The sequence below is a fragment of the Malus domestica genome, chromosome 08 (genome assembly GCF_042453785.1).
Source record: "Malus domestica chromosome 08, GDT2T_hap1".
In the NCBI taxonomy this organism is placed as follows: domain Eukaryota; kingdom Viridiplantae; phylum Streptophyta; class Magnoliopsida; order Rosales; family Rosaceae; genus Malus; species Malus domestica.
In genome coordinates, this window is record NC_091668.1 from 27,114,966 (window position 1) to 27,186,242 (window position 71,277).

The 71,277-nt window shown below is 39.6% G+C and overlaps 6 protein-coding genes and 1 long non-coding RNA gene across 9 annotated transcripts in view; 5 read left to right on the plus strand and 2 right to left on the minus strand.

The window, feature by feature from the left end:
- LOC103441753 (SKP1-like protein 11) overlaps window positions 1-429 on the minus strand; it is a 622-nt gene extending 193 nt beyond the window's left edge. The window contains exon 1 of the mRNA XM_008349613.3: window positions 1-429. This exon is cut by the window's left edge and continues 193 nt beyond it. Within this exon, the coding sequence (XP_008347835.3) occupies window positions 1-416 (416 nt within the window). The 5' untranslated portion in view covers window positions 417-429.
- Window positions 430-22,666: 22,237 nt separating this feature from the next.
- Window positions 22,667-26,834, plus strand: LOC103441754 (receptor protein-tyrosine kinase CEPR1). The gene is made up of 2 exons (XM_008380452.4): window positions 22,667-25,600; window positions 26,152-26,834. The coding sequence occupies exons 1-2, from the start codon at window positions 22,918-22,920 to the stop codon at window positions 26,544-26,546; spliced, it is 3,078 nt and encodes a 1,025-aa protein (XP_008378674.3). The 5' UTR covers window positions 22,667-22,917; the 3' UTR covers window positions 26,547-26,834.
- Window positions 26,835-44,313: 17,479 nt separating this feature from the next.
- On the minus strand, window positions 44,314-51,838 carry LOC103410975 (xylulose kinase 2-like). Of its 2 annotated transcripts, none has more exons than XM_029107269.2 (11): window positions 51,574-51,838; window positions 50,582-51,236; window positions 50,333-50,421; window positions 49,419-49,483; window positions 49,175-49,230; window positions 48,257-48,377; window positions 48,096-48,170; window positions 47,613-47,666; window positions 47,139-47,236; window positions 46,873-47,044; window positions 44,314-46,788 (listed from the first exon to the last, which is right to left on the minus strand). In XM_029107269.2, exons 1-11 carry the CDS (start codon window positions 51,630-51,632, stop codon window positions 46,559-46,561), a joined length of 1,674 nt encoding a protein of 557 aa, XP_028963102.2. In that variant the 5' UTR covers window positions 51,633-51,838; the 3' UTR covers window positions 44,314-46,558. The 2 variants fall into 2 exon arrangements, with proteins under 2 accessions (XP_028963102.2, XP_070682622.1); XM_070826521.1 differs by having other exon boundaries at window positions 46,446-46,773; window positions 51,574-51,833.
- On the plus strand, window positions 44,696-46,433 carry LOC103410967 (tubulin alpha chain). 2 transcript variants are annotated; one of them, XM_070826522.1, is made up of 3 exons: window positions 44,819-45,517; window positions 45,608-46,068; window positions 46,151-46,433. In XM_070826522.1, exons 1-3 carry the CDS (start codon window positions 44,819-44,821, stop codon window positions 46,368-46,370), a joined length of 1,380 nt encoding a protein of 459 aa, XP_070682623.1. In that variant the 3' UTR covers window positions 46,371-46,433. The 2 variants fall into 2 exon arrangements, with proteins under 2 accessions (XP_008347836.1, XP_070682623.1); XM_008349614.4 differs by having other exon boundaries at window positions 44,696-45,517; window positions 45,608-46,433.
- A 3,984-nt stretch (window positions 51,839-55,822) lies between the features above and the next one.
- LOC114826378 (probable protein phosphatase 2C 55) lies at window positions 55,823-56,612 on the plus strand. The gene is made up of 2 exons (XM_070826410.1): window positions 55,823-55,954; window positions 56,211-56,612. The coding sequence occupies exons 1-2, from the start codon at window positions 55,823-55,825 to the stop codon at window positions 56,610-56,612; spliced, it is 534 nt and encodes a 177-aa protein (XP_070682511.1).
- A 3,002-nt stretch (window positions 56,613-59,614) lies between these two features.
- On the plus strand, window positions 59,615-62,929 carry LOC114826352 (uncharacterized). Its single transcript, XR_003775164.2, has 2 exons — window positions 59,615-59,723; window positions 62,291-62,929. It is a non-coding gene; the product is annotated as an uncharacterized lncRNA (long non-coding RNA).
- A 2,269-nt stretch (window positions 62,930-65,198) lies between these two features.
- Window positions 65,199-71,277, plus strand: part of LOC139198147 (uncharacterized) — a 9,486-nt gene continuing 3,407 nt past the window's right edge. Inside the window, exons 1-5 of the mRNA XM_070826412.1 lie at window positions 65,199-65,616; window positions 65,827-67,209; window positions 67,321-70,194; window positions 70,657-70,712; window positions 71,170-71,277. The exon at window positions 71,170-71,277 is cut by the window's right edge and continues 166 nt beyond it. Of these exons, the coding sequence (XP_070682513.1) occupies window positions 65,199-65,616; window positions 65,827-67,209; window positions 67,321-70,194; window positions 70,657-70,712; window positions 71,170-71,277 (4,839 nt within the window). The remainder of the gene's footprint in view (window positions 65,617-65,826; window positions 67,210-67,320; window positions 70,195-70,656; window positions 70,713-71,169) is intronic.

Genomic DNA, 71,277 nt, shown 5'->3' on the forward strand with positions numbered 1-71,277 from the left:
AGCATTTGATCGACGTTCAAGTAATCGGCGGCCAGGGTCAGCTCCATCACGTTACCGGTGGTCTCATCCTTGACGAAATCGTTGTTGAATTTCCTAAGCTCCTTCTTCGACACCTCCTCGTGCTCCGCCTTCCGATTCAGATCTAGGCTTTTGGTGCAGAAATCGATGATCTTGACGAGCTCCCCGCTGTGGACGTTCGGGACCGGCATCACCATGTCGCGTGCCACGCTCTCATCTTGGAAGAATGTCTTGACAGTCTGGAACTGCATCGCGACATTCTCCTCGATCTCGAAGATCTCGCCATCAGAGGTCTTGAGGGAGATCTTCTTGCTCTCGTAGTTTTCCGTCGCCGACTGCTCCTCTTCCTCGGTGTCAGTGGCGTCACGAGCTTCGATATCCTCTTTCTCAGTCGACATGTCGATGAGCACGGTTCACGAATCTAGGTTTAGGGTTTAGGATTTAAAGAGAAGGGGATTATATATATAGGGGTGGTTTGGGATTTTCCGAAAGGAACTGAGGTGGGATTAATTCGTTCCTAATTAGGATTAGGGAGAGTTTGTGTGTGGCTTTAATCGTTAATGTGCTAATCACACGTTTGGGATGGGAATGAGAATCCATGAAGTATTTGGAGTTCCTGCGGAAAACCAGGACTTTCACATTTGACATGTTTATATCTTTGATCATGTTGCAAGCATTGTTCTAAAAATCCCCGCCTAGCGCCGCCTAGATGTTAGGCGGCTGGCCACCATCTCGATTAATGCATAGGCGTTTGAAAATTAAGAAGAGTGCTAGACCTGATGAGGCGCCTGCCTGGACCGCCTAACCCGTCCAGACCCGCATAGGTTGCGATTTACTTAGACAGAAAATAGATAACTTTTATTTTGCATTTCATTTTTTTTCAAAAAATTGTAAGAGACTTGTTGAATACTTAAATGAACACATATTATATGCTTGTTCCCCATGTTTTCGTTATGTTCCAATACTTCATAATATATATGTCATTCTATTTTATAGTTTATGACATAATTATATATATTATATATTTTAAGTATAAACAGACATTTATTTACCTGAAATATAATAAATTTTCTTAAATCCGTTTAATCTGCCTAAGTGCCCGCCTAGGCGCTAGACCCTAGCCTGCCGCCCGACTAGCGCCTAACGTTTTTTAGAATCTTGGTTGCAAGTGGCCCTTTATAACTGTGGTGGAAAAGTGCTGAGTCATTGCATGATGGCGTGAGTTCGAACCTTGTCGATGGCTAACCTAACATTTAATCTAACAAAATCTATGATTTGAAAATATCTTTAATTATCTCCAATGAAAATTTCTTTGATTCTCTCCCAGACCCTGCGTAAAGCGGGAGCCTTGTGCACTGGGTACGACCTTTTTTTTTAGTTAATAAAAAAACATCAACAAAACAGTATATCTAAACTACATATTAATGAAACTCTCTTTGTCAACCAAAAGATGGTGAAAAGGCAATTTAGTCCTCTACCACAAATTAAAATTATGGGCAGTTAAGTAAATTCACACAAACTAAATTTTACAATTTTTTTTAAATCTCACCTACAGGTGATCCTAACATCCTCTAATTTGAAAAATAAAAAATAACATACAAACTTCTCTCTCCCATTCCACGTTCCTCTTTTTTCTCCCTCTCACTTTCCCATTTTAAAAACAAATATTATCTTTACCAAAAAAAAAAAACCAATATATTTGACGAGTTTCACAACCTTCTTTAATATTGTGTTTATTGATTCTTCATGTATGTTACGAGTACTGTTTCATATTCCATTTGATTTTCTTCTAATACATTTTCTTCGTACCTTCAAGGTTTTTGAAATAAAAACCTATTATCATAAAAATATTTGTAAGGGTATGTGCGATTCGGTTTGATTCAATTAAATACTAAAAATATAATCAAATCAACTAGTATTCTATAGTTCAATTTGATTCAGTTTTGACCAATACCACTATATATTGAAAACAAAACCAAACCAAAGCATTGTTAATCAATTTGATTCGGTCAGTTAAAGTCAATTCCAATGCACTAATTAAAAAGGTCAACATTTCAAGAATTTTAATTTCTAAACATCCTCACACCTAACACATTCCAATTCAGTCAAAAGACTAAGTTTAACAGAACATAAAATTTCATCAAGTTAACTAGGACTAAGTTTTAATTAAATAAAATATCATACTAGAAAACGATTTACTAGTTATAATTTTACATAAACATAAATACAGACATATCTCCTAATTATTAATAGTCATTACAACTTATATCATGTAGGAACTCAAAGTATGGTACCGTAAGACTTCCAAATAACCTATAATAAGTCGACGTGTGCAAAATAAATAAAATGAACAATTCAAAGATATATGATCGATTCAGTTTAGTTTTAGAACTCTTTGGAAATACTTTTAAAATGACTGAAATCACTTTTGGTGAAATTGATTTTAGGTTCCAAAAGCGCCTTAAGTGCTTGTTGGATGAAGTACCAAATATGTGCTTCTTGCAAGAAGCACTTAAAGTATTTTTCCAGGATCTACTTGGATTTTTATTAAGGATTGGTTTTTAAAATATTTTTATCAAAAGCTTCAGCCATTTTTAAAACACTTCCGTCATTGTTTCAAAAGTATAAAACCAAACCAATAAAAGTCAGTTCTGTTGATGCTACCTGTTTGGATACTCCAAAGAAGCAGCAAGCATCCGTACTATGCTTGTGTAACGTGTCACAAGTTTTTTTATTTTTTTATTTTTTGAGCAAATGATAATATCTATACTAAAGGGGAGGGGTTGGGCTTAGTACTGATTTTACTGAAGTGATTTTATAAAAAGTGAGTATAAAAAAAAAGCTGAGCTGAAAAATGTATTTGGTAAACACTTAAAAACAACTTATTTTCACAATGTTGGGTGAAAAAAAAAACTGAAAACGTGAAGCAGCAAAAATAAGCTTATTCTCACAGCACAACAGAAACAGTCTTTTTCGAAGCACAACAATACCAAACCAGTCATTAGCATACTGGGCTTACAATAATATGACTCAAATTCGTTTTTGGCAAGAATCATATTTAAGACTGTAGACATCGAAATTTCGGTAAATAAATGTTGACCGATAAATCAAAGTGTCAACGCTCATGTATTACATAAATTTTACACGTAGCGTGTGACTCAACGAAAATTGAAATAAGTTGGAAAAGTCATCAAATAGGACACGTGTCAACACCTGGCAGAAACGACTTATTTCATCTGGAATATTATATTCAAAATTAGGCCTTGGAAAATTCTATAAATACAAGCCCATTTCATTCATTTGAGGGGGGGGGGGAATTCATATTACACCTTGAAGCTCTGAAGCTCTGAAACTCCGAAGCTTTCAAGCATCCAGGTTCTCGAAGAATCAAGAAAGCCTTCTTCGTTCTTCGTTCATCGTTCTTCTAAGATCAAGCCCCGACGGCCCTTTGGATCAACAATCATCCACCTTCAAGCCCAAGCCTCAACGGCCCATTGAAGAAAGCATTCATCGTTCATCGTTCATCAACTGTTCATCCTCAAGGATCAAGCCCCAACGGCCCCTTTGGATCGACAACATCAACGAATCCGCTCATCCGCTGTTCATCAAGCCCAAGCCTCGACGGCCCTTGAAGAAAGCGTTCATCGTTCATCGTTCATCAACTGTTCATCCTCAAGATCAAGCCCCAACGGCTCCTTGAAGATTCGCTCAAATCCACCTTCAAAGATCAAGCCCACGGCCCTTTGAAGAAACTTCCAACTGTTCATCCAAGATCAAGCCTTGACGCCCCTTGGATCAACGAAACACCTACCAATCAACACCTTACGGAGATCGAATCAGAGGATAAATTTGAGAGAGATTGTAACCCAAAATCATCAAATACAAATATTTGTTTGTGCACGTTTGTTCTTGTCTCTTTCGTTTCAGGAATTTTCCGTGTTCACAAATTGGCACGCCCGGTGGGATCATCTCTGCCTCTCATCTCTTTCTCCAAAATTCAAGCGCACTTCGAAAATTAATGGCATCAAGGAAGGCTCAAACTGTTCCCGCAACCGGCGCAAAGAACAAGAGCGTCCTCGTCGCAAGTGGTGTCACTTTGGGCATCACGACTCGAAGCATGGCAAGAGCTACTTCTGCCACCTCTTTCACCTCTGCATCAACTCTGCCAAAGGGACAAGAGTACCCCAGGCGCGAGCCTATGATCACCTTAGCCTCACTAAGGGCACCAAGGGGGGAAAGACCAAGGGAATACTCCGAATCCATGCTCTCCGATGACGATTCAAGCGGCAGTTCAGCCATGCAAGTCATGACCGCTGGAGCAACTTCAGTCGAGGAACAGCTTGCTCAAATGAATGAAGCAATCGCAAGACTAACTCGAACTGTGGAAGAAAAAGACTTGCAAATTGCGGCATTAATCAACCGACTGGAGGCGCAGGACAGCGAGAAACCCGACCCAGAGGATGATCCACTAAAGGGAGGAGCTGGCGGAGACGAAGAACCCCCGGTGAAGAAAATCGATGCGAAGCCCGAGCCAGACCAAGCAGCGGCACTCATGGGATCTCTTTCTATCCAGCAGCTGCAAGAGATGATCACCAACACCATCAAGGCACAGTACGAAGGGAGCTCATATACCTCCGGGTTGTACTCAAAGCCGTATTCAAAGAAGATCGACGCCCTAAGGATGCCGAGGGGTTATCAACCACCAAAGTTCATGCAATTTGATGGAAAGGGAAACCCGAAACAGCACGTTGCCCACTTCGTTGAAACTTGCAACAACGCAGGAACCGAAGGGGACTACCTCGCCAAGCAGTTTGTGCGCTCGCTGAAAGGAAACGCCTTTGAGTGGTACACGGATCTGGAGCCTGAGTCTATCAACAGTTGGGAGCAATTGGAGCGGGAATTCCTCAATCGCTTCTACAGCACCCGCCGCACTGTGAGCATGCTAGAGCTAACAAGCACAAAGCAATGGAAGGACGAGCCAGTCATGGACTACATCAACCGATGGCGTAATCTAAGCCTCGACTGTAAGGACAGACTCTCCGAGATTTCTTCAATCGAGATGTGCATCCAGGGCATGCAATGGGGTTTACAATACATCCTTCAAGGTATCAAACCACGAACTTTTGAAGAATTAGCCACCCGTGCCCACGACATGGAGTTGAGCATCGCCCACCATGGAAAGAAGGAGCCAATCACCGATTTGAAAAGGGATAAGGTGTTCACTTCAAGAGCAGACAATCATGGGAAAAAGCCCGCCAAGGAAGCTTTTACCACCAATACCACCCCTATCAATACCTCGTCTGTGCCCGTCAAAATCTCTTTCAATAAAGCAAGAGAGACGAAAAAAGGTGAGCCTTCCCACACCCAAGATAGGTACAAAAACACCTTGAGGGAATTGGAGCAGAAGGTATACCCTTTTCCGGACTCCGACATGGACGCAATGCTGGACGACCTATTGGAGAAGAAGGTGATTGAGTTACCCGAATGCAAACGCCCTGAAGAAATGAATCGCATCAATGATCCCAAGTACTGCAAGTACCATCGTATCGTGGGTCATCATGTGGGCAAGTGTTTCATCCTAAAAGAACTCATCATGAAGTTGGCACAACAAGGACGGATTGAGCTCGACCTAGAAGACACAGCTGCGACGCACACCACTACGGTCGTGTTCGGATCCTTTGATCCTGTGTTTCTTCAAGAAATGCCTGACCATGCTCGGCAATACTCGAACCACACTGCACATTCTGCACCACCGTCACTGGGGGCAAGCAACCAGGACGCACCTATTGACGATGACAAAGGATGGACATTGGTGACCTATGAGAGGACGAGGAAACCAAAACCGCAAGCTATAAAGCAAAAGGGGGAACAAGGGAGAAAACACCGCCGTCGCGGCAATAGGAAGCCTCAGAGAAACATAAGAGCTGCTAAGCCAATATATGCTGGGGAACCTGCGGAGCAAAAGCCACGCATTCCCGTCTCATTGCACGAGTACTTCCCGGAGGACTTCTTCCAACATTGCACTATCACCGCATGTCACATGGTCGAAGTAGAAATGGAAGAACCTTCAAAGGGCAAAATTGTCGCCGCTGAGGGAGAAAATACTCTGACACCTGAAGAAGGTCTGCCAATACACTTTAGCATCGAGGAAGCGCTACAATTGCCAAAGAAGATACGAAGGGCATTGGCAACGGTTTTAGCGAGTCCGAACGACCACGAAGTGCAAGAAAGCAAGAACGAAGGCTTGAGGCCTCGGCCACACGAGTGTGCCACATGTTATGCCACCGAGGACACAATCCACTTCGCCGACGAAGACTTGTTGCTAGGATCCAAGCCTCACAACCGACCTCTCTTCGTCTCTGGGTACGTAAGGGAGCATAAAGTCAGCCGCATGCTTGTGGACGGCGGGTCAGCCATAAATATCATGCCAAAGTCAACAATGACCGCAATCGGCATCAAGGTGGATGAACTATCCCTAAGCCGTCTACTAATCCAAGGTTTTAACCAAGGAGGACAAAGAGCGATGGGCATGATCCGAGTGGAGATGACCATTGGTGAACTCAAGTCAAGCGTGATGTTCCACGTGATTGATGCAAGAACTTCCTACGGTCTGCTCTTAGGAAGGCCTTGGATCCATGCAAACGGAGTGGTACCGTCCACCCTTCACCAATGTTTAAAATTTTACCAAGAACGAGTGAAGGTGATCTATGGCGACACCAAGCCATTCACCGAAGCTGAATCACATTTCGCAGACGCCAAGTTCTACATAAATGAAGACACGGTGCCCGAAACTCTTCCAAAAGAGATTAAATCCATGAGCAAAGCAGCGCCTAAAAAACAGGAGTGGCAAGCTATGCCCAAGAAGCAAGAAGAAGAAGCTATGCCATCTTCAAGCAAAAATGACGACGAGCTTTCTAAACCTGCAACAACCAGAGGAAGTAGGACGACCTCAAACGGACCAAGCGTACCCGTCTTCCGGTACATCCCGACCTCGAGAAGAAAGAATGGTCAATCCCCGTTCGAAACTGCAGCGAGCAAAGCCGATGCACAGCGGCACATAGATAATGTAAAGTTGCTAAAAAAGAATGCAGTTTTGCCTCTGACCCAGCTAGGCGACACTAAGGTTGCAAAACCATCACAGGGCTTCATAAAATGCCTGCCAAAGGGGGTAGAACCAAGCTTTCTCCCAACCAAAAGGACCGAAGAAGGTTTTGATCCAAACGCCTACAAACTTATGTCGAAAGCTGGGTATAACTTCACCTCCTCTGCAAATTTGGGAAAGAATGATTTGAACACCGTCAAAGACAACGAACGTGATCTCACTAAAACTCAGAAGAAGTTAGAGAAGCATGGTTACGGGGTTAGCAACAACAAAGCTGGGCTTGGCTTCACACCAAATGCACCGGTGAAAATCTCCAGCAAGGCAAAAAATGCTAGCGCCCAACACATCAGCGTACACATTATACAAGATAGAGAGAAGCCTCAACCTGCCCCCCGGACATCAGTATTCGATAGAATGAATTGTTCAAAGCCCAGAGTTTCGGCACCTAAACTCATTGGCGGTCAAAACAAAACTTCCGTCTTCAAAAGGCTTAACACGTTAGTATCTCGAGGCTCTGTTTTCAAAAGGTTATCAAAACCTAAAAAGCAAAGCAATACGACTAGCTTTCCTCCACGACAGTCAGTTATGGAAAGACTTGGAGAAGCCAAAGAACCTTCCAAAAGGAGAAAGACGACACCAGAAGTAGAAGAGATCGATCGCCTGGCAGAAAAGGATGGCGTTCGAAGTTCCATTCCTTCAAGAATGAAGCGCCAAGCAATATTGGAGGTTGACACAGTTGGATCACTGAAAGTGAAAAGGCGCACCATCATTCACACTGGACAATCTTCATGCCAACTAGCTCGGGAGGTTAACACCGAAGAAGAAGCCCAAGACATCTTCCACATCACAATCCAAGAAGGTGAAGAAGATGAAAGCCTCGAAGAAGATGTCATTGCGGCACCGTCACAACTCGAAGATGGGGGGCAAGCCACAGTTGACGATCTCAAAGAACTCAACTTAGGCACAAGTGAGGAACCGAAGCCTATCTTCGTAAGCGCATTACTAAGTGCAGGCGAGATAGAGAAGTATTACCAGCTGCTATTAGAGTTCAAGGACGTCTTTGCTTGGACCTACAAGGAAATGCCCGGCCTCGACCCTATCATTGCTGTGCATCATCTTGCAGTCAAGCCTGGAACGCGACCAGTAAAGCAAACTCAAAGACGCTATCGATCCGAGCTCATCCCACAAATCGAGGCCGAGATTGACAAGTTGATCGAAGCAGGCTTCATTCGAGAGGTGCAATACCCCAAGTGGATCTCCAACATCGTCATAGTCCTTAAGAAATCTGGACAAATACGTGTTTGCGTGGACTTTCGAGACCTCAATAATGCTTGCCCGAAGGATGACTTCCCCTTGCCAATCATTGAGATCATGGTGGACGCAACCACTGGCCATGAGGCACTATCATTCATGGACGGCTCTTCTGGATACAATCAAATTCGCATGGCTCTTGAAGATGAGGAACTAACAGCCTTCCGCACTCCAAAAGGTATTTACTGCTACAAGGTAATGCCCTTTGGTCTGAAGAATGCTGGAGCTACATATCAACGCGCAATGCAGAAGATCTTCAATGACATGCTACATAAGAATGTAGAATGCTATGTAGACGATGTGGTGGTCAAGACAAAGAAAAGATCAAATCACTTGAAGGATTTGCGAGTAGTGTTCGAAAGGTTGCGAAAATACAACCTCAAGATGAACCCATTAAAGTGTGCATTTGGCGTCACATCTGGAAAGTTCCTTGGCTTCATCGTCAAGCATCGTGGCATTGAAGTGGACCAATCAAAGATTAAGGCCATTCAAAGCATGCCCGAGCCAAGAAACCTGCACGAGTTGAAAAGTCTACAAGGTCGGCTAGCCTTCATTAGACGCTTCATCTCCAACCTTGCAGGGCGTTGTCAACCGTTCAGTCGACTCATGAAGAAAGATGTTTCGTTCGTATGGGACAAAGCATGCAACAATGCTTTTGAAAGCATAAAGAAGTATTTATCAAGTCCACCTGTCCTGGGGGCACCTGTACCAGGGAAACCGCTCATATTGTACATTGCTGCTCAGGAAAGTTCAGTTGGAGCACTCTTGGCACAGGAAAACGAGGCCCAGAAAGAAGGAGCGCTCTACTACCTCAGTCGAACGCTTACCGACGCTGAATTGAACTATTCCCCAATAGAAAAAATGTGCCTAGCCTTGATGTTTTCCATCCAGAAGCTCAGACATTACATGCATGCTTACACCATCCACTTGGTTGCTAAAGCTGACCCGGTCAAATACGTCATGTCTAAGCCAGTTTTGACAGGGCGACTAGCTAAATGGGCATTACTTCTCAATCAATACGAGATCATCTACGTCTCAGCTAAAGCCATCAAAGGACAAGCGCTAGCAGACTTCCTTGCTGACCATCCAATCCCGGCCGATTGGAAAATCTCAGACGACTTGCCCGACGAAGAGGTGTTCTGCATCGATATATTCCCGACATGGACGATGTTCTTCGACGGATCTGCACGAGCAGACGGAGCGGGGGCAGGAGTAGTATTCATGTCGCCACAAAGGCAAGTACTACCTTATTCATTCCAGCTAAGCGAATTATGCTCCAACAATGTCGCTGAGTACCAAGCACTGATCCTCGGGCTCCAAATGGCAATCAACATGGAAATCGCAGCCCTTGAGATATACGGCGACTCCAAGCTCATAATCAATCAACTCCTGACTGAATATGAGGTGAGGAAAGATGACCTTGTCCCATACTTCCGGCTGGCAACGCAGTTGCTACAAAGGTTTGAGGCCGTAACACTAGAACACGTGCCAAGAAAAGAGAATCAAATGGCAGACGCTCTCGCCAACCTAGCCTCGAGCATGACATTAGGAGAAGACGAAGCTACAAACGTGCCAGTCTGCCAAAGATGGGTAATCCCGCTTGTCACCGAAATGGTATTAAGTGATACAAACGTTATTTCAATACTTCCGGTCAACGTTGAAGAGTGGAGACAGCCTCTGATCAACTACTTGGAGCACGGAATGCTTCCAGATGATCCGAAACACCGCTCTGAAATACGTCGACGAGCACACCGCTTCCTCTATTACAAAGGAACACTCTACCGGCGATCGTTTGAAGGGGTACTTCTGAGATGCCTAGGCGAGGAAGAAGCCAATCAAGCCATGGAAGAAGCACACTCAGGAATATGTGGAGCGCACCAGTCCGGACCAAAGCTTCATTTCCAGCTCAAAAGAATGGGTTATTACTGGCCAAGCATGGTAAAGGACTGCCTAGAATACGCCAAAAGGTGCCAAGCCTGCCAATTTCACGCCAACTTCATACATCAACCGCCTGAACCATTACACCCCACAGCTACTTCATGGCCGTTCGATGCATGGGGATTGGATGTCGTAGGACCAATTGCGCCAAAGTCATCTACAGGAGAGGCTTACATCCTGGCTGCAACAGATTACTTCTCTAAGTGGGCTGAGGCCATACCCCTGAAGGAAGTCAAGAAGGAAACTGTCGTTTGTTTCATCAAGGGACATATCATCCATCGATATGGGGTGCCGCGCTACATTGTCACCGACAACGGAAAGCAGTTCTCAAACCGACTCATGGACGAGCTCTGCGAGAAATACAGGTTCAAGCAGCACAAATCCTCCATGTATCATGCTCCGGCCAACGGTCTTGCAGAAGCATTCAACAAGACATTGTGCAACCTCCTGAAGAAGGTAATCGGTAGAACAAAGAAAGACTGGCATGAAAGAATAGGCGAAGCCCTATGGGCATACAGGACAACATATAGAACGCCTACCCAAGCCACACCTTATTCCCTTGTATATGGCGTAGAAGCTGTTCTACCGCTCGAAAGTCAAATCCCCTCGCTAAGGATGGCTATACAAGAAGGCTTGACTGATGAAGAGAATGCAAAGCTACGTCTTCAAGAACTGGAGGCACTGGATGAGAAAAGACTCGAAGCCCAGCAACACCTGGAGTGTTATCAAGCGCGACTTTCTAAAGCCTTCAACAAGAAAGTTCTCCCTCGGTCTTTTCAAATGGGAGATCTCGTCCTTTCATTGCGTAGGCCTATCATCACAACTCACAAGACAAAAAGCAAGTTCACGTCAAAATGGGATAGACCATACGTAGTACAAGAAGTCTACACCAATGGCGCCTACTTAATCATGGCGGAGGACGGCTTGAAGATCGGCCCTATCAACGGTAGATTCTTGAAGCGCTACTACCCCTGAAAGGCAACAAATTCCAGCTCCTTGTCCGCACGAGCCTAAACTGTAGGACACAAGGCTCCTCGCCTGCACGAGCCTAAATTGCATGGCACAACGCTCCTGGTCTGCATGAGCTGAAACTGCAAACGGCAAAAAAAAAAAAATATATATATATATAAAAAAAAAATAATAAATGTATTTTGAACTACGTTATGACTTGATCCCTCCTCAACAAAGGGTACGTAGGCAACTCGAAGTGTCAAAACTTCAAGTACAGTCACATCATCTAAAAGAAATAATAATAATAATAAGTAAACACTTTGAGGATCGAGGAGCAAATTCAAGAACATAAATGCTTTATTTCTTTGAAAGAAGAAGTTGGCTCCAAGGCCTTATTACAAGACATATTACTTGAAAACTATGTCTCTAAAACTACGAAGGCGATCTCCAAGCGAGCCTTCCAAGGTCTTCAAAGTCTCTACCTCGGTGGGAGACAAGACGGGTAACTCTATAGTCGTGTTTTTCTCTCGTTCTAGGCGTGAAATCTCTTCTTGGTACTGAGAAAGTACAGTTCCCTGCTCTGCGAGGACGCTGTCGAGTTGTGATGCCTCGACTACCAACTGCTCTCGCTCTCGCGCCAATGCATCTAGACGCCCTTGGACAGAAGTTAACGAAGCCTCCGTGGCTTGATAATCTCCTGAAACAGCTTGTTGAAATGACCAGACTTGAGCCAGTGATGAGTCTATCATGGTTAGCTGATGAGCTCTGACATCTGGACTCAACTTCTCTAAGGAAATAGCACGCAAGGAAGAATATTCAGTCGAGGCGGCCATAAGTTCGGCAATCTTGATCTTCAAGGAGGAGGAATCAACGTTAAGGTTGTCAATCACTGAAACAAACTTCGACAAATCCTCATTAAGCAACGGGAGGTCTTCCAGTGGACACTTAGAAATCCTCGCCTCAATATGGCCCTTGATCTCCATTGCTGCACCAAGACTTATGCGATGGATGAGTCGCTCAGTACCGCTAAGATTCGGTCCTCTCAAAGAGATCTCAGAGCTAGCTGGCAAAGGCGTTGGACGCATGACGGGTTCTTGCATACCCCCACCCACACGTGGCAAACTCGGGAAGTTTGACGGATTCGGAACAAGCTCTACACCAGGAGGATCCCCGATATCCCCGTCTGTAGGTAGGTTACCTGCAAATAGCATCTCCGTATAGGAATAAACATCTGCAGTTGCCAAATCAAAATGACGGGAAGGCCCAACCTAAAGAAGACAAAGAAAGATGTTAGAAATAAAAGTCAAAACGAAAAAAGCAGAAGAAATCATGAGAGAAAATAAAGGATATACATCTCTCTCAAATGGCTCACGGTCATCGAATTGAGGAGTTCTAAACACTTCTTTCTTCTTGTGACGGAAATTGACATCACTGTCAGCCTGAGCATCCTCAAGTGGTCGCTTGTTTGAAACTCGTGGACGCTGCTGCAAAATAAATCCATCTTCGTGCGAGTCACCTTCATCCCCCACCTCTTCAGAAGCATCCGGATGTCGAGGAGACAAGCATGGACGTTGAAGAGTTAAAGCTACAGGTCTATCTTGTAAGGGAGCCGCACTCGCGCGATCAAGGAGTACCATTCGCATAGAAACCACAGGACAACCCTCTCTCGACGTATCATCACTTAAGTGAGAAGAATTGGCGCCACTTGCCGTCCCCGAGTTCTCATAATGTGTCTTTGACCACCAACGTGCGTAAACACGGGTCACTGGATTACTTCTGAACTCATCATTGGCCGGCAGCGTAATAACAGCATTTGTGCATGAACGGGTACAAGACTCCCAATGCATGTACACGGCTTGCAGGGATACCGATGGGTTCCTTTCCTTCAACTTGCCTGGCTCGCTTTGGACAAAACCAAATTGCCTGCTGAAACGGTGGGGGCTATATGACTGGATGATACATCGGTCTTCTTGCCGCAAAGAAACAAACCCTGAGCGAAGGCTTATAAGATAAGACAAGTCCGAGAAGCGGAGATGCGAGTTGTCTACGATGCCTCGCCGCACCGAGCCAACTCTCGCTAAGGGGTCCATCCTCAAATCTTCACAACTCTTAAATAGCGCTCGCGCTTGCAAATCGTCAAGGCTCTTCGCGGAGAGCACACCAGAATACTTCGTCATCAAAGGCCCTAGCTTGGCTCCAGTCGATGAGGAAGGTCTTGACTTATCCAGAGTCGACAGAGAAAAATGAGTGCCAAAATATTCACCCAACCAACCATACACATAGTGGTAAGGAAGCACCGCAGCACGATCTTCAGTGTTTGCCGAGTCAGAAACCATGCTCAAGCCGTTGTAAATGCTGGCTAAGACCGGAATAGCGAGGCTAAAAGATTCACCTGCAGCCATCTTGCTAGCAACTTTGAAAACTCCAGGGCGAACTAAGTTGACGTCGCCTGTGGGGAAAACAAATTTACAAAGCCAACAAGCTAAGAAAGCAGCCAGGTAAGACTCCTCCACATGCTCTGGTGCTATGCCGAGATCCTCAAATGCTCTCAACTCGTCAGAAGAGCGACGCCTGGTTGCGCCAATAACACCGGACGGGTCTGAGTCGCCCTTTGGCCTAGTGGTCTTGTTACGACCAATTCTCTTCAAAGGCTTCTTATACCTCATGGCCTCCCAGTACCAGAATCGGATCCATGAGGAAATCCTCACGCCTGATTTACCTCGAGCATCCTGGAAAAGCCTGTGATACGCCCAAAACAAATAGCGGCAACTGGCAGGCAATCCTCGGTTATTGCAAAGAGAAAGGTCCTCTGCGCTGGGAACAACCTCGTCGTAAAACTTGCCTTGGATCGGCAAACCTCCTATCCTGTGAAGATCCCAAAGTGAAATTGACATCTCCCCTTGCGCTGTGTGAAGTGTGTTGGTGGCCGAACACCAACACTCTAAGAACGCACGAATAACGGAAGGATGGCGATCGTAACTAAACAAAGACGCATACACAGCGTGGTAAAGGTCCACCTTAGTGAGCACATCCTTAGATCGGCTTAAAACATCTTCGAGCCACTCCCAATAAAACTCATCAAAAACGACCTCTCCAGCAGTAGACAAGGTACCATTCCAAGCCTTGGCTCCGATGCGGATGTGATCACCAAGAAGCTTAAATGAGGCCGAATGATTGTCACCGGCATGGTGCGACGGATTCAAGATAAGAATCTTCGAGATGCGCGCCTTCTTCTTCGTATATGCTTGGACAGAATCCACCACCTCCCAAGATACTTCGGAAGACCACGACTTAATATGCATGGAGTTATCTTTCGCGGGAAGAGCAAGCGCTTTAAGACCGGTCAGTGGCTCGTAAAGCTTCAACGTCGTTCCTCTGTCTTGCAAGTCACCGGCCTGGGCAAGAATGGTAAGGGTGCCGCCCTTAAAGCACTTAAAAAATACCATGACCTCGAAAAAAAAAATAAATAAATAAATCAGCAGCAACACGGCAAAGCAGGTGGCTATGAGACAGTCCTTCCAAGCGACAGCAAAAGGCACTACACAACGAAACTCCGCTGCAGTCCTTCGCGCAAACCCTAGGCAGCAGAAGGCACAAATATGCTCACGCCTTGTGCACTCCAAACACCACGCCTCTGAAAGCTTCGTAATTAAAGATCCCTAGCATTACGACAAAGAAATCCATCAGTGAAGGAGACGCCACACCAAAGGAACAAATGCATATATATATATATATATATATATATACACATATATATATATACACATATATGCATGAAGATGACAAGTGATGGGACAAGCAAACATATATATATATATATGCATGCAAAAGACGCCACAAAGGAACAAATGCATATATATATATATATATATATATGCATGAAGATGAAAAGTGACGGCAGAGCAAACAAACAAGTGACGGCAGAGCAAACAAACACACACACACATATATATATATATATATATATATATATATATATATATATGCAGGGACGCCACCAAAAGAAGGCAAATAAAATATATATATGCATGCAGCAGGACAAACAAACAAATAGTATATATATATATGCATGCGGAGGACAAGACCAACGGGCAAATAAAATATATATATGCATGCGGAGGACAAGACCAACGGGCAAATAAAATATATATATGCATGCACGCTTGGCTCCTGTTTCCAACTTCCGTTGTCATCTCGAACTCTCTCTTCGTAACCACCATGCTGAGTCAGCTGCTTCACCACCACAGTCGTCCCTTCTTCCTCTCTCCGACGCGTTTCAGCCCCTGAAATATCGTTAACAGCAGCCAGTGCCCGCATCCAGACATTGTATGAATAAGAATCAGGCATGACATTACAGGCCTTCATTTCTTGTACGATGGCTGGGATCTTATCCGGCTTTCTAGTCTTTGTGTAAAGGGTCATAAGACTGTTATAAGGCATGGAGGTTAAAGGAAGATCAATGAAATAACTTTCTGCAGCAGGAATACCCCGAACTTTAGCAACAAGATCAAGATGTATTGCCTGATCACTGACTGTCTTGTTCATTCCTCTTCTATCCATAGCTTCCGAGAGCTTGAGAGCAGGGTAGTAAAGCTTGCGTTCGCGAAGCTTCTTGAGAGTGTCGCCGACCTCCCATTTGTAAACTCTCTTGCGGCCCTTGAGGACTTCATTGAGCTGCTGCCGAACGCTCACCTCGGAGCCGCCGTCTTTGAACAGCCTCAGGTACAGAGCCTCCTTCAAGTACTTGCTCGACCGCTCCGTCACGCTCTTCGTCCGCCCGAACTGTTGCAGCGCAGGAAAAGATAAAGCTAGACAGGTTGTGAAGCTGAAAGCCTTTTCCAAGTTTGACAATACGTCAGAAGCTTTGGAAGCGGCAACCCTGCTGATCGACAGTAAACCCAGCAAAGGTCTGCGCAAATTTTTTGAAAACACACTGCAGTGGTGAGACGCTGGATGTTTCCCTGAGTACCGTGCCCTTCGTGGATCCCCTTGCGAACGATGGTCCGTCACGGTTGGACAGAGAAGCAGAGGGGCGGATGAGGTGTTGTCATGTGAGAGCTTGGCTCAGGGAGATAGTTGGCAATGGAGACGCGTCTCTTAGGCTGAAGAACCTGTTGCGTTGTTGCTGTTGGAGGTCTGACAACAATGGAGATTCTTCTCGGTAAAGCAGATGATGGTAGGGGGCGGGAAGTTGGAAAGTCTTCGCAGAGGTAGCCTCGTTCTTGGAGGAGCCAAAGGTGGTTTCTTCTCTGCAACAGTTTTCTGGGCTCCTCGTTCCCGGAATGATGATGCTGAAGACTGATGAGAAACAGCTGCAAAGGCTCTAGTCTCCTGTTTCAGTCTGGTCTTCTTTTCCTCAGCCAACTGGTTCTCAAGCTCACTGAGGCCTGCCTGTTTGCGAGCAGAGCCATTCTCTATTCCCGCACCCGGCTGGAAAAGTTCAGCGAACACAGTGTCTCCCCAAGATCTAAGGCACCCGGGCTGATTTAGACAAGCATCAAGGTTTTGCAATCTCCTCCTAGGGAACTTTGCAGCATATGAGTAAGCTTTCATATCGGGGTTACAGCGTGGGATCACAAAAGATGCTCAGGTCGCATTGGATCGTCTTTTCCGGAGGGCCGACATTCACAAAATTGGGCATATATATGTATATATATATATGCATGCAGCTAACGGAACAAACAAGCAAAAAAAAAAAAACATATATATATATATATGTATATACATGCAGGCGAAGGGACAAACAAGCAAATAAAATATGTATATATAGATATATACATGTATCAGCGCAGTGGTAGATAATCACGTTCCACATACGTATACATATGTATGCACGATCTAAGAAAGACCCTCACCTTAAAAAGAGCCTGGACCTATCCCTCCCCGGCCTGTAACTCGAAAGAGAGATCGCTGTGAGCCCAGGTGCGGCGACCAGCAAGGATGACAAAGGCAGTACAGCAACCAGGAAGGGCGTGAGGCAATGCAGCAACCAGGAAGGATGACAAAGGCAGTACAGCAAAGACGATGGTTGTGCAATGGTTTTGCAGTGGCGGTAAAATGCAGCGAGAATGCAGTGGCTGCGCAGTTGGCTGTGAAACTGTTGTGTAGTTGTGGTGTCCAGAGAAACAGGCAAACCTGCGCAAATATGAAGCAGCAAGCTTCTGGGCAAATAGACAGAACTACACTTGATAGGTTAAAATTTTCAAGCCGATGGGAATGGAATAAGGATCAAGTGCTTGTCTAAAAGCCTCACAGGAAGGCTTACTTATACACACCCAAAACAGACCAACGTTACAGTGCACATACCACGAAATGATGATACTTACATGCAGCAATCTTTTGTTAAAGCTGGAGAAGCCTTAAAACGCCCATACTTACCTGCCAGCAAACGGCATATTTGGGGAGAAAACAAAGGACATACAGCTTTAGCTGTATGTTTGAGATGGAATAATTTCCCCCTCTTGATGTTAATATTATTCACATGGAAGGACGGAATGAGGCAGTCCAGCATGTCAAGTCCTGCCCGGTTGGCAAACGCCTGGTTTGCAGTGAATGATGATACTCGCATGCAGCAGCAAAACCTTTTGTTAAAGCTGGAAAAGCTTTAACGCCCATATTTGCCCACCAGCAAGCAGCATATTTGGGGAGAAAACAAAGGACATACAGCTTTAGCTGTATGTTTGAGATGGAATAATTTCTCCCTCTTGATGTTAATATTGTTCACATGGAAGGACGGGATGAGGCAGATGAAGGGCCTCTCATCGACCCCCAACACATGACTTTATCTAGATGAATTCTGCAAAGCGAATGGACGAAGATTTTCCTGCACCATATCAAACGGGTGGCTTTACACCCCAGCAAGACGGAGCTGGAGATGTTGCCCCTGAGAAGTTTGAGATTGAGGTTTCATTTTCCCCTAAGCTTCCTAAACAAGATTGGTGTGGATGGTCTGAAGATCATGGTGTCACACATTTTTCTTTGGTATTCACCCATTGTATCAGTGAAATTTTTTTTACTTGAATCTCCGGATGGGTATCTATGTTTTGTAAAACCTAAGACCAGATTACTGGCATGTGGAAATGTGACGTGAAAATTCTTTATTCAATGAATTGCAAATTATCTGAAAAAAAAAAAAAAAAAAAAAAAAAAAAAAAAAAGAGGTGCATAGACACCAAGAGAAATAAAGCTCATTTATTAATTTTTTTTGATAAATTGCAAATATACATAAATCAAACGAGAGAGAGAGAGCCTTCACAAAGGTTGCGCAGGCGGAGCTTCGGCGGTCGGCGGGGCCACAGAAGGAAGAGGTATCGGAGGTTGATCATTCGGAGCTTCACTGCGTGGTACAGCCCCAGAAGACGAAGGCAAATGTTGTTGGAACAAACCCACAAACCTCCGATGATCAAGTAAAATCTGACCATCAGATTCCTGCATCTGGTCAATTTTCCTTTTCATGTTGGTGGCATAGTTGTGTGCGAGCTTGTGCAACTGTTTATTCTCATGCTTGAGCCCCCTAATCTCCTGTTTGAGACTCATCACTTCAGCCGCCAACGATTCAACTTGACGGGTTCGAGCAAATAGGCGTTGGGCCATGTTGGACACGGAGCCCGCGCACTGCACACTAAGGGCCAGAGACTCCTTAACAGCCAACTCATCAGACCGCTTGGAAAGCAGTCTGCTATCTTTGGGAGTGACAAGGTTCCGGGCCACCACCGCAGCGGTCATATCATTCTTCATCACCGAATCCCCAACGGTAAGAGGACCAGTAAGGGATATGAAGGATGGGCGCCATATGTTGTCTGGAGAAGGCGGGACTGCCTCGTCACCAAGATTCAAGTCAAAACGACGGTCGGAGGGTCCAGACATTTTCAAAGTATTGAAGAAAGAAGAGATCGGACAAATCAAGATCTTAGAAGTGCAAGAAGGGAGTTTTCACAAGCGAAAATTCAAGTGTGCTTTGAAACGAACAGCGTGCCTCTATAAAAAAATCAGCACTCGATGGGATTTCAGAGATCGAAGAGGCGAGCTCAGAATTCGAAGAGGCCATTCAAAAATCGAAGAGGCAAGCTCAGAAATCGGAGAAGCATCTTGCTTTTCCAGACGCGTCGGTACCCGTCACACGCAAACTCAGCTTTGCGAAAATCACGGGCAATTTGTCGAAACACCGATCCCAGATATCGAAGAGGCGCCAGTCTTTTTCAGCCACGTCATCACCCATCACACGCAAACTCAGCTTTGCGAAAATCACGGGCAATTTGTCGAAACACCGATCCCAGATATCGAAGAGGCGCCAGTCTTTTTCAGCCACGTCATCACCCATCACACGCAAACTCAGCTTTGCGGAAATCACGGGTAATTTGTCGGAGCGCCGATCCCAGTTATCCAAGAGGCGCCATCCTTTTTTTCAACCACGTCATCACCCATCACACGCAAACTCAGCTTTGCGGAAATCACGGGTAATTTGTCGAAGCGCCGATCCCAGTTATCGAAGAGGCGCCATCTTTTTTTTCAGTCGCGTCAACACCTGTCACATGCACACTCAGCTTGGCAAAAATCACGGGCAATTTGTCGAAGATTTTCGGTGAAGGAGAAAACACGGGAAGTATACTGTTCAATCATCCAACGGTTGCCGACACGAGTGAAAGAATAGTACATCTACAGGTGTTAAAGAACTTCCTATAACTGTCCATCTTCACCCTCCATAGCAAGGCAGACATACAGAACCTTTCTTCATCTCTGAGGATGCCTTCCCAACGAAGCCTCTTGAGTTACCCAGTGTTCCTTATTCCTTGGGGTACCTCTGCAAGCCAATGACTCCAAAGCAAAAGTATCTCATATCACCAGGGTAGAAAGCAAGAGTATCTCATATCATGCGTTCTCCCTGTCCTTTCCTTTGTCCTTGTTCTTACCTACAAAGACAAGGATAAAGAAAACAATATGCCGGAACTTCCACTCAAACTCGGGTAAGGAACCGACTACTTGGAACCCTTCCCTGATTGCCTACCTAGCACTGCTCTCGAGTACTCGCCTTCCACTGCTGCTGTACTTTCAAAGAAGCTGCCACATCTGCCTGAAGAACAGATAAGGCAAGTGAAAATGATACCTTGCAGCATGTGGAGACAAGGTGCAGAAGGAACAAGCAGAGAAGAATGCGGTCTCCACGATCAACTCAGCAGAAGGAGTCCGAACTGAGGAACTCGAGAGGCTGCCATATCTACCTGAAGAAACAAGCAGAGAAAAATGCAGCATGCACAGTCAACTCAGCAGAAAGAGTCCGAGATGAAGAACTCGATAAGATGTCGCATCTGCCTGAGGACAGTGAACCTGTTTTGACCCTCAAATTCTTGGGTCGACTTACTAGGCGTTGTGGGCTGCACGTGCCGATTCACCACCCTTGAATCGAATCCTTAAAGATCAAGTCACCAACTGGAAGAAGAGTTCATCAAACTCGAAGATCATACCGTTGACCAAACTGCTCAGGTGTGAATTAGAAAGATTGAACAAAGAAACAGGTTGTCACCTTTACCTCGTGCCTGCTTGTCATGTGTTCGAGTCAACCTTCAAGAATCAAGCCTCAACGGCCCTTGAAGAAGCGTCCAGCCAAATTCAAAAATCAAGCCTCGACGGCCCTGGAAGAAATCAAGTCCGATTCAAGATCAAGTGTCTACGACTCTTGAATCAAAACCTAGTTCAAGAATAAGCTGTGGAAAATCAACAAGTGGAGGAATCCAGAAAATCCTCCAACCCAGTTCAAGATCAAAGCTGTGGAAAGTCAACAAAGCGCAACAAAATACGTGCCGATTCACCCACTACCAAAGCCAAAGATCATCTACCACATGAAGCTCCTTATGGTCCAATTTCAACCTTCAAGATCAAGTCTCGACGGCCCTTGAAGAAATTTCAAACAAAAGTTCAAGATCAAGCCTCGACGGCCCTTGAAGAAATCTCCAGTCCAATTCAAGATCAAGCCTCAACGGCCCTTGGATCGACATCTACAGTAAGGGACTTCAAAACGCATCTCCTACACATGACAATCACATGTATACGACGCGCCTTGAAGTGGGGGCATTTGTAGACATCGAAATTTCGGTAAATAAATGTTGACCGATAAATCAAAGTGTCAACGCTCATGTATTACATAAATTTTACACGTAGCGTGTGACTCAACAAAAATTGAAATAAGTTGGAAAAGTCATCAAATAGGACACGTGTCAACACCTGGCAGAAACGACTTATTTCATCTGGAATATTATATTCAAAATTAGGCCTTGGAAAATTCTATAAATACAAGCCCATTTCATTCATTTGAGGGGGGGGGGAATTCATATTACACCTTGAAGCTCTGAAGCTCTGAAACTCCGAAGCTTTCAAGCATCCAGGTTCTCGAAGAATCAAGAAAGCCTTCTTCGTTCTTCGTTCATCGTTCTTCTAAGATCAAGCCCCGACGGCCCTTTGGATCAACAATCATCCACCTTCAAGCCCAAGCCTCAACGGCCCATTGAAGAAAGCATTCATCGTTCATCGTTCATCAACTGTTCATCCTCAAGGATCAAGCCCCAACGGCCCCTTTGGATCGACAACATCAACGAATCCGCTCATCCGCTGTTCATCAAGCCCAAGCCTCGACGGCCCTTGAAGAAAGCGTTCATCGTTCATCGTTCATCAACTGTTCATCCTCAAGATCAAGCCCCAACGGCTCCTTGAAGATCCGCTCAAATCCACCTTCAAAGATCAAGCCCACGGCCCTTTGAAGAAACTTCCAACTGTTCATCCAAGATCAAGCCTTGACGCCCCTTGGATCAACGAAACACCTACCAATCAACACCTTACGGAGATCGAATCAGAGGATAAATTTGAGAGAGATTGTAACCCAAAATCATCAAATACAAATATTTGTTTGTGCACGTTTGTTCTTGTCTCTTTCGTTTCAGGAAATTTTCCGTGTTCACAAAGACATCTCACTTACAAATGAAGAAGAATAACACTAAACCCGTAGTAGAAAAGTGACAATGTGTGACAAGTATTAAACATACTACTCAACAGGTTCTCTAGTATTTGAAGTCATTCATATCCTAATTGAAATCCAGTTCCATTTCCAAAGAAAGATCAGTCTTATTATCTTATTAGTATTGGTTGTTTATACGATTATCTTTTTATTATTGGTTATTGAGCACGTATAAACATACTACTCAACAGGTGCTCCAGCAGTGTACTCCTGAAAACATTATATATAAATCGAACAAAATATTACATATAAGGATCTCAGGTGCATTTATATCTGTCTATGTCTAAATTTGTGAGTGGTATAGGAAGGGGGTGGGTGGGGTCCTCTCAGAAGAATGAGATTCATGGAGACAAATACACTTTCTTTTAAATTCTGGGCATGTGGCTTTCATTATAAAGCAGTTGGCACTGATCGATGTTATTCCCCTACTACGTACATCTTAGTGGAGTATAAACGTAAAGCTTCTTTATGCAAAGATAGGTAGATATATGCCATCTCTCTCTCTCTCTCTCTCTCTCTCTCTCTCTCTCTCTCTTCAGCAGCATTACTATTCTGTACTGGTGCACAAACAATCCCTCCTTTTTTATCATCCATGCTTCTTGTTACTGCTGCACCCAATGATCCCCTCAATCATCACATTTATAAACCGCTTCTCTTCCTCTCCTCCTTCCCTGCCACAATTCCTATCAGTTTTTTAAAACTACCCTTTATTTCCCTCTCTCTAAAACCTTCTCTCTCTCTCTCTCTCTCTCTCTCAATCTTTGATTTTTCAAACATGGCTTCTTATAATCTTACCAGCTTCGTCCTTTCTATCTTGCTTATAATTCACTCGCTTTTTTATCCGTTTCAAGCCGTCATCAGTACAAATACTAACCAGTCTGAGTTTTTTGTGCTCATAATAAAGTCTGTTTCAGCTAACTCAGGAAACTCCCTGTCAGATTGGGATGTCACAGGAGGGAAACCATACTGCAACTTCTCCGGCGTCACCTGCAACAATGATGGGTATGTTCTCGAGCTTGATATCTCCGGTAGGTCTCTGTCCGGCAAGTTTCCTGCAGGAATCTGCTCTTACCTGCCTCAGTTGCGCGTTCTCCGTCTTGGACGTAACAATCTCCAGGGTGACTTTGTGGACAGCATCACCAACTGCTCATTCTTGGAAGAGGTTAACATGGATCATTTGACCCTCAGTCAGACGCTTCCGGATTTTTCACCCTTGAAATCTCTGAGGGTTCTTGACATGTCTTACAATTTGTTCGAAGGCAAGTTCCCCATGTCAGTGTTCAATCTCACCAATCTTGAGGTGCTCAACTTCAACGAAAACGGAGATTTCAACTTGTGGCAACTTCCAGATGACATCCATCGGCTGACAAAGCTCAATTCTATGATCTTGACAACGTGCATGATTCAAGGAAAGATCCCTCCATCAATAGGAAACATGACTTCTCTTGTTGATCTCGAATTGAGTGGCAATTACCTGGTTGGTAAAATTCCTGCGGAGCTTGGTTTGCTCAAGAATTTGAAACAGTTAGAGCTCTACTACAACCTACTTGTTGGAACTATCCCTGAGGAGCTTGGAAATCTCACTGAACTCGAAGACTTAGACATGTCAGTCAATAAGCTGACTGGAAATATTCCAGAATCTATTTGTCGCCTTCCCAAGCTCCAAGTCCTGCAGTTTTACAACAACAGCCTTTCAGGTGAAATACCAAGCGCCATTGCAGACTCGAAAACACTAAGCATGCTGTCGCTGTACGATAACTTCCTGACAGGAGAAGTTCCAAGAAATCTGGGGCACTCATCATCAATGATTGTCCTGGACTTGTCCGAGAACCATCTTTCCGGTCCATTGCCAACGGAGGTTTGCAAGGGAGGTAAGCTGCTCTATTTTCTTATGCTGGACAATAAGTTATCTGGGGAGATACCAGAGAGCTACGCAGAATGCCAGTCTCTTCTTCGCTTTCGACTTAATGGTAATCATCTGGAGGGTTCAATACCTGCAGGACTTCTTAGTCTTCCCCATGTTTCGATCTTTGATTTGAGTTACAACAATTTGAGTGGTCAGATTGCAGATACAATTGGAAGAGCTAGAAACTTGTCAGAATTTTTTATACAAAGCAACAGGATTTCAGGTATTCTACCACCTGCAATCTCTGGAGCAATCAGCCTAGTGAAGATTGACCTCAGTAATAATTTTCTTTCTGGTCCAATTCCTTCTGAAATTGGCAACTTAAAAAAGCTAAATCTACTGATGTTGCAATGCAACAAGCTCAACTCTTCCATTCCGGATTCACTTTCTTCACTGAAATCTCTCAATGTTCTTGATGTCTCCAACAACCTCTTGACTGGAAAAATCCCAGAGAGTCTCAGTGAATTGTTACCAAACTCCATCAACTTCTCAAACAATAAGCTTTCTGGTCCAATTCCGCTCTCATTGATAAAAGGCGGGTTGGTGGAAAGCTTTTCAGGCAACCCACGCCTCTGTGTTAAAGTTTCTTCAGATCAAAATAATTTTCCCATATGTTCACAATCCTTGAACAAAAAGAAGTTGAATTCTTTCTGGGTTGTTATAGTTTCGGTAGTCCTCCTCCTCATTGGAGCTCTGCTGTTCCTAAAGCGCCGATTTGGAAAAGAAAGAGCAGAGGTGGAACATGATGAGACCCTGTCCTCATCATTCTTCTCATATGATGTAAAGAGCTTTCATCGAATAAGCTTCGACCACCGCGAGGTCATTGAAGCCATGGTTGATAAGAACATAGTAGGCCATGGAGGATCAGGGACAGTGTACAAGATTGAGCTGAGCCGCGGGGATGTGATTGCAGTGAAGAGGCTGTGGAGTAGAAAAGCAAAAGATTCGACAGAAGATCAGCCGTTCATCCACAAGGAGTTGAAAACTGAGGTGGAGACGCTGGGAAGTATCAGGCACAAAAACATTGTCAAATTGTACTGCTACTTCTCAAGCTTGGACTGCAACCTGTTGGTTTATGAGTATATGCCCAATGGTAACCTTTGGGATGCCCTTCACAAAGGATGGATCCATCTAGATTGGCCTACTCGTCACCAGATTGCGCTCGGGATTGCACAGGGTTTGGCATACCTCCACCATGATCTGATGCCTCCAATTATTCACAGAGATATCAAGTCTACCAACATCCTGCTTGACGTCAATAACCAAGCCAAGGTTGCAGATTTTGGCATAGCCAAGGTTTTACAAGCAAGTGGAGGAAAAGATTCCACCACCACTGTTATTGCTGGGACTTATGGTTACTTAGCCCCAGGTAATTTCCTGATCAAACTTTCTATAGATTGATTAAACATTTACAGTTAGAGTAAAACTATTATTTACTCTGCACACCCAAGCATAGTCTTGTTGACTAGAGCAGTATGCTCCCTCGTAATTTTTCAATGTAACCCGTACACGGGGTGGTACATCACGTGTTACTATACAAATTGTGGGATATATGTGCTAAAAAGTTAATAACTTAAAAAATAAAATTCTCCACCACTTCTATTAAAACGCGTGGTGTACCTCTTGCATTCCCACCACAATGAAAAATTTCTCCTCGTCGGCACCCAAGTTCAAATCCCCCTCCCCGTATTTTAAATTAAATTAGAATATCACTTGATACAAGAAACCATTATGTGTTACCTTTTGTATCAAATTTGTTTTTATGCTTGCTCTTAGTTGTTGCTTTTTTAGGTTAAACAAGTACTATATGCATGATATCTTGATTTATTTTTACTAAGTTGTGTTTTGACTTAAATTAGTAACTACTCCAAATCATGTTTAACTAAATTTAATTGATTAATTTGTTTTTTTTTGGGACAGAATATGCATATTCATCCAAAGCAACAACCAAGTGTGACGTCTACAGTTTTGGGGTAGTTTTGATGGAGCTGATAACAGGGAAGAGGCCAGTGGAGGCAGAGTTTGGAGACAACAAGAACATCATATACTGGGTTTCAAACAAAGTGGACACCAAGGAAGGAGCCATGGAGGTGCTTGACAAGCGATTATCGGACTCATTCCAGGAGGAGATGATCCAGGTTCTTCGCATTGCCGTTGGATGTACCTATAAGGCGCCTTCGCTGCGTCCAAGCATGAAGGAGGTGGTTCAGCTGCTGATTGAAGCTGACCCTTGCAGATTTGATTCATGCAAGTCATCAACTAAGACCAAAGAAGCACCAAATGTGACAAAGGTCAAGAACCCTTATGAGTTCTAATTTGCATGGAAGAGTTTGTTTGTTGGGTCCCACAGTCCTAGGTCAAGTAGTGTTATATAGCATATATATATATATATATATATATATGATATCAGATAACCATATAGGTAAAGTTCCTCTCAAACTGATCGGGGGACAGGTCATAAAGGTATAACTAATTACTCTCTTTTTCATGAAGGTGGCTTGTAGATTCCATATCTCAATCTCTTTGTCTATTTTTCTACTTTGTAATTTTGTTTTTGTAACGATTTGAGGAATTCAGTCACTATAGCTGCTTTTTTACAGTAACCCTAGCTCATCAGCATCCATATCTCAGAGGGACCAACTAATCAAATCTTCCCTAGCTTTTGTGAATTTTGTTTTTTCCTCTTTATCTTTTGTGCTCTTTTGTATTGGAGTGGGGAATAAAAAGGCACATATATGTCAGTGAGGAGTGGAGGGTTGTGAATTGTGGGAGAGCCTTCTTTATGCATCCAAAAAGTGAGTTCCTTATTCTGATTTTATAGATAAGGAAGCATATATGATTCTTGTGAGGAGGGGCCACTTGAGTTAGCAACCCCTTGGGCATGACTGACAGTTGAGCTTGTAAGACAATATTTTAAACTAGTCTAATTGTCAGGGAGAGACATTTGAACTTAAGAGTAACGAACGAACACACTGTCATAATCAGTCTGTCATAATCAACTGACATAACTCGTATCGGTAATATTATCTCCATTTATAAGTTAAGAATAGATGAGAAGGAAGTAAATCTTTGTATTCTTTTGTGTTGTTTCTATTTTTTCTAAATGAACTCGATTGATTTATGTTGGAGTGAGGTGTGCGCGCATGGAAAAGCACCAAGCTTGCTTCACCATAGATAGTGAGGCATGAACTTTCCACTCACAAGGTGGAAACAGTCTTTAATGATTAAAGGCATTCCAAATGTGACATATCTTTATTTCTCTCAAATTCATTTCATCTAAATATTTTATCACTAACTAGTTTCATGAGGCTCTATAACTAGCTAGACCATGCTATAGACAACATCATGTTCAACCTAAAATTGATCATTTTTCAATTTTCATTTTCCTCGAGACCAAGGGTGGACTTATGTACAAGCATTTATTTACGAAAATATAATTTAGTGTGTTGTGGTTAATTTATACCTTACTAGAGAAGAATGACCCATCAATCTAACACTCACAAAAATTTTATAATTAATTTTTACCTTAATAAAGAAAGATGAACCCAACAATCTAATGGCTTCAAAAATCTTCTGTCATGTACGAATTCGTACCGTATAAGAAAAATCCTAAAGCATATCTTAATTATATGGTAAAAGAATAATCTCTTAAGTAGTGAGTCATGTCACACGTAAACATTGTGATAGAAAAGCAGTCGCCCATTTGGTGCAAATAAGAGTCAATGGGAAAAACAAGTTGCAAGATAAGCATACATACATACATATATATACGATTCATGAACTACACGTGCGTGTGTTTGCAACCGTGTGAGAACACACACTTGCATTGCAAGTTTGTCTGCGTCTAACTTTGTGAGTGAGTGTTGTGCGGGGGTCCTCTTAGCAGAATGAGATTCATGGGGACAAATATTTTTTTTCTTTTGGCATGGTGGAGACTCCATGAGATCAAAAGCAACAAGCTTTCGACAGATTAAAGGAAATAATGGTTCTTCAAACAAAAAGTACAAGGTATCAAGATAAATACATAGTTGGAGATGAACTTGCATGACACAGATATATTACTACGGTATTGTTTTTATGTAAATAATATAAGGATATGTTGAGAAAAATTAACATATGTTGTATTATTGACACGAGACGTTACTGTGACAGTGTACCTATATCATAAATTTTAAGAGGCAAATATATGATATATGCTCCACAAGAAGTACAAGAGGCAAATCACAAAGCAGGCCACTAAATTCTAAGTTGATTCGGTCATTTCTACAAACACCTTTGCAATCATTCTCATGAGCTACCATCATTGACTTCCTTCAAAATTCCAAATTTCTTTTATATTCTTACACGAAATATAACGGACATAATCATGACTTTTAACTGCATATAGTCCTAGAAAACGAGAGATATTTGGCCAAAAACAAGGTCGAAATTATTAAGTGTCATAATACAAGTTGTTGGGTATTTTAAAACAAATTCATACCACTTGTATTGTGACACTTAGTTTATCAGACTGTGTTATCAACACAGTGAAAAAATTAAGAAAACAAAGTTGTCAATGTCTGTTTTGAAATTTTACCTGATTGTACGGCATATGATTTGATTATTTGAAGCCATTCCACTGCCTGAAATGACAAAATAGTTCCGGTTACCAGGGCTACCCACTCGTAACCCGACATTTAATACCATATAATATGATTATAAGTAAATGAAAATCACGGTGGCCCGAAAAGATAAACAAATGAACTACAACCGCATCAGTTGGGATTTAAAAGTTACGTTCCGAGTTTGCATCCTTAGGATTATTGGACAAAAGAAGTATTGAAAGTAAGAAATTAGTGATGTTTGGCTAACAATGACATGCACAAACATATAGAAACAATACACAATCATAACAATGATTACTATGTCCACAAATGAAGCGCTGATGAGGCCAAGCAATGGTGGTTTAAATTTAACTGGGTTGAAAATCATACCGCATGGGAATTATGCCTTTGGGACTCTGAATCTGTGAGAACTAGATTGTGGCAAGAAATAGTAAAGCAATTAAAAAACTCGACACTTCCAAGCATTTTTTTTTCTTTCTTTTTTTCTGATAAATGTTACGATTGTGTTTTGTGCTATAAGCCTTGTAAAAGAGAGTTGCGCCCATATTTTAGGGTTAAAATGTTGATGCCCTTGCCCTTAGGTTATGTCGTGGCAATGTCTGCCAAGTGCACACTAAAGCATATGTGCAAAAAAAAAAAGGATCCCACCCTAATATAATCAAAGTTGACTTGGATAGTTTGGTTTGGATTTGGCCATTGGAGCAGTGGCCTATGTATTTGGTAGCAAACTCCATACGACAATATCTACCCAGTATTGAAGATATATCAACAACATCCACTGAATATGAAAACTTTTGTCGACATCAACAACAATTATCTCCATCTACTTCACCATCTCAATTCTCCACTGCCACCATCATTGAAGACATCGCAACCATTACTAAAACAATGGCCACCACGATTCAGGCAACACGATCAACCACCACCATATTGCAAATCTCCATCGTCTCCACCAATCAGTGCTACACCACCACCACCATCATCGACAACATCACACCACATCTTAGATCTGACAACTTTGTATTTTTTTCCCCATCCCATTTTAATATTAATTGTTATTGTGTAACTTAGCTGAACTTCCCTTTCTCCAATGTAAAAATATCAATGTACTCAAACAAAAAAGATTAGGGACCAATTTGGTACAAATAAATTTTTTTTTTTTTAACCAAAGTGAAATCACCAAATGCATATAAGGGATCAATTTTGCAACTCTAAAGCGAATCATTTTGCAATTAACTCTATAAGTTAAAAGCCAGTGTATGGAATTGGGTCCATAATGTGGACTTAAAGCCTAGCTTAGCATAGCATTGGGCCTTTTTAAAGTGATCATAGACCGGCGGCTAACAGAATGATGTCAAACTAATTATTTACGAGATTCATACTTCTTACTTTCAAATAAATAAGAATATCATTGTATCGTAATATTAAGTGGCAATAAATTCGGTTTTCCTATTTGTATGAGTTTGAAAAAGGCATCAAACTTAATACGTCAAAACGTGCAACACAAAACACACATATTAAAACTCAATTGTTCAAATAATAATTTTCGTTTTTTGCTCAAAAAAGAAAAAAAAATCGTTAAGAACAATGACCCATTATGAAAATTCTACATTTCGAGAGAAAATATCCTGCAAAAATATAAGCACGGGAATTGGAGCGAAATATTATTACAACATTGTAACTTTGTAAGTCTCAATCACAATTTAATAAAGTCAAACAGAAGTAATGAACATAATTAAATAAGCGATGAGAAGAAAAAGTGTGTTTTTATCATTCTCTTTGTCAAAAAATCGTCACAATGCATGCGGAACAAATAACGTCAACTCGACCAAAATCACAATTAAGGTTTATACCTAATACAAATTAGGGGGCAACTCTTCCTTAGAGCAACACAAACACACTTGTAAAATTGAAAAAAAAAATTGGTTGGTGTTAATGTGAATTAACTCTCAATGCATTCAAGTTATGCAATGATGTTCATCTCTTTTTTTTTCCCGTTCATTATTGTTTTTACCTAATAAGAAATGGCAAAGCAAACAAAACAAAAGGGATCGGAAATGAATGGGGTGGCTGATCACTCTCTTTGTCGGGTTGTATGTCTTAATATATAGCTAATTCCATTTACTCCACCCGTTGGAGTTTCTAAAAATGGGATGTCTCTCTTTGGTGAATGCATTCTTTGGGGTCACCGTGGTTTGATTTGGAGTCAAAAGTATATTACTGTCTCATATTATACAGGAGCACATGAGGTGGAGAGTCTATCATCAATGTGGTGGAATACCTCCTATATTAAAAAAAACCACAATTTTCAAATAAACTTACGAAGAATGAGTTCATTGTCATGTGTTATTTTTTACCAATAATGCATTGGACGGAGATATTGCAATGGTGGTGAACGTGTTCTTGAACGTTTGAGAACGACAAACTTGATCAAATTTATATAAAATAATTTGTCGAAAAGTAACATAAACAAAAACTAAAACCCTAATCCTTATTCTCCAAGCGCAGACAGCAGCGTAGCTGCTACGAACGTCTTGCCAGCAACCACTAAAACAGCAATGCTAGTGAAAACGATCGAGTGATGAATTCGACAGATCACAGCACATCTGCCATGCAATTACGAAGTATTCCTGACGGCTGTGGCCTATGTTATTACTACCATTTATTAACAATTAAACGCTGGATTAATTACAGCCATCTACCACCTTTGCATCTGACATCCTTATATTAAATATCTATATTTGAAGCAAACAGATCGAAATCAGAAACGTAAAAAGTAAAAACATATCAAGTGGGATGTTTTCGGATAACAATTCTGTGGGGCTTCTAATTTCTGACTGGTGTTTGGGTTGGCCCACGAGTTTTGCTGGTCTCACATGTGGAGAGGATAACTTAAAAATGGTACACAAATTATAAAAGATGGTGGTGTCCATGGGGTTTCATAAATATGTACATTAGTAAGCAGTGGATTACTCTAATGATTGACGCACAACTGAATTAAACAAAAGATTACTTAGTGTTAGTGTCTAAGATGATTAGTCTACGTTGTAAGACATACTTCATGCTCACACTCTAACATAGGTCACCTCAATAAACCTTTTTTACCTCACAACGTGGTTAAGGCATTTCGAATCAAAACCGACGCGGTTGAGTTCATGGGCGAAGCTACATGGGGACTTCGCCTCTCTGGTCTTCTGAATTGCACCGAAATATGTTGCACTACTTCTTTTGCATTTTATTTTTTAAATACTCAAGTCAAAACGACGTCATTTTGGAATTGGGATAAAAAAAAATATTGCACAACATGTATCATTAAGAAGAGGAGTACAGTAAGGCTATCATTATTCAAGACTCTGTTAAGTTGTTTGATAGTCTAAAGAAATTGGATGTGCAAAGAAGTTTCAAGTCCTATGAAGGTCTATTTAAGGCCGATTATGCGCCACAATCGTATATGATGGCTGAGAGGTATTTTAATGCAAAGTTGAGTGAGGGAATAGAGCCCCATAGGCATACTTATATTTATATGAGTCACTCAGTCATGCTACAAGGTGTTTAATGAAACACCCCCGCTTAACTGTCTCTCTCTTGAATGCCACGCTCATGAGTTATTGTAAAGAGAATCGATGGGAAGACACCTTGTATCTCTTCCATAACATGATATTTGAGTTAAGAGGCAATGATGAAAAACTCGATAATTTCACCATTCCTATTGCTCAGAAGGCATGTGCGAGGTTAAGGCACTCACATATGAGAAAAAAATACATGGGTTTGTGAAGAAACATGACAAGGTTGGATTGAATATGTTTGTTAGTTATGCATTGATTGAATTGTATTCCAAATGCGGAGAAATGGGCGAGACTGTGGAAGTGCTTGACGAGTTTTCGCACCCCCCCCCCCCAATTTATGGCTTCGCCACCGGTTGAGTTATATAGGAAGGTGTCAAAGATAATTAATCTAGGTCCATTCTATAAAAAAAATTTCCCCTTATTGCCCAATGAAGCTTCAAAGTCATGTCTCTAGAAAAAAATGAAGCCTTCATTTGTTTGCTTTCAATTTTTTTAAAATTGAAGAACTTTTTTAAAATTATTATTAAGGGAAGGGAAAGTGTTTGAAACTATTACAATAATTTAAGGAATGGAGTTTCGAACTCATAACGTATGAGTAGAAATTCAACACCATATTAGTTCACCTACTTGCAAACTGAAAAACTTATTTGGTAATTGTTTTCACTATTTTAAGAAAAATGAAAGCTGAAAACAAAATTGTTACCAAACAAGTTTAAATCATAAACATTTGGTAAAGAATGATATCTAGATACAAGAGAATTTGGAAACCTAAAAGATTTTCTCCGATGATAGATCTCTAAAATTTAAGACATTAAAATGGAATAACATAAGAGAGCTGTTATTGACAATTCAAAATAATTATTGTGCACTCTAACCATATAGAAATACAAGAGAAAAAAAAACACACTTGAAAAGAGTGTCGAATAACTTTTTTAAAGTGTGAATAACACTATTTAATATTTTTTTTCCAATCATGTATTGTCAACCTCTCAATCCATCTCGACTAAAAACACTCAAAAATGAAGGTACAAACCATATTATTGAGTGCATATGTCCAAACTACACTAAAAGATGAAAATACTACATCATATTTATCACGCATGGACGGGAAAAGATAATTGTAGGGGAAAAATAACAAACTCCAAATAGAGGTAAATGAATGTGACAATTCATATATCTATGGACGGCCAACTAATCTCCCTTTTCATACAATCTTTGTACCACATAATGCAAGTGCAGTTGTGTATTTTCGGTTTCTGAGTTAAATGGTATGTTAAATTAGAACCGATGATGCCAAAAAATACATTCTAAGAGCTCAAACTCAAAGTTTGAGTTCTAAACTTTGCTCGTTTTCCACTAAACCAAACCTATGTACGCAAGTGCCCGAGTGGCTTGGCAGTTGACATTCATTGTTCAAAACTTCAATGGGTCACTTGGTGTATTGCACTTGAACTCCCACCATTTTATAAACTAAACTAAAATTCAAGAATTTTTTTTTATTATTCATGAAATAAATAATAATTAAGGCTAAATATTACAACAGCAATAGCAATAACAAAGCTTTTTTCTACTAGATGGAGTCATTTATGTGAATTCTAGAACGTACGGTACTGCACTCGGTTTTGTGTCAAGTCTTCCATTAGTTCCAAGTACTCTATGTCTTTTCTTAGAGTCTCTTTCCAAGCCTTCCTAGGTCTTATTTCCCCTTGTGCTTCGAGCCTCTATCTCATAATCACATTTTCTAACCGAAACATTTGTAGGTCTTCGATTTACATGTCCAAATCATCTTAACCATTTTCTCTCATCTTATCTTTAATTTTGGCTACTCTTACTTTAGCTCGGATATCCTCGTTCCTAATCTTATCATTTCTTGTGTGGCAGCATATTCGGCGATGTATTCTCATCTCCGCTACAATTATTTTTTGCACATATTGATGCTTAACCGTCCAACATTTTACGCCATAAACTATTGCTGACATTATTGTCATCCTATAAAAAAAATTCCTTTAGCTTTAGTGTCATATGACGGTCGCACAACATCTGATGTACTGTTTCACTTTATTTATCTAATTTATATTCTATGGTTGAGATATCTATTAAATATAAAGAAAAAAAACTCAGATCTTGAATGACATGGGGCTCTGCAATTTTATAACAAGGTGTATTTAAAACCGTTGGATGGTATTAAATGCCAATCTGCAAACAACTTTTGGGTAGATCGATATAGACATTCTGCGTCAATGAAAAAGTCAGGTCGCGACTATGACATCGATGCGTTCTTCTGTTAGAAGGTCTCTTTCCACCTGTTGAAATATTCGTGCTCTCTCAGCCGAGTAATGCCATGCTTGCAACTAGGTCTGATAATTTTTTACACAATTTGTTAACACAACACGTAAATGATATGAAAATAACGGATTTCGAGTCAATACAATAACTAATCAGATAATTATCGAGTCACACAATAATAACTCATTAAGAACAGGTCCTTAAGGGGTTTACACGAGAGTGACACGCGAGTAACCTGTTTTAACACGATAAGAACAAAAAAAGTTATTTTGATGATTTTAATTTTTTAAACTATTGTACAAAAACTTACTATAAAATACAATATATATATAATGAATATGTATATATTGTTTATTAATTATTATTATATATAAATTTTAAAATTGAAGTTTTATTTATTTATTTATTTTTATAGTATATTACAGGCAAGGATTGAGATTAAAAATCATAAAACACATTAAAAAAATTATAATAATTAATTTACATGTGCGAAAAATATGCAAACACTCGTAGTCGCATCCTCTACGCTTTGAGGATGGGTTTATGATCATGTGAATTTTTAAAGCCATACAAACTCTCATGAGTAGTATTTTTAACGGGGTTCAAAATAAACAAAATTCATAATCATTAATGTATAAGTCTGAAAGATGTGAAAGCATAATAAATGTTCATAATTGCATCTTCAACGCTTAAACGATGGCTACATGGTCGTTTAGATTTTTAAAACCCTCCAAATCTCAAGAAAAATGTTTTTTATTTGAGTGCAAAATTAATAATAATTATTGTAGAAGTGTGAAAAATATAATAACTCGTAATGAAAAACTTTACAACTTTCATAAAGGGGTCAACTTCAAAATTTAGTATGTATATACTAATTTAGTATAATTATGTTTTTCATTTTTATTGATTTAAAATATATATTTTTTTAACGGGTAATGGATCTGGTCATATTACCTGATAATATTAACGGGTTGATTTCAGGTCGGGTCATATTACTCGTTTACTTTAACATGTATTACACGAAATAACCTGTTAAGCTATCGAGTATGGCACGAAAACGACATGAACACGAGAAACACGACCCAAATGCCAGGTCTACATGCAACTATACTTCACAAAGAGGGTTTTCTTGCAAACTTAAGGGGTTCTTGATTACTACTTAAAATATTTCAGTTATCACCGAAGTGCATGTTTAGTTGAAACATGTGTGTTTTGGTGTGCATGCATGTGTTTGTAGGGTGTGTGATGCTATCTATTTTGCGGTTTTGTTGATTCTGTGCGTTGCTGGAGAACGTCGATAACAAGATCTATGGGGAAGTTTGTACAGCATGAGAGTATTAATTTTACGAAGGAAGAAGAAACATTGCATGTACTTATAAGTAATTTGATTTTTCTCATATTGTCAAATGATTTTTTGGTATAACTTTGACTTCGTTGCAACAACTAGTATCTGATTAGCCATGTCGGGCAACGATACCCATTCATGTTTGGAAAAGCGAGGAATTTATTCACTTGCAAATAATGTATCTTTATCAAACAAAAATTTCAAGATCAAAACCGTTCAGTCTTTTAATCTTCATTTGAAGATCACTCATTCAATTGATTTATTTTGATGCATTTGGATGACTAAACAGTCTCCAATTCAAATGATTTTTTGCAGGGATGATCTTCAAATAAAGATTAAGAGACTAAACGGTTCTTATTATGAAATTTTTTCAGTAAAGATACGTTATTTACAAGTAGAAAAATAAACTCATCCCAAAAAAGAAATGCATATACAAGTATCATCCGCTTTTATTTATGAATAAGTTTGTTATTTTTGGATTCACGTTAATCAATAGTCAATTTTTCTTAAGGTTCAATTTTTCTTAAGGTTCAATTTTTCTTAAGGTTCAATTTTTGTCAACTTACCTTAGACTATCATCATTTCTACCACCAATTTTTTAACTTCGGACAGAAATTTTAGCGGACTCCATAAGACAAAGTGTGCCAAGCCAAAAGGCTAGAGGGGGCTTTAGGGGTTAAAGGGTGCAGTGGCACAAGGTTCCGAATTTTTGAGGGCCTCAAAGTTTTTTATTCTTCTATTTATTATATATGAGTATAAATTTTCTAATAAAAAAGTTTTTAACTAAAAATAATCATCATCATTTGATTTATTTATATTACAATTGATTAAGTGGAGTTTATATTTAATTTGTTAATTTTCCACTTTTCTCTAGAAGTAAAAAAAAAAAAACAAAAACTTGTGTTCTTCCACTTTCCTTTAGCAATAAAAAACTAACTTATGTATTACTTTTTTTCACAAACATAAACGTATTTTAGTATCTCTCTTTTAGTCGAGCTCCATCTTTTCATGGACTAACCCTAAATCATGATTCATTGCAATTGGACATTATTCATTTAGTAAAAGTGAGATGCTAATTTCATTAAGTTTGAATATTAATTGATGAGCTTTGTATGAATATATTGTCCAAAATACTTTTATGTTTTTAAATAAGGAGGGTTTTTAAAAAAAAAAATTTGTATAGGACCTCTAAAATATCAAAAACAGCCATGCAAAAAGCAATGGGTAAATTGCGATTCAAATTGAGTGCAGAAATATAATTAGAAAATACACGTATTTAAAAAAAAATAGTTTGGGGGATGGATTATAATGAAGAACACAAGGGACTTGTTATTCACGAGGACCAAAATTAGAAACAACGAGTGGGGATGGAGGAGACTTTCTATTCCTCCTCCCCTCTGAGGCTGTGTTTTTATTTTTCTCCTAGTAATTAAGGGATCATTTTTGTTCACTACTCTAACTATGGTGTATGCTCACTATACACTTAATTATTTGTCACGTGTCATTTTAACTAACTTTCACATTAAATATTATTTTTTTAATTTTGAAAAAAAAATAACCAATGTTAAGTGAAATGATACATGACAAATGATTATGTGTACATGAGCATACACTAAAGTTTAGAGTGGTGAGCGAAAATGCTCGTAGTAATTAATAGTAAATTGTTTTATGAATTGAATTTTTGTTGTGTTGTCATACACTATTTATTGTATCAACAAATTTATCATCTATGGATTCACGTTAATGAATACACATTTCTTTTTTCTGATTGCTTTTTGAAATAAAAAATTATTGAATTTAAATTCAGTACTTTCTCAAACAAAAAGGGAGTAACTATCAATTGTTCTTTACTTGTAACCTGTAAGTGAGAGGTCTTAGGTTCGATTATAGCCAAAATGAAAATTCGAATCACATTATTGCTAGTTTAATTGAGGCTAAGCCCACCCCCTCTCCTTAATGTAGATAATATCGTTTATTAAAAAAAATGTATCAATTAAGTACACGGTGGTCATTTATTAATAGTCGATCTCTCTTTCAATATCTTTGTATTCATGTTGTAAATCAATTTTCTTGTTGGGTTTGATAACCAGTTCATTTTTTTAGTTTTAGTTTTTACTTTTTTACAAGACTCAAAATTTGTTTGGTAACTGTTTTTAGGTTTGAGTTAAAAAATAAATAAAAACCGAAATTCAAAACTAAAGTTACATTTTAAAATTTGACTTTCAGTTTTCGTTTTTTTACCACTAAAAATTAAAAAAAGTTACCAAACAAGTTTTTAAATGCAAGCTAAACCTAAAAATTGATAATTAGGGATGGACAAATACCTATTGGTTATGGGTATCCGCCTATTTAAATTTGACGGTTACGGTTATGGGTATAACCGTTTACCCGTGAAATTTAAATGGGCGGTTATGGGTATTACCCGCATTTATAAACAGGTGCCTATTTAACTGTTTATTTTAATATATGTAAAACTAAAAAAAAAAAATAGTTTCTAACTAGGTATAGTATCCCGAGATATATTTGGTAATAAAGGCCCATAATATATATATGCCTCACTTGAGAGAAAAATATAGTTGATAAAACGGACTAATGTTTAATATGTGTCACATCCTGGCCCGAGCCCCCATCACATCCCAAGCTCAACTCCACCGTAGCACGATATTGTCCGTTTTGGCCCTAACCATGCCCTCTGTAGCACGATATTGTCCGTTTTGGCCCTGACCATGCCCTCACGGTTTTGTTTCTGGGAACTCACACGAGAACTTCTCAGTGGATCACCCATCATGTGATTGCTCTCGCGCGAACTCGCTTAACTTTGAAGTTCCGATGGAACCCGAAGCCAGTGAGCTCTCAAAAGGCCTCGTGCTAGTTAGAGATGAGAATATACATATAAGGCTTACAAGATCCACTCCCCTGTGCAATGTGGGATGTTGCATATGTGATTGAATGTGCTAAAGCATCAGAGTGTTCGACATTTTTGTTTTGGAGTCTTTTGAAGTTTTGATCAATTCAAGATAATGATTAGCTTGAGCATTTAGAAACATGTTATTATGAGATGATATGCACCTCTATATATATTTAATTGACCTCGAGTTTTCAATAAATATTTGACCCCAAAATTAGAAATCGATTAAATGGCTTAGATCGATGAACATATGTTTCTAAATAAAAATCCAAATATTTATCAAATTAGCTTATTAGCAGACTGTTGCATACTTACATATATATATATGTATGTATATGTATACAAAAATATTAATTAACCTACAACCATGCATGATTCTTGTAATAGATTGACTGTCGAATAAGAAGATATCGCATATATTCATAAATAATATTGCCGTTAATATAAAAATACATGTTAAATGTACTTACAACGATATCTAATAGTTAGAAAAAAGAAAATTATGACAAATTTCATTTTAATTTTCAAGTTGTTAAAAAAATAGGTAGACGGGTAAAAAAAAAAAGTAAACGGGTATGCGATTATGGATAAATGGGTATGGTTAACCGTTTATAAATGGTTATGGGTAAGGGTATATCCGTTTATGTAAATACCCAACGGGTAAACGGTTATACGGGTAAAAGCTTAAACGGTTATGAGTAAATAACCGTGGTTACCCGTTCGTCATAACCGTTGACTATCCTTATTGAAAATGTTATCACGTGGACCCTAATTTTTTGTGGTGTGAAGGTGTTTATCATCTTTAGATTTGTTTCAACTTCTTTTTGTTTTTGTTTTTTGTTTTTGTTTATGAGTACAATGATGTATTTTACATTATGAGGATGAGAAGTCGGCTAAACTACAAAATGAGTTAACAATAAGTTGGTCATCTACGAGATTCGAACTTAAAAGCTTTCACTTATAAATGAAAATGAATACAACGTAGTACTATTTAGCAACTTCTTTTTTGGTTATTAAATCCATAATTTGGTGTGAAAAATTATTTTATCGCATCATAAAGAAAAAGAAGACAAAAGGGTGAGTGTCTGTAAGGAGAAAAAGAACGAAGAGAAAGTTGAAAATGGCACTTCACCGGCCTCCCCAAATCCAAAAACCGTAATGCTTTCCAAAACATAAAAACTACCTCCCCCCAACCAATCAAATTTGCCATTATAGACCACCAACAACAACCCACCCTCCTTCGCCCTCTCTCTCTCCTCTCTATCCTCTCTTTCTCTCTCTCCCAAAACCCCACAACAAAACCCAGAAGGAAAATAGCTTTTATAAGGGACTCAAAGAGGACAGCGAAGGGGAGAGAGTGAGAGAGTTGTCTGTGCTCGCTTGGCTTGCAATGGCTGTGAAAGATATGTCGTCCTTCTCCTTTTCGCCCACTCTGTGCAGTGACCCAGTTGCCCTTGAGGTGGAGGTACTTTCTCACCATGCTTTGGTATTTCGAGGGACATTTTCGTGCATTCACAGACTGAGAGCACTACAATGTAGCTCTTTCTCTCTGTAAAACGACGAAAAATCCATCCTTTATTGGTTGGGAAAAGGCAAACAGGATGGAGCCAGGCAAAGTTCATATATATTTTTCTCAAAAAAAAAAAAAAAAAACAGAAAAAAAGCAAAAAGTAACAAAATTTCATGCCCTCTTATTTATTTTTATGGGGTTTTCCTTGTGGGGGTTTTTTCCAAATTTATTTGGGAAGTGAAAGGTCCTTGAAATTTTAGAAATGGAGGTGGAGCCTACTGTTCATCATTTTTCATGGGTACTGAAATGTCAAGAACAAGACTCTGTTAATGTGATGATGATGATGATGATGATGTATGTGTAATTTCCCCCAAATTTTCCATACATCTTATAAAATATAGCGGTATAGTTTATGTGGTTTCCCATTTGTGCTATTTTATTTTTAATTATTTTTAATTTTATTTTTTTAGCAATCATATGAAAAATCATCTGATGTCTGTGTGCTGCTTGTTGAAGTGAATAAGGGGTGTGATGATTGCAAAGCAGCCTGCTTGATTAAGAAATTACCGTCTGTCTGTCTTCATCGACCGTTTGATTTGAATCGGTTATCTTTCTTTTTCACCGGTCTATTTACAGATGTGTGGGAGTTGGTAAAGTATAAGACTTCATTCAATGCATTGCATCATAGATGTTGTTTTTTTTTTAGCCTGTGTAGGTTTCTTAAGCTAATTAGTTGCAGAAAGTTTGTGTTTTAAGTTATGAAAACACGATTCAAAACGCGAAGGATCGATGAAGCAGGTCCAGGATAAACTCTTTGTCTGTAGTGTTGTCGATCTTCCTAGGCGATTTCTTGCCATTGCGTCCAATGAAACTTGAAATTATGAGTGTTTTTGTTGTCTGAAATCAGTAACGATGGAGGAGAAACTAGGTTTCTCTATAGGGTCAAGGTTGTGGACTGTAGAGGATCTAGTTATAGATGTCGGTAAGGTCCAAAATACATGGTTGAAACTTGCTAATGGGTGGAAGGGATTTAGGAAATCATGCTGAAACCATGTTGAAAAAAGAATCAAAATTTGGTTTATCATTCTCTTTTACAGTTGCTGTGCATTCTGTGTTTTGGGTCTTGCTTCAGATTGTCAATTTAGCATACTGTTTGTTGGTATAAGTACTTTGTCTTAGACTGTGCAAAACTTTTCCGTCCTCATGCCTATCCCTCAGACAAGGCAACTTCCAGACCTCGTCCTAACAGCGCTCGAACCAATTTCTACACATGGCATGACCAAAACTTTATCAGAGTCATACTTCAGTTGTCTCCTTGTTTGACATGCAGTCTGCTTAAAGGTCATCTGCATACTTTCTCCCAGCTGCCGATAAATTATAATTCTTTTATAATCATTGCGGAATTAGCCTAACCATTTTCCAGTTTACCTGCTGAAAGTCTTCTCAGATCATTCAGAAGCGATCATTAAGTGCCGTTTCATAATCATTTGATACCGTCTCTGGTTACGCAATACAAATTCTGGGTTGTGTATAAATTTCTGCTATGCTACTTATAATTTACCTCCCAAAAGTTACTCTTAAGTTTGCCTTAGTCTCTAACATGTTTAGGTTCTGTCTTGAAGCAATTTAAACCTTTTACTTATCAGCAGTTCTTGTCAAGTATTCACTCCGCGGTTATATTTGCTAATCCGACGGGGCTCTAGCGCTGCTTGTTGAATATTTGTATAACGCTACAACTTACAATTGCTTATTGAATGATTATGCGATTATTAAATCTGTCGTTCCTGGATGATTGGATAACGTTTACATACATAGGACATACATGTTCAGTAGAGAAGACAAAGATGGCTGACCTTGGCCTGCTTAGTAAGTTGAGATCCTACAGCAGGCTTCGATCAGCAAGGTCTTTGATTTAACACACTACATTGCCACAAATTTTTGGCATTATTTCTGACTTGTAGCTGCAGAGCTCAATGGATCTGGGCTTCTGCAGTTTGTATTTGTTTGTTTGCTTGTTTGCTTCTGCTATGTCTTCGTCTTCCTTCTCGGGTTTCCATATGAGCACATTTTACATGTCTTTGTGTTTTGATCATGTTCTGGTACAACCTTAGGAATTGAGGTGATGCAATAACCTGCTAAACCTAAACCCTTCTCACCTACAAAGTTCATCGTTGAAAAATCCGTGGATTTGAAATGTCGTCCATGAGATTTAAATTCATGTCATCTTCGAGCAAAAGGAAATGATAAATACAAACTCTTTTTTAGTTTCTCACTCTTGTTTATTTTTGTTCGTTGTTTTTGTTTGGTTTGTTCAATCGTATGGCTAAAAATATAAATGAGCGTGTAAAAAATTAAAAATGATGTGCAAAAATAATCTCTCGCGATCAAAATCAATGACAACCTGGTTCTAATTATTGTGCGGCTTTTTAGCCAAAATGTTCTTTGAAATTTGCATAACTACTCACTTTGGTCTTTTGAGATTTGAAGTTAATTGAAGTAGTCCCTGAAATTGTCTATCATCAATCATTTTAATCATTCACTGAAAAATCTTTATTAGATAAGAATAAAATGATAAAAATACCCTCATTTTTTTGTCAAATCATTTTGGCCTATTGTTTATTAAATTGAGGGTATTTTTGTCATTTTGATCCTTATTTAACATAATTTTTCACAGAAGAACCAAAATGATTGATGGTGGACAATGTCACGGATCGCTCATATTGATTTCAAATCTCAGAGATCAAAGTGAAGAGTTATGTAAATCTCAAGACCATTTTGGCTAAAAATCCTTATTGTGCAGACCAACAATTCGGTAGGTTTAGTCTGCATATGGGCCTACAGCATGCATTAGCATTGGGCCTCAAAATTCATGCTGTCCAACACTGAGATCCATCAACAGTGGCTCACCAATCCGCCGACGCTAGAAACGCTGCAATATTTTTGCCTGCATTCACAAGAGCCGCGGTGGTGTCGCCTTCTTCCTCCGTGTGAAGTGAGAGGTAGTAACGCAACCGAACGCAAAATAAAATAAGAAGTGCTCAAAAAGTGATAAAATTACAAAGTAAATTACAAAATCACTCTTAGACCATCTTCAATCCTTAGGTTAAAACATAAAATTTTTAACTCCGAAAATTTAAGTTTTAATGTAGAAACATGTTTTCTGAGTTAAATTTTTAGTTCGAGATCACTAAAGAATGAATTTATGATTTTTAAGGTAACTTAAAAAAAAAAAATATTATGTAGACTATCCAATTTAATATAAAAATATTTAGATTCTGATAAATATTGAAAAATCACTAAACCGATATCATGAAACTCGTGGAACAGTATAAAAGCATGTGAAAGATTTTTTTTCAATTATTTTAGCTGTTGAATTTAAATGTGGACCTAGATCTTTTTCTATACCGTTAGATTTGATCATATTAGATCTTAGCCGTTGAATTCAATAAATTTATAAATATAAAAGTAAAATAAAATACACATATATAGTAGGCCAACCCACTAACTCGGGAGAATTCCTAGGCTGAATTTGCCCCAAAAATAAGTTTTTAGTTAAAACTCATATATAGCCCAAGAATTGGAGCAAGTTTGAGTAAATTTAAAATCTAAAATTTGAGTTTTGCTCTAAGGATTAGAGTTAATCTTAACGTCAAAGTTTTATAGAATTTTCGTTTTAAATTCAAATTTTGTTCCGTCAAATTGTAGGGTTTCCACTCAGCCCTTTCAATTAGAGATCAGCAGTAACAAACCGAGTGGACCATGGTGACAATAGGCTGCAGTAGGTAATTGATATGCTAAATGAGACCCGGGCCACCACTAATTATAAAGTAAAACTAAATTGAAATTTAAGAGGCAAGTGGCACTCGATGAAAATGAACGTTCTTCTTGCGTATTGTAGCGTGAATTCGAACATTACTGATTGTCTGATCTAACATTTAGATTAAAATTTAAGAGAGCGGCCCAAAAAGTAAACCGATTATTTTCTACTAGGGTCCAGTGCATCATGGTGGAAGTAAAAACAATCCAAACTGACCCCTAAAATGCCTTTTTCTTAATTTTTTAATCTTATCTTTTTGGCCAGATCTAAATTTTCAAATTTAAACGGTCCAGTTGTTAAGAGGCAGGCAGCGTGTCCCAACATTCACAGAGCTGGCAAACCCTGATTTTAACCCCACTCCGAGGTCAATATTTAACCCCGGTAAGATTCACCCTCCTTTATAATCCAGACCTAGACCTCCCCCATTTTCCAATCCAATCCAATCCAATCCCACCACCCATTTCCTCAGGCGTCTTGGTAAACGCCGCCCTCCTCCTCCTCCTATTCCTTTCTCCTAACAGTCGGAACCCAAACCCTCACCTCCCGCCAAAATGAGAGAGTGCATTTCTATCCACATCGGGCAAGCCGGAATCCAAGTCGGCAACGCCTGCTGGGAGCTCTACTGCCTCGAGCACGGCATTGGCCCCGATGGCCAGATGCCCAGCGACAAGACCGTCGGCCGCGGCGATGACGCCTTCAACACCTTCTTCTCCGAGACCGGTGCTGGAAAGCATGTCCCCCGCGCGATCTTCGTCGATCTGGAGCCCACCGTCATCGACGAGGTCCGCACCGGCACCTACCGCCAGCTCTTCCACCCTGAGCAGCTCATTTCCGGCAAGGAAGACGCTGCCAACAACTTCGCCCGTGGTCACTACACCATCGGCAAAGAGATCGTGGATCTCTGCCTGGACCGCATCAGGAAGCTCGCTGACAACTGCACTGGGCTTCAAGGGTTCTTGGTCTTCAATGCCGTCGGTGGCGGTACCGGATCGGGTCTCGGATCATTGCTTCTGGAGCGGCTTTCGGTTGATTACGGAAAGAAATCCAAGCTGGGATTCACTGTGTACCCTTCTCCTCAGGTTTCTACATCTGTTGTGGAGCCTTACAACAGTGTTCTCTCCACCCATTCTCTGCTGGAGCACACCGACGTGTCTGTGTTGCTCGACAATGAGGCCATCTACGACATCTGCCGCAGGTCCCTCGACATCGAGCGTCCCACCTACACCAATCTGAATCGCCTCGTCTCTCAGGTATTTCATCGAACACCTTACCTGCATAACCACTGATTCTTTTTGGTTATGATTTGATGGCTGATGGGTTGATTTTTTGTGGGTTTTCAGGTCATTTCTTCGTTGACAGCGTCGTTGAGGTTCGACGGAGCTCTGAATGTGGATGTGACCGAGTTCCAGACTAACCTGGTTCCATACCCCAGGATCCATTTTATGCTTTCCTCGTATGCTCCTGTGATCTCCGCTGAGAAGGCGTACCACGAGCAGCTCTCGGTGGCTGAGATCACCAACAGTGCGTTTGAGCCTGCTTCCATGATGGCCAAGTGCGATCCCCGCCATGGCAAGTACATGGCCTGCTGCTTGATGTACCGTGGTGATGTCGTTCCCAAGGATGTGAATGCCGCTGTGGCCACCATCAAGACCAAGAGGACAATCCAGTTTGTGGATTGGTGCCCTACCGGGTTCAAGTGCGGTATCAATTACCAGCCACCAACTGTTGTTCCCGGCGGTGACCTTGCCAAGGTGCAGAGGGCTGTTTGCATGATCTCCAACTCCACCAGTGTTGCTGAGGTGTTCTCTCGCATTGATCACAAGTTTGATTTGATGTACGCCAAGCGGGCTTTCGTGCATTGGTACGTGGGTGAGGGCATGGAGGAAGGAGAGTTCTCAGAGGCTCGGGAGGATCTTGCTGCTCTGGAGAAGGATTATGAGGAGGTTGGTGCCGAGTCTGCCGAGGGAGATGACGGTGACGAGGGTGATGACTACTGATCCTCAACCTCCATGGTTTTATTTGTTTTCGTATTTGCTATGTTTTCTTTGGATGTTATGGCGACTGATCGGTGTTTCTGGGTGGTGTAGCTATGCATCTTCATAGCACACTCACTTTCGCTATGTCAGTATGCAATCTATCTTATATTTCTTGCTGGGTTTTTCTGAATACAGTCTGGTATTTCATTCGCCAAGATCAAAATGATGAAACGATTAGAAATTTCGGTTCTTTACATAATGCAATTCGAAGCACTCCATCCCGGAAATAGACCAAAACCGGTGCCAATCGATGTATTAGAGACGTCCTACTTTTTCAACTAGGCGGTTCTCTATTTCGAGTCTCTTCTTCGCCATCAACCCGTACTTCGGAACTAGATGAATGTCGGGAATCGCTGCGAGTTTGCTCTTAAGGGACGCGTTCTCCGACTTGTGCTCATACAGGCATTTGAAGGGCACAAAACTGCCATTGTTGTTGCATAGCCAACCATGTGCAGCCCTTAGGGCAGCTCCTAGAGAAGCCGAATCTGTAAAAAGGTTAGAGAACGAAAAGAACTAATGAGTTGCGATCTCTCGATGCACATAACGCATATATTTGGCGAAACGCTTACCCGGCCTTTGAACTGTGTAAACCTCGCACCCAAAAACACAAGCTGCGACGCCCAGGATGGCGCGATTTACAGACGCACCCCCGGTGGCTATTAATCGTTTTGGAGAAGGCATTCCAACTCTCTCTGCATGACCTCGCATTGACACAAACTGGCCCTCTGTTACAGCCCGAACCTGCAAAATTCGTAAATTCGCCTTTCACAGGGAGAAGAGTTCATGTAGGGTATCCTCCACCTATGTGAACAATTTCCATTTCAAAAGTACAAACCTCAGAAGCACCGTCGAATTCCTTCTCTACTTCACGTTCATTCACGCCCTCCAGACTCTCGCCATTGAAATTTTCAAGAACGTAGCGATGGAAACCAACTGAAGGCATTACAGAAATTAAGTAGTTGAAATGCAGTTGGGATATCCAGGCACTACAGAAATTGGTTGCGATGGAAACCAACATGTAAAACACTTAAAAGAAGCAACAATGTAGTGTTAAAGCTGCCGGGTAGCAAACTCTCCGTCGGATCGCTTACCTCCGATCAGTGCACTTGATTCCCAAGGCAAATAAATAGACAAAAAGCAAACCATTTAGATCAACCATGTTTTATTTACCTACAATTTGGCCGGAAACTGCGATGACTTAACTAGTATTGTCGATCGAAAACCAACCCAGAAAAGAAGGCAATTCGACAGGAGATCGTAAAATTGGATAAACCTCAGTCAGTAAGTGAGAGAGATGACAGGTACAAACCTGGAAGTGGGGGAAGAATTTCATGCTCATTGTAGTAGAAACCCAGCTTCCCACCTGTACAAGAACGTAGAAGCTACAATATGAAATATAGAAATTACGACAATAATTCCAAAAAGAAAGTATTTATTTAGCCAAACTGATCCCGAGATTGGCATTAATTTGTCCCCATCAATCAAATCTCCATTAAATAGAGATAAAATAACAAAAATACCTCAATTTGTTAAATCATTTTGGCCCATTGTTTACTAAATTGAGGGTAGTTTTGTCATTTTGATCCTTATTAAACAGAATTTTCACGGAAATACCAAAATAATTGGTGGTGGACAAACTCAAGCACCACTTCTATCAATTTCAAATCTCAGGAACCAAAGAGAAGAGTTCTGCAAATCTCAGGACCATTTTTTGGCTAAAAAGCTTTTATTTATTTATTTTTCCGGTTTATGAAAGGAAAGAAGAAGTAATTCAGGCAATCCATGTACCAACCATTTAGAGGTAATGTATTTGAAAGCGCTTGAGTGAACCTGTCCCAACTGCTTTCCATGTAGCGGTTGCGAATATCTAATATGAAAATTGAGGTCATACCAGGACACTAGACAGATATCTCAATTGGAACCCATAAAAATGTGTCTGCGCACGGTTTGTACCTTCACGAGTTAGTGACCCGTTCTTGTAAACCAGCATTACCATGTACCCCTTTGTGTCAACAGGGTTTGGGAAAACATTTCCTTCCAAGCTAGGTTGAAGATCATCAGTAATCCAATTCAGCTGAGCAACAGATACGAGTAAATGAGAACAGGAGATATCGGTAAGAATCCAGAGTAACTTCAATAATAAATTACGTAGAAGAAACCACTGAGATTTTGGTCATGACTCGTGCAACATTCAATACTATAATAATTCACAATACCTCTGATACAATTTTAACTGGTTACACTAAGGGCAGGAGAAGATATTTTAAAATGCTACACTATGAAAACTGCAAACTATTTAGTAAAAGCAGTTTTTAAAGTTTTTCGTTCATATATTTTTCTTTATTTCTCTCTTTGTCTTGCCTTACATTCTCAAATTTTGTCACATCTCGGCCCGGGTCCACCACATCCAGGGCCCGTTCCACCACCGTAGCACGATATTGTCCGCTTTAGGCTTACCATTCCCTCACGGTTTTGTTTTTGGGGAGTGCTCTGGCCTCCTTCTCGCTTAACTTCGGAGTTCCTACGGAACCCGAAGCCAGTGAGCCCCTAAAAGGCCTCGTGCTAGGTAGAGATGAGAATATACATTTAGGGATCACTCCCCTAGGCGACGTGGGATGTTACAAATTTTAACTAGTTTTTCATTTTGCCTCATTTCCCCACCTTTAGCTAAAAGTGAAAACTAAAAGCTAATATCGAAAAGTAACACAAAGGAGCCCAGAAACCATTTTCTACTTTTTTTAGCTCTATATTTTCCTTTTCTCTCAATGTTTCAACTCTCATTTCTCTCCTCTCCCTATTCTGTTACATGGAAAAGATAACATAAAATAGAAACAGTATCAAGAAGATCCGAAGAAGTTAATTTCAACTTACGGTGTCACTTGTACCAAGACTGATTACTAGATCCCCTGGGGTACTTACGGTCAAACCTGCAGCTCTAACAAAACTAAATCATATGACAGCGCCCTCACTACATGGAATGATAAACTACAACAACCAACAGCAGAACCATGAAGGAGCTAAAGAGATTTCACCAGTTCATCAGAAATTTAGAAATATTAGCAACATATTAAGTGATTTAAAAGAGTTCAGTAATGGAAACTTGAAAATCAGGCACCTGCCACACTGTTGAGGTTGTCTCCTGTCCACAGAATAACCAAACAATTCTTGTTGAAGCGAAATCTGGAACGAGATTGAAATTTCTTATCTGTTAGGGAAATATTTTCAGAGAGAAAGTATACATGTAACTACAGTGGCTGCAGACTCAAATCATGACCATGGTAGCATAACTCCGTTCAATACGAACAAGTTTTTTATGACAAACTTTCATGATCATCCACATTTTCAGGCTTATTATTCGAAAAGTTATGCAGGATACAACTACCACACGACTTTATCACTCCCTGTGTGATATTTAAAATCTTTGTATCACTTTGAAATATCATAGTCGTTTTTTCCTATTTGATAAGTAGAACTTGGAAACTATAGATTAAGTTGATTTTGAAATGGGAGAAACCATAGGTTTCTAGCCTTTCAAGTACCATGTAAATCCCTAAACCCTACACAAAAGCGCTTATCCAAAAACGGCAAAACATATAAGATCATAAAAGTGGACTGCGCAAACTACGGTTGTTCTCTTCCTGGTTTCAGAGGCGCATTCCATTTCTCAAGAATACTATCCCATGGGTCCATTTGGTTTGCTGTTTTATTTAATTACTTCACCCTAATGCAGGATTACGGTCGTACCCAGTGCACAAGGCTCCCGCTTTACGCAGGGTCTGGGAGAGGTGAATGTCGGCTAAGCTTTACCCTCATTTATGGAGAGGCTGCTCCCAAGTCTCGAACCCGAGACCTACCGCTCATGGGCAAAGGCACTTGCCATCACACCAAGTGCGACCTCTACCCTAATGCAGGATTATGTTAACAATTTTTTTCTTTTGTGGTGCACCTAGTTTATTTTGTCCCTCATGAAAACTCTAACACAGCATATAACGATCAATGTCAAGGGAACGCTACAAGAGTGCCACTGACCTGTCCAGAAAATAGGGAGCAATGTGGCCAGCAACAGAATGGGCAGGAGCTATCTTTCCAAGTTTTTCCTCCAGACCAGGGGCAGTGGCCTTCAATTAACATCAAGCACCAAGAAGATTAATCAAACTAGAAACAGTAAAATGATAATGTTACTCAGAGGTAACACTCACTCCAAGAAAAAGCGAGAAGCTTAACAAGACCAGAGAAACATAATTAACAAGGAAAATTTACTCTTAAAATATGACAGACCTCTAAAAGTTTATTAGACCAGGCCCTTTTCTTTATATCCATCAAGTTCATCCCTGCACCGTCGGACTCATCAATACAAGCATATTTCCCTATCAGAAGAGATGCCATAAACGAACTAACCAGGGAGATCCTCTCAGTGTTTTTGTAAGCTTCAGGATGTGTCTCGAATATCTTCTTAATCTGTGGGCCTGTGAATCTTTCATAACTGCGTGAACCCGTAAGTTGGGATAACTCCAATGCTCCACCAGCAGCCTTCTCTAACTCTCTACACTGTGCTGTGGTGCTGCTGTCCATCCATATTGGCGATTCATTAACTGAAAATGCTCCTTTAAACTGATCCACCAATGGCTTCTTGGGTTCCAACGATGACAATAGCGAAGAACTTCCTTTCTTCCAATAGACACTGCCATGTTGCTGCCCACTGCCGGAAATAGCAGCAATTTTCCCAAAATCCAAATTTGAGCTGGAAAGCTTTCTAAGCACAAGATCTAGAGCTTCCACCCACATCAAGGTGGGTGAAACAATTCTACCATTAACCGAAGGGTCCCGGTAGACTCCGTCTTTGGTTTTGTAATGGGGCAAATCAGAGTCAAATTGGACAAGCTCTGTAGTAACAACGTTGAGATTGGAGTCTAGCACAGTTGCCTTCAGAGACCTTGTAGTAGAAACCAATAACAATTACTAAAACAAAATCATGGTTTACCCAATTCAGATTACAGAGCATCCAGAGAATCATATTCCCATATGAAATTTAATTTCACAGTAAGACAACGAGAACCCAGAAAACACTAACAAGTAACAATCAAGTTTTACCCAATTCAGATTACAGGGGATACTAATTAACTTATCATGGACTGCAGTAAAACAATGAAAACCCAATCCATAACCAAGTAAAAATGTGAACTTGTGATGTGGGTAATTCGGATTTCATGAGCAGCATCAAAGAAAGATATGAAATTGGAGGGAGAACGAGTGAGGGAATGGTAACTTACTGAGTGGAACTGTCAAACCCAAGAAAATAGGAATCCTTGGGGAGAGAGTAATCTGCCATTGGAGAAGTCAAACCAAGTCTGATGGCTTCTGCTTCAAGAAAATTGGAAGCCTTGATTATACCAAAGTTGGTGACGAGTGAAACGGAGATTGGTAATGTAAATGGATTGAGTTGCCGACACAAATCCCGGTAAGGAAATTTTAGCAGCAACGGATAATTAGGAGCAGAGGATTAGAGGACGATAAAGGTTCCTGCTATCGCATGTTTTTTAAGCACATGCTCTCTTTTCATCAATATGGGAATTTTTAAGCTAACATAGTAACACGTGGACACAACAGAATGACGTAGAGCGTGTGACCGTTTGGTTTCATACACGTGGAATAACATACTCTGATACTATAAAAAAAATTAAGATTCCACCAGAAAACCAATTGGCAATATGAGAAGTAACCCAACTTATTTATAAGCTCATACAAGATCTTCCTCTCATCAATATGAGATTCATTCTCAACACTTACCAATATGATATTTTTTTCAACGACTATATTTTCATGCATCTTTTAATCACATGCTGACCCAACATTTATATTTTCGATAATGTATTCTTTATTTTTTTTAATTTTTTTTTACCAACAATAGTGAATAAGAGTTGTCAAACGTTAGCTAGTTAGTAATTTAATACAAAATTAATAACTTGTACAAAATCTTAACCCACATTGTAGTCTCAGAAGTTGAAAAATTCACCCAAATAAAAAATCGTTTAGCCTTTTAAGTATTGTTGCGAATATTTCATTATTTATCCATTATACTACATTCATCAATTTATCAAGTCATAAGATTACTAAACAACTTTCAATTTTATTAAATTTTTGCATAAATGATCTTTTAATGAAAACCTACAAAATGATTAGTTTAGATTATAAAAAAATATTATAAATTAGAGTCTAGAGAGTAAAGTTAAATGAGTGATTAGCGTCGTAGTAAGACATTAAAATAGACATAATTTAACAAAAGTGGTGCAAAAGAAAAAAAAATGCATGAATTTCATTTCCTAAAATTCATCACGTGCGGGACACTCTTCGTCATGCACAGCTGCTAAAAGGTTTTCAAGAGATGGAAGTGGAAGGGGATTCCAAACTTGTCATTGATGCAGTTAAGAAGAATAAGTACGGGACTCTTTAGAGATTGAAGGTTATTACTCAAGGCATTCGTCAAATTTCTTCGTCTTTCAACCATATCTTCGGGAGGCATTATTTTGGAGAGGCCAACTTTTTTTCAAATGCAATTACTAGTGTAGGATATGATGTAGTAAACACCCACATTCGGTATGCTACTCCCACATGGGGCCTATCATGCTTTTTAGGGACTAAGCCAGAAATTATGTTGAATGAGGGCATTTGTAAACAATAAAGTAACATTAAAATTAATAAATATGGTTAAAATTAGACTACTTAGTAGTCTAGATTACCGAAAACAACTCATCAATATCATCGAATATGGTTACTTCTATATGTAACCATGTTATCATTTTGATCTCCCATCTGTTTTTACGATCATTTTATAATTTTTGGGAGTTTTTCTATGTACGTGGTCATTAATCCTGAATGAGGTGTTGTCAATATAACAAGATTATGTTATTTCATTGAACTGGTTTTAATTTGGGTGTATTACTTGGTGTAAGATAAAATCGAACCTAAGACCTCTCACTCATATTTTTCCACCGTTAGTTTCTTCCCTCTCGGTCTCTATCTCTCCATTATTTTTCTAAGATGTTGATTGTTAAGAAGCCAAGGCTTGAAGACCCCCGCTTCATCTTCCCGGAGAAGCAAACTATTGGCGTGGCGGACGGAGTCGATGCCCGTGCCGGTGACTACGCAAGGGAACAGATGATGCTGACGGAAGCTACTTTGAGTTTATTAATGTTGAAGTACGTAAACTACTATGGTATCATCGACAACAATAATTGCTATGGTCAAGAAACGAAGACAAACCTGCACGATATGGTTTGTGAGTCGGTTTATCTTCCCAAAGATAACAAGTTAGGCGAAGACGCTCACTTCATCTGCCCGGATAAGCAGACTATCGGCGTGGCGGACGGCGTCGGCGGTTGGGCCAAGAAAGGCATCGACGCGGGTCGGTACGCGAGGGAACTCATGAACAATGCCTTTATCGCCGTCCATAATCCGAATAACATCAACGTACAGAAAGGAAAAAGAAAGGTCGCGGATATGATCGGAGCCGTTGATCCAAGAAAAGTGTTGCAGGAAACTTATGCTAAGACCAAGGAGAAAGGCTCGTCGACCGCTTGCATCCTCAGCCTTAACAAAGAGAGCGGAGTCTTGCATGCTGTGAACGTTGGAGACAGTGGGTTCTTGCTATTCAGGAACAAGGTTGTGTACCAATCTCCAACTCAACAACGCAGGTTCAACTGTCCATATCAGTTGGGGAATGGCATCAGCAGTGACCGCCCTGATTCCGCTTGGGAGGAGTGCATTCAGACAATCCCCGGAGACATCGTAGTGCTTGGGACTGATGGCTTGCTGGACAACATGTTTCCAAGTGAGATTGAGAAGGTTCTCGTACAAGGTGGTGGTGGTTGTGGTGGTTGTGGTGGTGGTGGTGGTGGTGGTGGTGGTGGTGATCATGATCTTGATCTTGCTTGTGGCGCGTTGGCTTCGAGCATCGCCAATCTAGCTCTCTATAACTCGTTTGATAAGCAAACCCTAGCCCTTTTTCAGAAAACGCTAGAAAGACTGGGTTCGAGCACAAAGGAGGCAAGATCGACGACATTACTGTTATTGTTGCTCAAGTTGTGGCTTTGTAGTAGACTCGCTAGCATTAGCTAATAGTATTCATTTGTAATTACAACTTAGTTCCACGGATGAATGAAAATTTTGTTCTTCTGTTAATCAAGATGTATGTTTTTGTTTGTTATTAATATGAATGAAAATTGTGTTCTTGTATTAATCAAAATTTTACGTACATTAAGTCTTTCAATTAACCATACTTTAGGTTTTGCATATCATGACATGCATTATGACCGACATTTTTGCGAGACTTGGCGTTTCATAATGTTAAGTCTTCCTCTATTTCTTTTGTCATGAGCCTCCCTCTCATAATTTCATCTTCTAACCAGAGCATTTATAGGTTCAATTCATGTGTCTAAATCACCTTAACCAATTTTCTCTCATCTTATCTTCAATCACGGTCACTCTTACTTTAATTCGGATATCCTCGTTCTTAATCATATCTTATTGTGTGCTCACATATCTAACGAAGCATTCTCATCTTCGCTACACTCATTTTTTATACATGTTGGTTTTTGACCTCCCAACATTTCATCTTGTCAGAAATGGTTTCTAAGCATGGAGATAATGAATTAAACGTACTTTAATTAGATATGCTAAGTCTTTGAGTTACTATATGTCAATTATTAATAATAGAAAAACACTCAAATCCGAAATCCTTTAAACCACGCAATGAAATGGTTGTTAGCTGATAATGTTTTCTTGACATACCTTTTTCGGCCATCTTTTTACTACTATTTAATCGTTTTGGATTTGTCCCAACTTTTTGCAATATTGATCTACTAAACCCTGAAGAGAAGGAAACTCTAAGATTATGTATAAAAATGAAAAAATTACGAAGCAAGAAGTTGCTGTGGTGTAGTGGTTATATATATATATATATATATTTGTGTGTAAAATATTACCTACATATATATGTAAAAGATAATTTTCTTGACTTAATTAAGTATTTTGGTGAAGCCTTGAGAAACCAAAGTAGTCTTCTGGCTGCTAAATATGAGAGTTTGGTTATTTTATGGTTTCCCATTCCCAGTAGCAAAAGGAAACCCATTTCCAGTTCGAAAAGGAAACTTGAAATTACCAGTTATGCAAAGTTATAAAGACAAACTTGCTCTTAGTTGAGTACCCCATATTTTCCACTGTTAATTTCTTCCCTCTCTGTCTCTCTTTTTTTCTATCTCTCCATTATCTAAGATGTTGATTGCTAAGAAACCAAGGGTTGAATTACCTCGCTTCATCTGCCCGGAGAAGCAAACTAATGGCGTGGCGGACGGCGTCGGAGGTTGAGCCAAGGGAGGCGTCGACGCCGGTGACTACGCAAGGGAGCAGATGATGCTGACGGAAGCTACTTTGAGTTTATTAATGTTGAAGTACGTAAACTACAATTGTATCATCAACAATAACAATTTCCATGGTCAAGAAACAAGGAGAAACCTGCACGAGATGGTTTGTGGGTCGGTTTATCTTCCCAAAGATAACAAGTTAGGCGAAGACGCTCACTTCATCTGCCCGGATAAGCAGACTATCGGTGTGGCGGACGGCGTCGGCGGTTGGGCCAAGAAAGGCATCGACGCGGTCAGTACGCGAGAGAACTCATGAACAATGCCTTCATCGCCGTCCATAATCCGAATAACATCGACGAACAGAAAAGAAAAAGAAAAATAAAGGTCGCGGATATGATCGGAGCCGTCGATCCAAGAAAAGTGTTGCAGGAAACTTATACTAAGACCAAGGAGAAAGGCTCGTCGACTGCTTGCATCCTCAGCCTTAACAAAGAGAGCGGAGTCTTGCATGCTGTGAACGTTGGGGACAGTGGGTTCTTGCTATTTAGGAACAACAAGGTTGTGTACCAATCTCCACTCAACAACACAGGTTCAACTGTCCCTATCAGTTGGGGAACAGCATCAGCAGTGACCTGCCTGATTCTGCTTGGGAGGAGCGGATTCAGACAGTCCCCGGAGACATCGTAGTGCTTGGGACTGATGGCTTACTGGACAACATGTTTCCAAGTGAGATTGAGAAGGTTCTTGTACAAGGTGGTGGTGGTGATCGTGATCTTGATCTTGGTTGTGGTGAGTTGGCTTCGAGCATCGCCAATCTAGCTCTCTATAACTCGTTCGACAAACACAGCGCTAGCCCTTTTTCAGAAAACGCTGGAAAGGCTGGGTTCGAGCACAAAGGAGGCAAGATCGACGACATTACCGTTATTGTTGCTCAAGTTGTGGCTTTGTAGTAGACCAGCTAGCATTATCTAATAGTATTCATATGTAACTACAACTTAGTTCCACGTATGAATGAAAATTTGTTCTTCTATTAATCAAGATGTATGTTTTTCTTTGTTATTAATATGAATGAAAATTTTGTTTCTTGTATTGATCAAAATTTTACGTACATTAAGTCTTTCAATTAAACATACTTTAGGTTTTGCATGTCATAACATGTATTATGCCCGACATTTTTGCAAGGCTTGGTGTGTCATGACATGCTTTCCGACATGCATTAATTTTATGATGCTTGGCATGTCATGACATGCATTTGAGACACTTTGCGAGGCTTGGCATGGTATGGGTGTTAAAGATCAACACCGGCCCATTAAGATTAGTCGGTACAAAGGAACTAAATTGGTCTAGTTCAAACATGCATGGTTTTCTCTAGAAGATTCTATAATGGGAATATGCTAGAAAACTCTAGCGAAGAAGGTTGTTCCTTAAGTTGGTGGAAGATTCTAGAAGAATGGTGAGGTTTCCACCAACATGCAAGATTAGTGTAGATAATTCTAGCTTGGGAAGTTAGTAGAATTATCTAGATAACTCTAGCATGATGTTTTCATGCTTCTCTAAGGTTCCATCCATGCCTATAAAAGGAGAAGGCATCCACACCATTTGTATCAATCAAGCAACCAACCAACCAACCAACCAAGTGAGAGTGAGAAGTAAGAGTAGTCTTGTGAGGAGTATGAGTGATCTAGAGTTTGTCTCTAGAAAGTGAGTGAGTGTCATTACTTTAGTCTAAAGAAAGCATTGGAATTGTCACTGTTCCTTACTGTTCATGCACCTGAATTTCAGTTTAATTACATCCATACCATTGGTTTAATGAGTGGGCTTTGTGGAAGTTTTGGGTTCGGCCTGGGGGCTTTTTTTTGGGTTTGGGCAGATGGCCTTTTGCTGGTTTGGCCTATGGCTGGTTTTATTTGGTTGGTTTCGGTAGGGATAGGAAAGCGGTGAGGTGAATGTCGTGAGTCCAGTCTAGCTTGCAGAATGGCAGGGAGTAGAGTAGAGATGGAAGAGTCGTGGGTGAGAGAAGAGGAGAGAGGGAAGAGTCGTGCGTTTGAAACGGGATGTGAGGAAAGACGGGAGGAGAGAGAGAGAGGGGTAGGATGAGCGAATCAAGGGTAGGGGTGCCTGAGAGTTTGGTTTGAAGGGTCGACAGCAAAGGGTGCGGAGAGAGACGGCGAGGCAAGTTGGGAAGGCTAGGGGTAGGGTTCCTTTCGGGATTTTGGTTCCAGCTGGATGCCATTTCTTCAACAATTAATGGGGAAGGCATGGTTGCATGCAGTTTCTGGGGTTGTGGGAGACATTTATGGATTTTGTCCAATGTTTTTAAAGAAGGATAGAGAGTGAGAGGGAGAGGGCAGAAAGCATGATTTGATTGAGTGGCAGGGATATTTAGAGGTTTTGTACTCTGATTCAATAGCTCAAACACTGTTTTTCAGTCATTGTTTATTGTTTGGTTTGTCATTTGCTTTGTTAAAACTATGATTACCATTTTATTGTTTCGATTAAGTTGTAAAGGAATTTTATAGCCCGTTTAGTTGGGTGTTAGGAAGATCAATCTGGTTAGTGCACTGTTTCGTGCACTGTTAGAGTCAGGTTTGTGTCTTTATAACTTTGGTAGTTACACTGTGCTCATTTCTCTGTTTCTTCATGCTTTGCTCCTGTTTCCTTCTCAACAAATCAAACTGAGGTTCCTTTCTGCTTTACATCCTTTGAATATCTCTCTGTTACTAGGTTGTTTCTCCATACTTTGTTGCTTCTATATTTTTGTGATAAGGGTGTTAGAAGGCTGTTTTAGTTGTTGTTTTGCTCCTCTGTTGATAGATTGTTTTTGCAAATCTTGGTTGCTTATGTATTTCTGTTACTAGATTGTTTCTCCATACTTTGTTACTGCTGTATTTATGTGATAAGGGTGTTAGAAGGCTCTTTTAGTTATTGTTTTGCTCATCTGTTGTCGTGTTTAATTTTGTTTTGTTTTGTTTTTTGCTTTAGGAAATCGTGGTTCTTCAGATTTGGGCATTTTGTTTGCAGCCTTCAAAGCACTGTGTATTTAAGGTGAGCAAATTCAAGATTTTAGAGTTTTGATTTAGAGACGATGCCTGATAAATTCGGTAGGAAATTTGAGATAATACTAGGAAAGTTTTGCTCTTTTCTAAACTAGGTTGTTGGATTCTTTTATCTGGGAACATTTTAGATTGAAAACTGTAACTTTGTGCGAGGTTTCATGAAATATAGGAAGTGTGCTTCCTCACTTTATGTTTCTATATTCTTGCGTTTTTCCATTACAGTATTGAACTCAGTGAAATGCTATTATGAATTGGAGTGGTTCCTATTGTCTTTGAGTGATTCTTATCACAACAATCAGGGAGAAAATCCCTCTCTTTTTTTAATAATTTTTACTCTAGGTCTACGATTATCTAAATGATGCAGCACTGAACAAGAGTTAGGCCTTCAACTTAGCGTCGCAAAAACTTACTACCAATAGAGAGTTTGTAAGCACTTATGTTCCGACTCAGATCCTTACCGATATTTTGTGAATGTTGAAACGATATAGCACTAGGCCCAAGGTTGAGAACAGGTTAGATTTTTTTATTTTTTTTGTGTGATTAACGTATTTGTAAAACTTGATTGCATGGCATAATCTATAAAACTAAAACTTGGTTCCATGACATAACCTCTCCGACAACAAAGTCATGCTTGAAAGTTTGCATGTACTGGCAACCCTTAATCCTTATCCATACTAAATTAATAATCACAAAAATAATTTTGTATTCAATTAACATAGTCGTGGTGAAATGTTACTTTCATCTTTCTGTTCAATGAAAGAAAACCTTTTCAAAAGGGTTTTCTTTTGTTTTTCTCACACACCAAACGCTGCATTTGTGCATGTAATGAACTCATGTATGGAAATTGAAACAAGATGTCATATATGATTCGAACGTTGATTCAAGCTGTTGAGCTTTGGATTCTGGGTGATGATGGTTAATATGATTTTGTTTTCGATTTCAGGAGATTGGATTTTTCGAGTTGGTGACTTTTCTTTGAAGCCTACGAAGACCTCTGTGTTTAAGGTTAGTGGTTTTGATCTTCCATGGTTTTGATTCAACTTGCAGCCTAAGGTGTAATTTTAGATATGAGACTTTCAAGCTTTTTCATTAATCTTAACCTTGATTAGTTAACTATAATTAAATTAATTTTTTTTTTTATTTTGACCCCAACATTCAATTTTATTAATTCAATTTTGATAAATGATTGAAAATTTTTCAATGATTGTATTACCGTGTTTGATTATTGATTGAGCAGTTGGATATATTTTCTTGCTTAAGTTTTTCTTAGGTGTGTGCTAAATTGGATGTTAGTTTGGTTATTTCCGAGCTTTCACATGACTTCAGATACCCAATAGAGTATGAAGACCCCAACTTTAATTTTGCGCGTGTTTTGGTGCCTGCAAATGAAATCTGGCATAGCGAAATCTTGCATGGTGAAATTATGATAACTTTCCCTTCATCTTTAGATTAGCAAACAGAAGAATGAATTCAGAACAGTAGGATTTCGATTTCTTTTTCTTTACTCATTTGATTCGCTGGGTTTACAGATTTTAAAGGTTCAACATCCACCCGATGTCCATTTCTGAAATACATTAATTTTGCTTTTTATTTTTCTGGGTATACATTATCTGTGAAACTTTGGTCTTGATTTGACTTTTTGAAAGAAGAAAAGAAAAGGATAACTGAGAGATTGGTTTTTTTAAGAAAACCCATTTGGATATGGAATAGGATCATTTGACTAGGCCTAAGAGTCATACGACCAGCGTTTGTTTTCGTTGATTTTCTGTAGGGAGATTGGTTTTTTTACCTGGAACTGCTGAAAAGAATAGAATTCGGCTGTGTATATGTGTATGGTTTTACGCGTTTCGCTCAGTTGACAATTTGATAATGGCTGAAGTGCATTCTTTAGTGAAATGTGTTTTCTTTCCTCGATTGTAAATATCTTTTTTGGTATTTTGCAAGTCGAAACAAAGTGAAAGCTTTAGCCTCTGAATTTTGCAACCGCTACCTTGCTGCTTTGGTAAAGTCTCAACTTCTTTATAATATCAATTAATTTTCGCTGTAATGTTAGGGTATTGAGTAGAATTCATATGCTCCATAGAACATATGAGTAGACGTAGCAGCACACTTAATATCATATTGCATTTGCAAATGAAAATGATTTTAGCCATGTTAATAAACAGTGAATTAAGAGAACATCAAGGCTAGGTTTGAGGTAAGTAAAACCTTGAGGCCAGAGTTTGCTCGAATATTATCTTAAGCATCTCAAGTGAACGCTTCACTACACACACATACACACACACACTCACCAGTCGTCACATACTTTGGGTTGTACCTGTAAGAGGACTAATATTCCCCATCTTGATCATAGAATTAGCAACATCAGCAAAGAACAAATTAGGATTTGTGTTATAGCTTTGGACCAAACTGAGTTTTTTAGTTGTTCAAGTGGTTTTTCCCAATTGTTACAATTAGCTAATGCATTACTATGTAATCTGTGTTGACAGGTGAAACAAAACTTTCGTTGGTTTGAAATATTTGTTCAAGTTTTCATTTAATTTATATTATTTTAACTCCATTTCTCCTAAGAGATTTATAAACGTATAAAATAAGAAACTATTATCGTTTTTCTGGTTGCAAAATATATAGTTGCAGTGGTTAATTGTGATGTGGAAATGAGAGTTTTTGAAATTTAATTTCCACTTGCATTCTATTATTTCGAGATTTTAGAAGGTGGGTGTGGTTTAGGGTTAGAGTTTGGAATTCTGTGCAAATTCATTGAAGTTGTTGGTTATGCAGATGGTGGTGTGTGTATACAAATGATATGCGTCTATTCTTTTGCTTATATTTAAATCACATTTGAATCAAGACTTTCATATGTCACCTGAACTTAAATATGGTCTTTTCCCATTCTTTCCGTTTCAGACTTCTTATCTTTATGATTCTTTTTTAATTAACTGTTTGGTTCGATCGCTTTATGTTATTTGTCTGCTGTCTGCTTTGCTCTCATTCTTGGTTGTCTTTGTAATCCTCTCATTGTCCAGAGGTTGGATGGTTTGTTTGTTTTTTTTTAAATTTTGTTTGTACAATTCAGTCTGTGATTCTGTTATTGTTTGGTTGGTGTTTTCGTTAGGTTTTCTAATAATGAACTATCTCATCTTCCCGAAGTTCTTTAACATGTGTTGTTCACAACTGCGCTCTCTCAACGAACTAGACATTTTAAAAAAAAAAATTCACAACTTCTATACTTAGGAAAATGAGTAACCTTTTAACAATGCATGAATGCAACTAAGATGTTCAGAAAAATTCATGGCTATTAACATTAAAACTACAAGTATCATTAACTCATAAATACTTAGGTTATGTATTTTCTTTATCGGCTAAAACTTCAAAATTTGATCTAAAACACTGTCAAAATGCTTTTTGATTGTGTTTTTTTTTAAATTTATATGTAACTTTTGGTAATCTTATATTTTTACTTTATTAATGTGAGTTGTTAAGTTTTTCATGGTGTTATTCTTCAACTCACAAGCTTAAAGATACTTCAAAAAAAACAGAAATATTGACGCTATATTTAAATTTTGATTCAGGGTAAATAAAATGGTACAAGAGATCAATCGAAGAGAACAACAGATTCTAGGAGGAGTTTTTGTAAAAAATTTAAGGCAACTGGTTAAGGCTCGACACGATGAACAAAATCGAGGGACATTAGTGAGATATTCTGACACTGCCCCGGGACCTGGTACAAAGAATTCAGTGAAAATAGAAAAAACAAGGATGGGTTTGCGTGTTTATGGTAGGGGTGCAAACCGAAACAAATTGGTGGTCCATACTATGTATCCACCTGCAAATCGTAGTAATCCGCCGAAAGAAAAAGTTCCGCTGGATAAAACACTTTCACAACGCTTTTTGGGGTTTTCCAATGGCATCCACAGGTTTGCTAGCTGGAAAAAGGTTGGAGTTTTGTTGCTCTTGCTTGCCTCCGCCGCAACGGCCTTTGGAGTTTTAAATGTCTAGAGAAGGGGTGGGTCTTTAGATAAGATAAGGGCAATGTAAACTTTTTTTGTTCGGTCATAAGGGCAATAATGTAAACAGATAAGCCTTTAACCGTTTTAAGGATACACTGTTGTTAATACTCTGTTTTTCCACCTTTTTGGTCAACTTCTATGTTGCTGATGAATGTATTTTGCTGACCCTTATATTCTTTTAAGGATAAACTGTTGTTCACACTCTTCTTTGCACCTTTTTGGTAGACTTCTATCTCACTGATAAATGATTTTTCCTAGCAACAACCTTATCGTGCTGGGATTTTTTTTCTCTCCTTTTATTTTTTATGCCATTTATGTTGTTGTTGATAGGATCTTTTAGCTGATGCTTCTTTGCTGGTTCTACACTTTTAAAGCCGTTGCTATCTTGATGTTTTAGTTTTCATAGTGAGCTGGCCTCTCTTGTCATCGACTTTTTCCTTTGCTTATATCGTCTCATGCTGAACAAAGCCAATGTATGTAGCAAGGTTGCTAAAATTGAGTGGATTTGTTATCCAATTGCACCTTTAGTTTGTTTAGTCAGTGGTGGAGAGGGGATGAGACATGACGGTATGGCGGGTTGGTGAGTCGCTGAAGTACTGGATCAGATGTTAATGGCTGCTTAAATGGGGTTTTAGTATACAGATGTTTAGATTAGGATATTTTTTTTTGCCATTTTGTGATCCAGATCTAATTGTAGGTTTCGTGTTGCATGTCTCCATCTTTAAAATTTAATTTTTTTTATTAAAAACAGAGCATATAGCAGCATGTGAAAATATATGGATTAAACTATAAATGCATACGTTACACACTACGGACACAAACCAACACGAACTCAAAAATAGCCGGAGTGTCTATAAGTGTCATTGTATTTGTAAATAGTACTACAAACACATCATAATTCCACACGACCCGCCCCATTAGTGTTCTATTCAAATGCCTATGGATCTCATATCAACATTTACGAGGATTCAACACCTGAATCATTTGATCCTGGAGCATACTGTTCAAAATCACCACGGTTGATGTATCATTTTCACTTGCTTTACTTGCCTCCCAGGCAGAAATGGTGGCTTCTCCACTTTTCCCCCAAACAGATACGGTATCTTCTCTGGCGGTATTTGTTCGTATGCTGGAGTGGTATCTTCTCCTGCCTTGCCTATCCCCCAAGTAGGTGCGGCATGTTCTTTAGCTAGAGTTTTACCCCACGATGATGAAGAGCATCAATTGTGTGGCTCTTGCTTTTTTTGCCTTTGCTTTCAGCAACGATTTTTGGTGCCGTAATGAATTTTTCTCATAACGCATATAAAAACCTTTTACTTTGGTGCTTTTATTAAACCTAGAAAAACGCATATCTCACTTTTACAATTTGATTAGTAGTTGTTGAATGGATTTACCTAATTCTTTTACTATCAATTTGATTTTACATGCTTTGTCGGTTTTTATTCGTGTAAGTATATAAAAACTGCGTCATGAATTACAATTAGTCAATCTATAGATGAGCTGGCATTGTTAAGTGATGCGCTTAAACTCAAAACATGCTAGAGTATTTCTATCATTAATAATTTGTATCAAGCTCAACATTTCATAAGAGTCCAAATTGAGAGCTTTGTGAAAAAGAATGAAACTACATCACAACATTACATTGCTTGTAACACATGCTAATATATTTTTAGCTAGAGCAAAAGTCCATTATCTTGCCTTCCGGACTTTGTCATGGTTGCAATATCTGGTGATTTATTTTATCCTGTTAGCCTGTTGTAAGATCAACCAAAAGTGTTTTGCCCTGTTGTTATTCTTTTGCATTATATGCTTTTTTTATTATTAGCTCGATTGTGCTTTAGTATTGTTGGTCTTTCTCGGTGTTAAATTGTTCATGCTGTCTCACTTTTGCATCTAATTAGTCAACCTAGGACAAAATTTAAACGTTTTAAATCCTGATCGTCTCTATTTCAGGCAATTCATTTTTTTTTTGCTAACCCAAAAGCTTTTGCTAACCTAAAGGCTTTTGATGCATGTCATTTCTTTAAAGTATTAAAACATACGTCGTTCCAATTATATATGGGTTTATATTTTCTCTTCCTTTTTGTAGGTTCTACAACTTTTGTTTTAATCGTTGCAATCTTGCATTACTGCTCAGTAGGATTTGTGCCCAGCTACAATCCCGTCTCTATATAGGTTAGATTTCTGCACCTTTAAGGAACATCACCTTCTTCATTTCTGTTTGCTCTTTTGAGACCTTATGGTTGCTTTGCTGTTTGATCTTTATGTTCGTCTTCTTTATCGCTATTTTTTTAGCAATCGTTGCATGCTTTATTCATACCTTTTACCGTTTCAACGGGAAACAACGCTATTCAAGAAGACAGCCGCATATTAAGTTTCTCTATTCTTTGTTCTAATCTAATCTCATTATGATTGTGTTTTTACTGTTATGTTTAGAATGTGTTTGTGTTTTCAATCACCCCTTGCTTTAATGGGTTATAGCTCGCTGCTGATGTCATTTGGTTTAGATGGTTCTTTCGTTGATGTGTTGCTTTTATTAAAGAGTGCGCTACTGTTTCTGTTTTTTTCCCCTTTGTATAGTTTTATGTCTAAACGAATAAGGCGACCTAGAAGGGCCGTTGAAATTCAACGTGCCTATTTGGATGCGGTTGTTGCGGATGGTGATCTCAATAATTCAGAGTTGCAAGATGTTCCCACCGCTTACGACGATCAAGATAATGATGTTTCAACATCTTTGAACAACCAAGAAAGCCCTCCCCAAACATTTGCATCAGCTTTAAAACAAAATATTCCCATCCGTGGTGTTTTTAACCCACATTTCGAACCTGGGACAAGTTCTCATCAGATTTCTGTACCGGTTTTCCTTGCTGATCGTGCCAATGAGCACAGTTTGTTAGCCATTCATGCTCAAACCAATCATTCTGGCTTGAACCTGCTGATAACCGGACAAGCCAACTATCAAAAAAAAAGAAAAAGTATGCAATCTTTCAACATAACTCTATTCTCATTCTTACTAATTTCAAAAGTTAAGTTTCCTCCATCAGTTAACTTAAGGTTGTCGATTTGATGAATGCTTATGTTAATCTTTGTTTTTATAGGGATTGATCTAGAATATGTTGATTTTGGCTTAAGAAATTGTCAATGTCAATATTGCGGTGCTCTGTTTTGGTCTACAGAACAGTCCGCCAAGAATGCTTCATCTTCTACCTTGCAGTTCACCACGTGTTGCATGAGTCAAAAAGTAAAATTCCCACGCGTTAAACCCACCCCTCCTTATTTGGATGATTTGTTGAATCCCAAAAATTCTCGAAACAGCTTGCAATTTAAAACAAATATTAGATCGTATAATTCAATGATGGCATTAACATCAATGGGAGCCAAAGTCGATGCATCAATCAACAAGGGTCGGGGTCCTTATGTTTTTAAAATTAATGGTCAAGTCCATCATTTGATGGGTTCTTTATTGCCTCTGGAGGGCGAAATTCCTAAATTTGCACAACTATACATTCATGATACTCAAAATGAAGTCAGTAATCGTATTGGTTGTTTTAGTGGATCAGAAACGGTTGAAAAACTCGACCATCATGTTGTTGATGGCCTCATTAAAATGCTAGACGACTGTAATGAGGTCGTTAAGATTTTTAGACTCGCTAGAGATATGATTGATGAAGGGTCCACAAGTCATTTATGTTTGCGTTTATACGGTGCACAGGCTAACCATGATGCACAATATAATTTGCCGGCGTGTGACGAGATAGGTGGCTTGATAGTTGGGGATATCGGCGAATTCCACACTGAAAGAGATATCATTGTGGAGCATAGGACGCATGGCCTGCAAAGAATCACAAAGTTACATCCTAAGTACATGGCACTACAATATCCTCTTCTTTTCCCCTACAGTGAAGATGGGTATAAGAAGGGCCTTCCTTGGAATCCAGATTATAAAGGGAAAAAACCAAAAACTGGGGGAGTATCACTGAGAGCGTTTCTAGGTTATCAAATTCAGGATAGACCAGGACAAAATGACACCCTATTGAAAGGTGGTAGATTGTTTCAACAATATTTAGTTGATGCATATGCCACGCTTGAAGAAGATAGGTTAGATTTTATTAGGACAAATCAAGATTCTTTTAGAACAGAAAATCTTAAAGCAATTCATGAAGCTCTCAAAGCAGGAAATACAAGCAGTTCTGGTGTTGGCAAGAGAGTCATTTTGCCAACTTCGTTTACTGGCAGCGTTAGATATATGATTAATAATTATCAGGATGCGATGGCCATATGCCGTCACTTTGGAAATCCTGATTTATTTATCACTTTCACCTGCAATGCTAAATGGCCTGAAATTATTGAAGATCTACGTGATAAACCTGGTTGTAGGCCTGAAGACAGGCCTGATATAGTCTCCCGAATTTTTAAAGCAAAGCTTAACCATATGATTAAATTCATCAAATCAGGGAAACCTTTTGGCGATGTTGAATCAGGTTAGTTAATCGCTATTGGCCAAAATTTTCCCTTTCTTTGTTTATCTATCTAATCATTACATATCTAGAGTGTTTTGTTTTGATGTCTTTGCATTCTCTATTTAAAAACAGTGATTTACACGGTGGAGTTCCAAAAACGGGGTCTTCCTCATTGTCATATCTTGGTCTGGGTGAACAAACATTATAAATGTCATTCTCCCTACGATGTTGATTCTATCATTTCGGCTGAGATTCCTGATGCAGATGTTGACAAAGTTGGGTACGATGCGGTTTCACAGTACATGATCCATGGGCCATGTGGTCTTGCAAATCGATTTTCACCATGCATGAAAGAAAACAAATGTTCAAAAAAATTTCCAAAACCTTTTACAAGTGAAACCACTTTTTCTGATGATGGTTTCGTTGCATATAAGCGTCGGGATATAGAAAATTTGTTTGTTCTAAAAAAAGGAATCAAGCTTGATAACGCATTTGTTGTCCCTTATAATCGTGAGCTATTATTGAATTATCAAGCGCATATAAATGTTGAATCATGCTGCCAATCAACACTCATCAAGTATCTTTTTAAGTACATAACTAAAGGTGTTGATCGGGCTAGAGCTGTTTTTGAGGATGAAAAGTTTGATGAGGTTGTGGCTTATCTAAATTGTAGATATTTATGCCCTTACGAAGCTGTTTGGAGATTGTTACAGTTTCACATTCATTTTAGGGAACCATCGGTTGAAAGATTGTCTGTACACCTTCCATCTGACCAAAATGTTGTTTTTAGAGAGACCGATGATCTAAACTATGTTATCAACCACCCTAATCTCGAAAGAACAATGTTAACGCAATGGTTTGAAACCAATGTCCAAGATCCTGATGCACGTAAGTTATCTTATGTTGAATTTCCGACGAAGTATGTTTGGAAAAATGATGAGAAACAATGGAGCCGTAGAAAACAAGGCAGATCTTTAGGTAGGGTTGCGTATGTTCACCCTGCTGCTGGTGAATTATACTATTTGAGGTTGCTGCTAAACTACCAGAAAGGCATCTTTAGTTTTGACCATTTAAAAACCGTCAAAGAGGTTCTTGAACCCACATTCCAAGCTGCATGCATGTCCCTTGGTTTATTGGGAGATGATAGGGAATGGAATAGCGCTATGTTAGAAGCAGTTATCACTGCATCATCTTTCCAATTGAGGCAATTGTTTGTCACGTTGGTGCTCTTTTGTGATGTCACTGATCCATCAGCTTTGTTTGAAGCAAATTGGAAAACCATGTGCGATGACATTTCCAAGAACATGCATAACGCTTTTGGGCTACAAGATCTTTCTAAATATCAGGATGAACTTAGAAATTCGCTTTTGTACGAGTTAGAAAAGTTGTTTACAGCTTCAAATAGTTCTCTATCAAAGCATCACCTACCACAACCGAATAATCTAATGATGGATAGACTTAAAGCTAGGAGTTTGAGAGAAGAGTTAAATTATGATGCTAACTCACTAAAACAAGAGCACTCACTCCTGATCGGCCAATTAAATAAGGAGCAAAAATTAGTTTATGACAGCGTCATGGAGACGATTGACAACAATAGATCTGGCCTATTTTTTGTGCATGGTCATGGTGGAACAGGCAAGACTTTTTTGTGGACCACCATCATAACTAGAATTAGATCCCAAAATCAAATTGTTTTAGCGGTGGCTTCATCTGGAATTGCCTCCCTCTTGCTTCCTGGTGGAAGGACGGCTCACTCTAGATTTAAAATTCCTATCAACATCACTGATTGTTCGGTTTGTGAAATTAAAAAAGGGACTCATCTTGCAAAACTAATCACTGACGCTACTCTTATTGTTTGGGATGAAGCCCCCATGAATCATAAACGGTGTTTTGAAACTCTAGATAGATCCCTTCGTGATGTTCTTAAAGGGTCAAAACCAGGCTTTGACCATTTGCCATTTGGAGGTAAACCAATTCTTTTCGGAGGTGATTTCAGGCAAATTCTTCCTGTTGTTCCAAGCGGAAGTGTTGCTGACATCGTTCAAGCTTCATTTACGAGTTCATACCTTTGGTCCTATTTAACTATATTTTTCCTTAAACAAAACATGAGGCTTTCGAAAACAGGTCTGAACGAAGTGGAAAAAAAAGAACTCGCTGATTTTGCAAAGTGGATACTAGATATTGGAAATGGTACTGTTGCCAAATCTATATCTTCAGCTGATGAAGAAAGCTCTTGGGTCGAATTTCCAAACCAATTCCTTATCCATTTTGATGACGATCCCATCAAAGCCATGGTTTCAGCTGTGTATACAAATTTCAAAGCAAATTTCCGAGATGTCTCATATCTGAAAGAAAGAGCTATTGTGACGCCACGAAATGATACAGCAACTGAAATCAACGATTTTGTGTTGGGTATAGTACCTGGCGAACGTCATACTTATCTCAGTTTTGATTCGGTGTCTTCTGCAACAGAAAATTCTGAAAATTTAGATATGCTTTATCCAATAGAATTTCTAAACCAACTTGATTTACCTGGTTTGCCGCACCACAAGTTGTCTTTGAAAGTTGGTGCCCCAGTGATGTTGATCAGAAATTTAAATCAAAGTCAAGGGCTGTGTAATGGAACACGATTGGTTGTAACACAATTGAACGACAGAGTTGTACAAGCAAAAATCATGACGGGAAGCAACATTGGCGAAAGAGTTTATATCCCCAGGATCATTACTGAATCATCTCAGCATAAATATCCTTTTACTGTGCGAAGACGACAATACCCTCTAAAAATTTGTTATGCAATGACAATCAACAAAAGTCAAGGACAATCCTTGAAAATGGTTGGTTTGTTTCTATCGCAGACTGTTTTTTCTCATGGACAACTCTATGTTGCGCTATCCAGGGTCACCTCAAAAAAGGGTCTCAAAATTGTTATTGCTCACAATAGTGACATGCCTTACGGTTATACAAAAAACATTGTTTATAAAGATGTATTGAAACATTTACATACAGGTATACGTTTATGTTCACATTTTGTCCCTTTGTTATTTTTTTTGTTTGTAAACATGGCTCCACCATTTCTTTCATAAATCACCCTATTCAATGTTGAATTTAATTTGCTTCTAAATTTTTCATCTTTTGCTAGATTAATGGATGCGATGCCAATTAGTTTTCTGACGCCGTACCAACCAGGAAACAAACTCCAGATCAGGGTTTGTAGGATATGGGTCACGAAGAGCATCGGAAATGATCCTCAACCTACAAGTCTTGATTGTGTATTTGTTGATAAACAAGTAAGATTCTTACACCTTTTAACCTGTCGTCAAACACTACTATTTTCGTGTATCAAAATGTGCACACAATTATTACAGCACACTTTTGTGATCAAACTTATCTTAAAGTTCGTGAACCAAATCCTCTACACAATTATACATCATTTCTGCATAATTAATATTTGGCGAATTGTTTTGCTAGATTCAATGTTAGCCCTCGACATTCATTTAGAGGCTGCATTTAACCAGTTCATGCAGGTGAACAACAAATCAAAATTCCATTTTTTTTCCCTATAATAGCATGGCTTAAAATAAATTGCATTATTAACAAAAATATTCATGGTACACCATACACAATTCGGCTCTCTTTATATTTCACTAGAGAGATTATATTTTGTTATTTTTGAGGAAGATTTTTTAACTGAACAAACGAAGCTGAGTATCAACTACCAACTATTCTTTTCCTTAATTTATTTTCTTCTTTTTTCCTACCTGTACAAATGAAACTAAATATATATTTACAAAGTTGCTTCAATTGCTGCGAATTTCATTCTTAAAGTAATCTTCTCTATTATCTTCCATATGATCTTACATGTTATCTCTGTAGGAACCACTATGCTACGCTTACTTCTTACGTGGTTCCATAACCTTTTGCGTTAAATGTTCTCCTGCTCATTTAGTATACTGTCTGATTTTATTTTTCTTCTTCTGAAAGGGGGATGCGGTTCATGCAACCATGAACAGTCGAGACATGCAATATTTTTTTAACCATCTAAGGGTTGGCGAAGCATACGAAATCAACAAATTTCGTGTTGTTCACAAC

Excerpts from the sequence above, each read along its gene's own strand:
- LOC103410967 (XM_070826522.1), top strand. The coding sequence starts at position 44,819 with ATGAGAGAGTGCATTTCTATCCACATCGGGCAAGCCGGAATCCAAGTC. Across the intron at positions 45,518-45,607 it reads TGAATCGCCTCGTCTCTCAG|GTCATTTCTTCGTTGACAGC; the intron begins GTATTTCATCGA and ends GTGGGTTTTCAG. Across the intron at positions 46,069-46,150 it reads TCCACCAGTGTTGCTGAGGT|GAAGGAGAGTTCTCAGAGGC; the intron begins GTTCTCTCGCAT and ends GAGGGCATGGAG.
- LOC103441754 (XM_008380452.4), top strand. The coding sequence starts at position 22,918 with ATGCTTCTTGTTACTGCTGCACCCAATGATCCCCTCAATCATCACATT. Across the intron at positions 25,601-26,151 it reads TTATGGTTACTTAGCCCCAG|AATATGCATATTCATCCAAA; the intron begins GTAATTTCCTGA and ends TTTTTGGGACAG.
- LOC103410975 (XM_029107269.2), bottom strand. The coding sequence starts at position 51,632 with ATGGCAGATTACTCTCTCCCCAAGGATTCCTATTTTCTTGGGTTTGAC. Across the intron at positions 50,422-50,581 it reads GGTCTAATAAACTTTTAGAG|GCCACTGCCCCTGGTCTGGA; the intron begins GTCTGTCATATT and ends TGTTAATTGAAG. Across the intron at positions 48,171-48,256 it reads CGGGTCACTAACTCGTGAAG|ATATTCGCAACCGCTACATG; the intron begins GTACAAACCGTG and ends TTTTCATATTAG.
- LOC114826378 (XM_070826410.1), top strand. The coding sequence starts at position 55,823 with ATGGTTTGTGGGTCGGTTTATCTTCCCAAAGATAACAAGTTAGGCGAA. Across the intron at positions 55,955-56,210 it reads CCAAGAAAGGCATCGACGCG|GAACAACAAGGTTGTGTACC; the intron begins GTCAGTACGCGA and ends CTTGCTATTTAG.